Source organism: Helianthus annuus, chromosome 12, assembly GCF_002127325.2.
Source record: "Helianthus annuus cultivar XRQ/B chromosome 12, HanXRQr2.0-SUNRISE, whole genome shotgun sequence".
In the NCBI taxonomy this organism is placed as follows: Eukaryota; Viridiplantae; Streptophyta; class Magnoliopsida; order Asterales; family Asteraceae; genus Helianthus; species Helianthus annuus.
In genome coordinates, this window is record NC_035444.2 from 26,384,171 (window position 1) to 26,456,259 (window position 72,089).

The following is a 72,089-nucleotide window of genomic DNA, read 5'->3' on the forward strand; positions in this document are numbered from 1 at the left end:
ATATATATATATATGGGGATGGATCATGAGAAAACTAGTTTTAATAAGAAAACTAAAAAACTAAAAAACAACCATTGATCAAACAAGATCAACGGCTGATATAAGTCATTTAATAAATCACGGACATTTAACTCTAATCTATACACAGGAGGGTAGTTTGGGAAATATACAAGTAAAAAAAATTGGACCGCCTATCCTCACCAACATTCGTTCAGACCTGAGAAAAAAAGGAACTCTCCATCTCTCTCGGCGACATCCTAGGGTTTCATACAAACGGAGATCGATGCACAATCGATCCATCAAATCGGTAAAAAATAACGAAGATCTACCAGGTATGAACTCCTATCACGTTAATTTGCCTAAAAATCATCATACATTTTGATGTATCACTCACACAACACATCGATTATAACTATGTTCGCACCGATCACTGTTAATATATACAAAATTGATAAAATCGTCACACATTTCATGTTTAAGTCGTTAATTGTGGATGATAATTGACGTTTGTTGTATGTAATATATCGACACTGATTTATACACATATAATCGCCCAAACATGTGATATATGTGTGAGATTCATGACTACAATGATGAATGATAGTTATGATGCGTGTAATGTGTCTCATATGTGTGATAATCGTGTATATTGTTCACATGTGTAGTACACCGTTGAATGATATTTAGGACGCATGTAACGTGTATCACATATGTGATACTTGTGTTTACTGTTCACATGTGCAGATATAAGGTTGACTGATAGTTAGGATGCGCATAACGCGTAACACATGTATGATACTCATGTATATGGTTCACATGTGCAAATATGATGTTGAATGATAGTTATGATGCGTGTAATGTGTCTCATATGTGTGATAATCATGTATACTGTTCACATGTGTAGTACACCGTTGAATGATATTTAGGACGCGTGTAACATGTATCACATATGTGATACTCATGTTTACTGTTCACATGTGCAGATATAAGGTTGACTGATAGTTAGGATGCGCATAACGCGTCACACATGTATGATACTCATGTATATGGTTCACATGTGCAATATAATGGTGAATGATAATTAGGATGCGTGTAATGTGTCACACATGTATTATACTCGTGTATACAGTTCACATGTGCAATATAATGGTGAATGATAGTTAGGATGCGTGTAATGTGTCACACATGTATTATACTTGTGTATATAGTTCACACGTGCAATATAATGTTAAATAATATTTATGATGCGTGTAATGTGTCACACATGTGTGGTACTCGTGTATACTGTTGACATGTGTAGTACACCGTTGAATGATATTTAGGATGCGTGTAATACGTATCACATGTGTGATACTCGTGTATACAGTTCACATGTGCAATATAATGGTGAATGATAGTTAGGATGCGTGTAATGTGTCACACATGTATTATACTCGTGTATATGGTCCACACGTGCAATATAATGTTAAATGATATTTATGATGCATGTAATGTGTCACACATGTGTGGTACTCGTGTATACAGTTCACATGTGCATTATAATGTTAAATTAAATTTCGGATGTGTGTAATATGTATCACATGTGTGATACTCATTTATAAGGTTCACATGTGCAATACAATGTTAAATGATATTTCGGATATGTGTAATGTGTCTTACATTTGTTATATTTGTGTATACGGTTAACGTGTGCAATACAAATGAAATATATATATATACATATACAAATATATATGTATGATATGATGGCCATGTGTAATATAAATGATAAATATGTTATTGATATACGATGATTATATGAGTTATAAATATGAATTGTATCCACCACTTGTTTATTATGGTCACACATATAATTATGTTATATTACAAATATGTTATATTCATTATACGTTCCATTTACCAGCTGATGCGATAAAAGAAAAAAAAGAAGAAATGATGGCGAACCTCAACAATGATGAAAGTACCGGCCATATCGAAACAAACCAGGCAAAACCAGGTATTACTAAAAAAAACATCAATATTATATTCTTAACATTACTGCCATCAATATTAATTTATTTATTTGTTCATCCGTTTACTCAATAATTATGGTTACTCTTTATGTTTTATTATTTATCTATTTATTTATTTATTATTATTATTATTATTTATTTATTTTTTTAATATGACAAACAACATCACAGTTCGCAAAAAAGTCAGATTCGTGGTGATCAATGATGAAAGCCATAACAAAGAAAACGAAGCTGTAAACAACAAGGATAAAGCTCGAGACACCAAAAGTAACGTTGTGAATGACGGAGAATTTGGTAAGTTATGATACGTAACAATAAAGAGAAATACATATGTTCACTTGGAAGCATTACATGCAGTTCTAACGCACACACACATTCAAATACCCATATACATAGTGTAATTTATTTATTTATTTATTTATTTTTATAAACAGCCAACAACACGAATCATCCATTGGCAAATAAAAGGAAAAGGCAGAAAGCACCTGACACGGCCGATACTGTTACAAGTAATTAGTACGCAAATGCACGTCATTCATTTATATATATATATATTGCACACGTGCCCACAATTATGTTTGTTAAGCGTTAACATGTGATTATGTGTCCTACGTATTGTATTACACATATGCTACTGAATATGAATGTAATGCACATGTGCATCATAAATGTAGTGTGATATGTGCAACGCAAGTGAACACCAATAATATAACATATAACTGTACTGAAACGTGTATATGCGCGAATAAACTCATATATGCTAAACACATTGATACGGTCAGAGGGTTAAAACAATAAAAAAAAACATGGACTTAAATGTATATTTTGTGTGACTATATGTTGTATGTGTTATATTACATACGCGATTGAAGGTGATTCAATGTGCATCCAATGCACACGTGCACCATTAATGTAATGTCATAACGTCTGATGTTTTGCAGGTGTGCATATTAAAGCCAAAAAGACAAGGAAATGCTCAAATGCACCTGATGCTAACAATGACAACCCATTAAACGAAGGATCGGTTACCGTAAAATTGAGGTCGATGAAGTTGACACGCTCGAAAACAGTTGACGATACTGTTACAAGTATGTAATTTTAGTATGGTATATGATAATGAATTAGTACGCAAATACACGTCATTAAGTGTATATGTATTGCACACGTGCACCACGAGTATGGTATATGATAATGATATATGTACCAAACTGTTATGTAAATGTATTGTACTGTATTTACATGTGAGTCAAATGCAATTTTTAGTGAACACATGCACCACATTTATGGTTGTTAAGCGTTAACATGTGATTATGTGTTCTACATATTGTATTACGCGTATGATATTGAATATGGATGTAATGCACATGTGCATCATAAGTGTAATGTGACATGTGACATGTGCAATGCAAGTGAACACGAATAATATAACCTATAACTGTACTGAAATGTATATATGCGTGAAAGAACTCGTTATATATATATATATATATATGTTATATCTGTTACCATGAGATTATATGTTGTATGTGTTATATTACACATGTGATTGGATGTACATCCAATGCACACGTGCACCATTAATGTAACGTCATAACGTGTGATGATTTGCAGGTGTGCATATTAAAGCTAGAAAAACAAGGAAACGCTCAAATACACCTGATGCTAACGACGACAGCCCAATAAACGAAGGATCTGTTACCGAAAAATTGAGGTCGAGAAAGTCGATACGCTCAAGAACAGTTGACGATGAACACAAAGACGCAAAAAACACACCCAAGGGTAAAAGACGAAGGTTACAAACGATAGTAATTGGTGTTCGATACGAACACGTGTATCTCCGAGACAACTGTGTATAGCGATAAAGGGTATGACAGAGAAACAGAAAGAAGCTGTTAGAAGCCTAGGTTTTGGTAAACTTCTATCAATCCAAAACGACGGCATACCTGGGAGGTTGGGCCATTACGTAGTTGACAATCTTGACACAGACAATATGGAGATCAATGCAGGATGTGTTAAGATTAAGATTGATGGGGATGCAATCCACAACCTTCTGGGGATAAGAAACCATGGTATATATCTAGAAACATTCGAATACAAGAAAAATTTTGTTGGGATTATAAAGGAATGGAGAAACATGTACAAGGGAAGTTACGTTACACCTTCAGCCATATCAAAAAACATAGAGGAGAACGGCGATGATGATGGAATAATGTTCAAACTGAATTTTTTGACATTATTCATGAGCACATTTATTGAAAATCAAGACCAAGGAAAGTGTGATCTTAATTTCCTACACCATATGAGGGATGAAATAAACCCACAACATGTTGATTGGTGCGCGTACATCGTCAATTCGATCAAGAAATGCAAAAAAACATGGAGAAGGTGTGACAAAAATTGTTTCTTCACGGGCGCGTTAACAATCCTAACGGTATGTATTACATGTTTTATATACGCACACGTGTGTGTATGTGTGTAATTGTAATTCACAAATTGTGTTTGTTATCACTATAATGATCACATGTGCATGTTGATCAGATTTCACGTGTAATATGACATTTATTACACATGTGATATGTATTGTGTTTATAGTTAACATGTAATATAAAAAAATGTGCTTGTAATTCACTTGTAATGTATGTGCATTTGTAATTCACAGGTGTAATTCACATATGTATCAACTGATAAGTATGTTCTACCTGCTTTATGTCACATATGTGAACAGCTGTTGTACGTTGATCGAACAAATGTCCCTCCAATAAATGTTGATCGACATATGAGCCCGCTTGAATTCTGGACAATCAAAAAGTTGCGAAAGAGGGAGAGAATCGAACTGAAAAATGGAGGTTTTGGCATGGGCGAGTTAAGAGATCAATACGTTTATCCAAAAAACGACACATCTGAACATGTCACAGAACACAATTTGAACGAGATAATGCTTTACGATGATACGAGTAATCCAACTGATTTGACGGTACGTTATTGTATACATTTATACAAACCTGTATAATATATATATATATATATATATATATATATATATATATATATATATATATATATATATATGTATATATTCCACACGTGTGCTACATACTTATCATGTAATATCAACAGGGACATGTTATAAAACTGGACGCTCTGTTCGATCGCATCACGAGGGACAAAAAAATATTAGAAAAAGCGTTGTGTGATGCATGTTTGGCTTTCCCGGACGTACCTGAGATTCAAAACTGCATACAAAAATACCAAACAATATACAAAGAGGTGAATGATATCAATGAACATGTAACTCAAACTGGATGGACACAGTTTTTGAAGAAAATATTGGGGAAATCATTGAAAAAATGAACAAAGTTGCACATGTGCAAAAGAAGAAAGAACGTGATACCTCAATGCCAAACTTTGATCTCGGCATTAGTTCACAAGAGTCTGGGAGCATATCAGGTGAAATAAACTTAAAAACTGCTGAGCATCAACAAAGCGCGTCTATTAATCAGCCGGTAGACATCAATGAAAAACTGAACGACGAGGAACAACTGATATGGTCGTATATGTTGGCAATCGCCAATGACAAAAATGATGGAGAAAAACGACAAACAACTCAAGAAAATAATGCAACGAAAAAGAAAACGAGAGCAATGTCAGAAGAAGATGCAAAAGCAGAACAAAAACAAATGGAAAAGGAACTGAAGGCAGCAAAAATAGAAGCAGAAAAGAAAGAAGTCGAAAGACTGTTCTTGTAAGTTTTATTACATTGATGCATTATGAAGTTTGCAAAATATTATTATGATTCACATGTGTAACTGATGTGAACATATATGTATACAGGAAAGATATTTTCGCAACTGCATACGGACTGGAAACAAGAGCGTTTCTGTTAGCACACCTTATTCCAGGCAAACAGCTGTACACATGTGCTATAGATTGTTGGGCGGGTGTTTTGAATCATCAAGAAGGTTTGAAAAATAAGGATGAACCTAAACGTTTGTTTTGTTACACGTCGACAATTGTAAGTATTATATGATAAACAATTTTTTACCATTACTATTAAATATACTCAAACGTGTTTTTTTTTAAATAACAAAACAGAATGGATGGATGTTAAACAGAAAGCATACTGTGGAGGCAAGGACAGCAGCATTCAAAAAGAACCTGTTAATAGTGCTTGAACGTAACGCCGACAAACTTGATCTGAAATCATATAATGTAGTTGTGATTCCTGTACTAGAAAGTCACCACTATTACCTAGTATACTTTGACTTGAGGGAGCCTTCAATTGAAGTGATAGATAACATACATCCAAAATTTGCTTGGGTATCGATGAAAGACGGTAACAGCTTCGCGTCAAAAGGCACACCAAACAAGATTGTAAGTTATTAAAATATAATGACAATGACATTAAACAGTGATACACATATGCACCATTTCAATGTGGATGTTGATATCACATAACATACACTTTATTATTGGCAGAAACATATCGTATGTGCTTACATGCGTAGTGTCCAACACCCGAGTGCACAAGCATTATCAAGCGTAACGCTATCAAAGAAAGAGATTGGCTGGGCAACAAGAGACAACTTCACTGACTGCGGGATTTTCGCCATGCGGCATATGGAGTTGTACTATGGAAAGAACAAACCATTTGAATGCGGATTCAACAACAGGGAATCAATGCAACAAAGTCAGTTAAACAACCTCAGGATGAAATATTGTGCAAGAATCCTGCTTTCTGATGCAAACGTGTTCAAAGAAAATGTTATAGCGGATGCAAAGAATGAAGCGAACACGGCCAAACAAAATGAACTGAAAGGTGCAACGTACAAAGGATAGATGGAAAATCGTATCATTTCGATATTGCTTTTGACTATTATCTCGTATTGATACAATCTTTAGATGTTATGATTGATACAATGTTATTAGTATAACATGATTGTGTAAGACATATGATGCTTTATGCACGTTTAAATTCTAGCATCTATATTTGATACGAATGTTTATCGGTTTTGACAGTTGTATGCATTTCACGTGTGTAATGTTTTAGCAAACAGTATCATACAAAAAGAAAAAACGTATCACAACTTTATGATAACGTTATACAACACATGTGAAATACAACTACATACCTAAAAAAAACGAACGTATCATGGCTTGGATTATTCTGAATGATTTTTATTTGTAATATAATAGCAATATCATCGATGTGAACAAATAAAATGAATGTGAACAAATCCATCAGACGTGTAATATGATGTCAACATCGATGTTACCATAAAACAAAGTAAAGCATACATGTAGTATAATATCACATTGAATATAACGTCAAAATATGTAACACCATGTATGCTTATGTAACATAAACTCAAGTTTAAACATGTGACACAATCCATAAAAAAACATGTCATCACAAACATGATGCATGTGTAATAGAAAAAACAAATCCATAATCCCATGAAATTTATTCGAAGCACATGTGTAATGTAAGAGTCACATTGCTTATTATGTAAAACAAGTCTCGATATTGTATAAACCAAATCACTCTTCAAGCGGGTCGGACGAACGTATGGTAGATCTTCTAGTGGCCCGAGTACAAATGCGAGACGATGGTCCAACAGATGTATCACCGTTAGACAAATCAACAACACCAACGTGACATGAATCTTCTGGAACAGCAACATTACCAGCTTTAGCAGCTTTTGCAGCAGCAGCCGCGGCTTCTTTGGCAGCCTGAACTTTTTCACAATTACGTGAGTCATGATCATTAACGTATTTCTTGCATTTTCCACACAGCCTAGTAGTTTTAGCACTATTAACAACAGCCTTTTCCACGGGACCAATGAGTCGATGGTTGGTACCGCACCCTTTGTTCCGGATGCCTTGTGGAGGATTTATCGAGACTTCCATATCTTCAGGCTGTTTGAGAAGGTCACTGATCACAGCTGATGTCTTGTTACACGCCGGTTCGGTCGGGAATTCGCGAAACACACGGTTCCTAATTTCTTTAATTTCACCAGACAACTCAGAAAGTTTACCAATATTACGCCTTAAACGATCAGTACACTTAATGACCAAATCAAAAATCTCATTCCAGATTATAGATTCCGCGTCTGTAACGGCAGAATACCTGTTCGACATGCTAAAAACCCTCCTTGGCAATATGTCTCGTTTCCATCTACCAGGTTGATACTGAACAGGAATTTCATCAACCTGATTGTATCTATACACGCAAAAGGCATGCCTACACAAATAGCCAAGGCGTGTATCAAAACTGACCTGCATCACATGTGTATATGTTACAAATGTTAAAAAACATAACGTTGATAATTATAATGTACATATGTAATACAACAATATAATAAGCCAATTACCTCAAATTCATTAATATCTTTGTACTGCCTGTTAGTATGAACAATGGTATAAATTTTTACCCCATCAAGTTCTGGGGTTTTTGAAGCAATATAGCAGAATGTCATGCCTCTGTATATCTCTTTTTGCACCTCCAAAAACAGCGTATGTGTATATAACTCCGAGGCATGTCTTTCGATAGGCACGTTCTTCGGCATTGATGGTGCTATTGTGTTACTTTCGAACTCCAATCTGCGTTGAGTGTACCGTTGCCCATCAATTGCTGTGTCGAAACACATCAAGATCTGCACGAGCGTGTTTGTTCCACTAGAATTTGTTTTAAACAGGGAATTCGAACTCTCACACCTCGAGGTGGTTTTCATTAGACAACACATGTGTACATCCCTAAAAATAGCACGCAACCCATTGATCCCTAATCTCATACATCTCGTTCAGCCAATTATTTTCTTTCAAGTGTAACCCTTCCATAAGCAAATTCCATCTTTCTTCAAATTCTTCAGGTGTGATAAACAAATTCCAAACCAGCTTATGTATAGCAGCTCTCAAGTCTATATTTTCCAATACATCACCTGCAATCTGAATAAAAAAATCACAAACATAAATGAATGACATTAAAGTATACAACTATTACACGTATGTAGATGAATGTATGTAAAAATACTATCATACCTTTGCAGGAATTTTCCTTACAATATGAAACATACACAGCCGGTGAATAGATTTAATGAATACACCAGAAACCGCTTGTTTCATCGCAGCATCCTGATCGGTCAACACCAACGTTGGTTGCTTATTGTTATGAGCTTTAAGGAATGTGTCACGTCCCCCGACCCCATCCTGGACGGAATCGGGAGCCGCGAGCAGTCCAGTGGTACCGGTGAGTTATTTTGAAAAATATTGCAGCGGAAATTTTATCAGGACCGTGAGTTAGGAAAAATATCAGAGTTTAGAAACACCGGATTTTATTTAAATAGATGGAATAAATTCCATTGTTACAAAGGTAGCTTTTAATAAAAACAATATTTCTTAATTTGATTTAATTAAGCCACTTCTTGAAGTCTTTTAGTGCCGGATCCAATCCTTACTCCAATCTACTGTAATTACTGAAACGCGTTTTAAAAAGGTTTTGTCAGCGGGAAATACTGAGTGAATCATTCAGTTTACTAAAATGACTCGTTTGTTATAATTTACAGTATTAAGAGAGATTACAATGTTTCTGATATCAAACCAACTACCCACAGTATTTGTCACTCGACCGGATCTGTGACTGTGGTCATATCACCATTGGCTGCCCAATGAATGACGAATATCACTTAATTTTAGGTTCGCCCACCTAAAGTGATAACAACAGTAGTAATGTGCACAATACCCCACATACCGGCTGTAATTTGGTGATTACATAAACTTAATCACTGTAATTATAATTCTGAAAATAATTTGGAGTATTGTAAAACATTTGATAAAAAGAGAATGACTCACTTTATAAGCATGCAAGATTGAGTTAACAAGCTTCTTGATTCTACTTCTTCCGATAATTAAGCATGCACTTTATTATTCTGGATCTTCTGATGATTTAATAGTTTGTTTGATTGCGAGTGTGTAGTGGGGAGTATTTTTGGTAGTTAAACATATAGTTTAACAGAATGGAATACGTATTTGTGTAAAACCCAAATCAAACCTTAACGGTAGTCACGAGATTCGAACCTTAACGAATTTCACAAAGTATAGTCTTATTCAGACAGCACTTTGGTATCCTTTTAATGAACTCACAAAGTATAGTACTTTGGATTCCGTTTAACGAAATTCACAAAGCACAGCACTTCGGCATTCGTTAGATGGTTCCTGAATCGATCGGACAAAACATCGCTTTGGTGATTATTGGTTAGAACACCAACGTATAGAGAAAAGAAGAAAGAAATGAGCAACGAAGAATGAAATCCTAAGTTCCTATTTATAGCAAGCAAGCAAGCACCTCAACAATTCTTCTGATCGATGTGGGATTTCAATTGACATGCCTACCTACCTGCTTGACATGTCTACCTACCTGCTTGACATGCCTACCTACCTGCTTGACATGCCTACCTACCTGCTTGACATGCCTACCTACATGCTTGACATGCCTACCTACCTGCTTGACATGCCTACCTACCTGCTTGACATGCCTACCTACCTGCTTGACATGCCTACCTACTTGCTTACGAGTTCTAATTTCTAGATACACGGGAACCCGCATTAGTGTATTAACTCAATTCAACTTTAACGATAATCACGAGATAAAACCCTCACAACGATTTACAAGTGCAATACTTAGCAATTCAGCGGATTCACAACGAATGACAGAGTATAGCCCGAGTTCGGACAGCACTCAAACCTTCAAGTCAATCACGATGAATAACAAAGTATAACTCAATTTGAGCAGCACTCAGACAATCGTTGGATAGTTATAATCGATCGGATAAAGTATCGTACCAGTGATTAGAGTTATTACCCTAATAACGGGCAGAGTTTAGGGATTTAGAGGGTAAAATCCCGAGCTATTATTTACAAAAATAAAAGCTGATGGAAAGAAAAGAATTGAACAGCGACCGAGTTAATACCCGGTATTGTAGCAGCACCCCGCTACACTAATTAGTGATTTGTGTGTTGTAAAGTGAATAACTCGACGTCAATTTAGAAATTGAGCTTCGTTTGAACAGCAGAAATCGAATGCCAATGTCTGCTATTTATACACGAAAATTGACATGCTTACGGACCGTAAGCAGTATCCCTTACGGTCCGTAAGGGACACCTAATCACTATAGACTTGCCGCGTGTGGGACTAGCCTAGATGAGTCAACACTTTCGAAAATTTAGATTTTGACAACGTTTAATAGGGATAATCGTTAACTAGGGTTTACCCCCCCCCCCCCCGAGTTTTAGGGGCCCTGATCCTGATTCCGATTGTTCTGAAATTTTTAGGGTTTGTGCAGAATCACTTGGGTGTCTTAATTAGGGTTTCCTTATTGGATAATTATTATACTAAATATTAATTTTAGTGAGAGTTGTTACAGAATGTGGTAAGCAACCACGTGTAAGAACCAATTGTTTCATCGTATAATAGCCCAGCACCAAATGTGACACACTTTTTATGGTGATCGACACCGGTAAACGGAACAAATATCATGTTATACCTTCAAAACAACATAAAACAATGAATTTAGTGTAATATGACAAACATAACATCAGTAATACATTCATTAATAAAATAAAATCGTTATTACATAGATGTAATACAACAAAACAATGTAACTGATTGTAACCACAGTGTTCGTATCATTTATGCAACATAATAAAGATAGAAAACTTACTGATTCGTATGATATGTTGCATCAAAACCTAACACATCTCCGAAGGCTTCGTAATTGCATTTGGATACGTCACCAGCCCAGAACAATGATCTTAACTCACCGTCAACCACCACACATTCAAAAAAGAAATTTGGCAGGTTTATCATACGAGCTTTTAACGTATCAACAACCATTTGTGCATCCTTCTTGCCGATAAAAGACCGTAGATCTCTAGTGAAATTTTTGAATTCTACTACAGTTCCTTGTACATTATGGTGCCCACCCTTTAACGAAGCTCGAATCTTATGCGCGACATTAGGGCCAATTTTGTTCAAGCTTAGTTTGTGAATGAACCTCTGGTCGTCATAACTAAGTTTCCTCCTTTTTCTGGTAAAGTCTAGATTGTCCTTGTCGACCAATCCATGATTATGAGCTTCAATAAAACCATAAATGAAAAATTTTGTAGTGCCTGAGATAGCTTTAAGCTTTAGCCGCGCCCTGCAGTCAGTAACTTTGTAGCTGCTACTTCGAGATACTTTAAAAGCACTAAGGTCCATCGATTCAAGTTGTGTTTGCTTAGGTTTACTGGATCTGGTACATTGCATATACCTATGTGTAACAACAGTTCCATTTTTCTTCATGGCACCCAAACGTACAGAAAACCCAGACCTCTCAGCATAAGACTTGTACATATTCTCAACGTCGCTCCATGTGTCAAAAACCATTCCGATAGTAGGTGTATATTCAGGAGACACCAAAGGTTTCCAGAACTTTGTTCCATCAGTTATTATGTATACATGGCTGGTTATATCTCCTTCAATATGAACACGAAAATTACAGCCAAATAAAGAAAAAACATTGCACATATGCATTATAGTAATATATTTAAAATATGGACATATACGTACATACAATACATACATACATAGGGTCCATACATACATATACATACATACAATAAAAAAAACAACATATTATATTGAAAATACAAACATGTTAACAATTAATGATATATACAGGTCACATCGTAATATAAACATGTGTACACATGTGTAATACACATATTTTTAATAAATAAATAAATTACCTAATTGATCAACGTCATACAGACGTAATGGACGGACATTATGACTGCTATAACTTGAATTGTTAGCATCAGTTGACTCATCGATGCGTTCATGTCCGTCATCATCGGTAGAACCGATTAATGCGTCAACAATAATTGCACCATTGTTTGTAGAACTACTGGATGAAGCCATACCTGAACGATTTAACAACAATATCGATTAAACAACAATCAAACATGTCCGAATTCCGATTATGAACAATGTGTGATAAAATAAACATGAAATCCGATTACCTACGATTGTTAAACACGAATTTGGATGCGAAACAGCTTTAATTCAGTATGAGATCCGTTATATGTATGAGTAATTGATACAATTATGGAATTGATTGATGTAAGATTCGATAATTGTTGAACACGAAACCTCCATAAAAGAAAATCGAGACTGTGTGTGTGGTTTATGAATTGGGCGAACATAAAGCGTGTAAATATGTTTGTTGACAAAAATACCCCTATGTTTAATAGTTTTTTGGTTTTCTCATTTATATCTAGTTTTCTCATGATCCTATCCCTATATATATATATATAGGATAGGGTTCCAGCGTGAACAACCTCCCAAGAGTGAACTGCGTGAACAAATATGGACCCTTGATTTCTGTTTTAGTTGTTAAGGGTAGGATTGTAATTATATAAAAAATTAGATTTAAATCATTATTTTAATAATTGAATTAAGTTTCATCTTTCCTAATTTAAATTCATTATCCACATTATGTATATTTATTAATAAGATAATTATCAAAACAAACAACAAATCACCAGATTTCAATTTTAATTTTTATTTCAGATTTCATCACTAGAATTCAAATTTTGATTTTTAAAATCCACGTAACCTTCATATTTCAATGGTATACACATGTGCACTTGGATATAAATAGAACAATACATATGCGTACTCAGCATCGTACATATGTTTGCAGTGATTCACAGGTGTACATCAACATTCAATACAAAAAAAAAATCTGAGATATTATAAAAACAAACGATATACACATGTGTACATCGCATTAAAAAGAGGGCAAAATCAAAACACATTTGTACATCGCATTTAAACAAATAATTATTTTAATAATTGAATTAAGTTACATCTTTCCTAATCCTTGATTTGATTTGTGAGAGATTTATGCAATCAATTTAAGAAGATAATTGATTACTTGATTTGTGAGAGATTTATGCAATCAATTTAAGATTGAAATTACACATATACCCTTTTTGTATTTAATTAAATGGAAAAAATTAACCAAATAATGCCACTCACTTTAATCTCAAGATCATAAAAATCAAGGGCCCAGATCAGTTCACGCAGTTCACTCTTGGGATTTTGTTCACGTTTGAACCTAATCCTCTATATATATATATATATATATATATATATATATATATATATATATATATAGAGTAAGGTTCATGCGAGAACCGTGAGAACCAATGTGAACACAACCTAAAATAGCTAAAAAAAACCTAACCCCCACCCCCCCACCCACCAATAAAAACCTAACTTCCCCCCCCCCCCTAAAAAAAAATAAATAAAAAACCCAAACCCCCCTCCCCCACCCCCAAAAACCTAAACCCCCAAGCTAAAATGCTAAAAACTAAACCCCCAAAAATCCTAAAAAAAACTTAAAAAATAAAGAAAAAACACACAAAAAAATTATTTTTGTTAATATTTTTTACATTAAAATCGCTACTTTTAGTAGCCAAAAAAAATTTATTTTCTTTTTTTTTAGCTACTAAAAGTACCGATTTATTTATAAGAAATATTAAAAAAAATTGTGTGTTTTTTAGCTATTTTTAGGTATTTTTGGTTGTGTTCACATTGGTTCTCGCAATAAAGGGTGGTTCCTAACGGATCCTTCTTATATATATATATATATATATATATATATATATATATATATAGGATAAGGATCATGTGAGAAGTAGTAGGCTATTTGAGAAACTTGAAAAGCATTTTGGACCACACATTTTCCCTAAGAAAAAAAATGCAAAAAAAAAAATGTAAAAAAAATGCAACTTTTTTTTTTTGGAAAAATCGCAGCTTTTTCTTTAAGGATTTAATTTTTTATTTTAAAAAAAAATTGGGATTTATACACATGTGTATATTGTTTATCTTTTAACTATACATATATGTATATTTGTCAATTATACATATATGTATATACATGTTTAAAATTGAAAAATAAGTGTTATTTAGGGTTTAGCATTAGTATTTAGGGTTTAGCATTAGGGTTTAGGGTTTAGCTTTAGGGTTTAGCATTAGGGTTTAACATTAGGGTTTAGCTTTTGGGTTTAGCATTAGGGTTTAGCTTTAACTTTTGGGTTTAGCTTTATCTTTAGGGTTTGCATTAGGGTTTAGCATTAAGGGTTTAGCTTTAGAGTTTAGTTTTAGCTTTAGGGTTTAGCATTAGGGTTTAGCTTTAGGGTTTAGAATTAGGGTTTAGCTTTAGGGTTTAGCATTAGGGTTTAGCTTTAGGGTTTAGGGTTTTAGGTTTAGCATTAAGGTCTAGCTTTAGTGTTTATGGTATAAGGTTTAGGATTTATAACACATATTTTTTCAATTTTAAACATGTATATACATATATGTATAATTGACAATATACATATATGTATAGTTAAAAGATTAACAATATACACATGTGTATAAATCCCAAATTTAAAAAAAAAGAAATAAAAAATTTAATCCTTAAAGAAAAAGCTGCGATTTTTCCAAAAAAAAAATTGTATTTTTTCACCTTTTTTGCATTTTTTGCTTAGGGAAAATGTGTGGTCCAGATTGCTTCTCAAGTTTCTCAAATAGGGTGGACTTCTCTTAGGATCCCTACCCTATATATTTGGTTTTTTGATGTAAAGGATAGGATTGTGAACTAATCTCAACCATTTATTTGGTTTTTTGATGTAAAGGATAGGATTGTAACTTTACATTTATTTTTAAATTCATTTTCTTTTATGACTCAACAATTACATGTCTTTTATTCTTTTGATTTCTTCAATGTTATTTCAAATACCAGAGACAATACGTAGTATCATCTTCAGGAACATCTGATGGAAAATTCAAATACCAACGAATCAAATATCCAAGAGACAATACGTAGTCCAGAAATCAATAACGTGTTCTTTACAACGATTAATTGTCCTGTTCTTTATTCTTTTAATTTCTTCCCTGTTATTTCGATTCACATAACCACATGATTCACTTCAAATTTTCGTCAATATCGGTGATTTTATTCACCGGAATCCAAGCAAAGGTACGAGTATCTAGTGTGTTCGTATCCGATAATGTTTTCGTTACAACAATGGATCGCCCAGGTGTGTTTTTATGATCTTTAAGATGAATATACGTATACGGATGTTGTGTTTATTCTATTCCTATCGTTTTTTGCTGCAAGTTTTTTCATGTTATTGTGTTATCCAAATGTTATTGTTATTGTTTTTGTTACAACAATGTATCTTTGAGCTTATTTGTATGGGAAAGTTGCCATGTTTCATCATGCATCCAAGGTGTTTGACGAAATGCCTGAGAGAAAATGTGGCCAGACTGTTAAGTTTTTTTAATGCGCTTCTTGGTGCTTGTGTTACTGCCAAGAAGTTTGATAAGGTTGATGGGATTTTTAGAGAGTTGACTGGGAAGATGGGTGTGAGTCCGGATATTGTTTCGTAAAATACAATGATCAAGGCGTTGTGTGAGATGGGTTCGTTTGATTCAGCGGGTTCTGTGTTTGATGAAACAGGAAGGAATGGGTGTGAGCCTGATTTGATTAGTTGTAATACTTTGCTCTTTGGGTTCGTTTGATTCAGCAGGTTCTGTGTTTAAATATTGCTCATTTTAAAGGAAAAAGTTGCCCCCAGATCAACATCTCGATTCAAAGTTGGGGAGCCTGCCACAAAGCCCATTACGGGTATCAATACTGAAGGCATACAGGTTGATGGGTCATGCTATCCACGAGATAAAAGACCTCGTTTTCAGACTCCAAGGCCTCAAAGTCAAGTGATTTACCGGAGCTGAATAAGAAACACCATCCGCAACAGTCGAGTCAGAATGTATTAAATGAGCCAAAGTGGTGCAGGGACTTCCGTGAGCGTATAGTGGATGTCGTGGACCCTACTGACAAAAAATGTTCTGAGGCAATGACCGACCTTGAGTTAGAGGACAGTTTGTTCATAGATCTTGCAAATTTATTTTGTATTAGTCAGGTGATACACCGTAGGTTGATTGTTTCTAAAACTACTATTGAGCAATAACACACGAAACTTATTTTGTACTAGTCAAGAGATACACTGTGAGTTAGAGACATCGGTCCTCTCCCTTAAGAAAAAGTTAGCCTCTTATGAGAAAGAACATACAAAACTCATCGTGGATCTTGACGTTTCTTAAGTGGAACTTAATAAGTGTACCCAAGATGTAACCGAGTTGAATACGAAAGTCGATAGTCTGTCAAGTACTTTTCAAGCCATGAACGCGCAGTTTCCACTACAGAAGCCACCTGGACGTGTTTGGAAACTTCAAAGAGAGAACTAGCACAACTAGCAGGCTTAGTTTTAGAACAACTAGCAGGCTTACTATGATCTCGATTATACGTGGAATAATAATTGATGTTGGATAGTTTCTATAGATTACATTTTTTTATGTATTGCCAGCATGTTCTTTTATTGCACACACTGATGTATATTGAATACATTTATAGATATAGTCATGCTTTTTGATCTTTTCAGCTAGATGTACACATCGATACACTTGTGTATATTCATTGTTACACTAGTGTACATACACAAGTATACTGTTGTATACTCCTTCATTCACTTGTGTATTGAAAAACTTACAATAGTGTACATAATAATGTTTACATTTATAATACATTGCACACAGTGTCACCAATATCTAACCAAACCCAAGATAAAATTAAACCATCGAAACAAAAAAACCGGGTTATGTCAAACTCTGTTAAGAATATATGTATCCTAAATATATGGTTTTACTGAACAATGGTTTAAACATCATTCTATATGTATCCTCTTCTTAGATCAAACCCAAGTGAGATTCTATATCGAAACAAAAAAGTGCCGCTAATGCTGCAAGTCGCCACAAACTCAATATACAAAATCCCAGTCGAGATATCTTTTAACGATTAAACATCATACACACACAGGCCATCAAAACGTCCAAAACACCAAAAAAACGCAAATCAGCAAATAAAAACTCGAAGTGTGCATCACAAACATAGTGTCACACCCCAACCGATGGCGGAAACATCGGGGCGCGGCACTGAGCGAAACAGATTGTCCAGAAGTTTCCATAACAACTATATTTACCAAATATTTAAAGCAACACGTCCAATACCATGTCATATAAGATAATACAATTATTACAGAAAAGATCTAGGCAAATTGTTCTGTTTCGACAACTCAGGTTTCATTAGTACAGACAACTATTTGTTGGTTCCTAGGACTTTTTCCTAGCCTTGATTTCCAAGCAAATAGGCATATTAAGCACCTGTCAAATACGTTAAAATAATAGTCAATACACATAATGTAAAGGTAAGCATACAAGTTTGATAATAACATATAGAGTTCGAAATAGTTTACGCATAACCAGCACGTACACTGAGTAAAACGAAGCATGTTAGTTATCGACATGAACCTATCGATACCAATGACTGCGGGTTGACTGCCCAAGGCAGTTCGTAATACATGATCACCACTGTAATCCATGCAAATAATTGTCCTTAACAACCCCTGTGTGAGCAGGTGCTGAGTCCAAACTATAGTACTATCATTGCTAAAGCAGGTAGACAGCATTCTGATGTGCGTGAAGTGTGTTATAATTTTGATGTATATTTAAGCCCCCTTTTACACTTTTAGCCAAGTTTTAAATTTATAAAACACGATATTCACTAACACTAAACACACATATGGGCAAGTGCACCCATCGTGGACGTAGTATAGTGTTGGTAAGATACCGAGGTCGTCCAAGGACACAAGAGCTTTTAATACCGGTTTATCCTCAACGTCTAATCAAATCAAAAAGTGAGAAAAATGTTTTAAACTAAGAAAAATAAAAACTAACTAAATGCTGAAAAATAAAATAAAATAAAATAAAAACAGATAGACAAGATGAATCACTTGGATCCGACACGTGTGTTAGTATAACCTTTGATTATTTTCGCACTTTTGCACTTGTTTAAGAGATTATCTTAGTTATTGTAGTAGGCCCCTCTTTTGAAGACGACGTTACCCTCAACCCAGTAGTTTGAGTCAGCAACGATACAATCCTAAAGGGTCGGATTATTGAAAGATAATGAATTAAGTTATTAATGCAAATTGTGGTAGGCCCCGCTTTCGGCGGTGACGTTACCCTCGGCTAAGTAGTCTGAGTCAGCAGGGATACAGTCCTAAATAGCCGGGTTATAGTATTAATAGTAGTTAACTTATGAGGGGGTCAAAGAGTTTGGATCCCCGCCATCCAATACCTATGGGTATTGAAGGAGATCCTACTAAATTTGACCCAGGTCCCAAGCAGGACCTCTAAACGCTGAACAAGGGCAAGACCCTTACCAAACCGTTCCCTTAACCCCCGACCAGGTAGCCAACATACCTCCATATAGACCGTGGAGATATGAATGGTGAAAATCTTTTATTTTATATAGACAGTAAAATAATGCCAAGACACCACGGACAAACGATAAGGAAAGATCACCTTCAACATAAGTAACTAGTTATTAAAGTCATTAATACAAAACCAAATAAAAAGTGCAAAAGATTAAAAATAAAAAGTATTATACTAAACACTTGTCTTCACCAAGTGATGTAAGAGACTTAGGCAAACATGGCCTTGATTGTCAAGAACTCTTACGATCAATCTTGGATCCCGAGACGACTCACACACTCTACGATGGACAATGGATGATGGTGGTGGATGATGGTGTTATGGTGGTGGTGGGTGGTGGATGAAGTGTGAGAGAGGTGGTGTGCCAAGGGATGAAATGGAATGAAGCCAAGCACCCCTATTTATAGGCTGAACAGAAGGCTGGGCACGGCCCCGTGTCCGCTGGACACGCCCCCGTGCCCGTCTGACATTTTCTCTCTTCATTAATTGTAATTCGCAATTACAATTAATGCGCCTGCTGTACTTTCACCACGCCCCCGTGCCCGCTGGACACGGCCCCGTGGTGGGCAATGGAAGCTTCTACTGGTTTGTCTTTTCTGCTGCTTCCTGGGCACGCCCCCGTGTTCGCTGGACACGGGGCGTGTTCAGTCTCTGTTTTCTCTTCTTTGCCTTGGGAGGTGCCGTTGAGGGTCCGGGCAGTCTACTTTTGTTCCTTTTCTTGTATTTATGCTAGAATTGTAACATTTGTGCTTGTAATCATCATGAACAGTTCTATTATCAATAAAATAATGTAATTTGATCCCAATGATTGTTTCATTGTGTTTTACATTTTTCGTGTTTTGACTTTTGTTCAATTTCAAACTCTACATCGCTTTCTGGAGAGTTATACGTTAACTAGTGCGTAAACGTACTCAGTATAATGCGACAAATACTCCGGAACATCAACATATACTCAACATACCTTAAATAACCTTTACATAACTTAGAAATAAGTTTTGAAGGCTTTGGTATAGCAAAAACAAGTTAATTCGCTTACAGGGACTAAACTTGACAAACTGCGAAAGTATGCCAATTTGAACTGTAACGGACATTCCGGAACATGTCCATAAGTTAAACATACCATAAATATCCTTTACATAGCTTAGAAATAGGCTTTGAGGGGTTTGGTATGCTAAAACAAACTTTTGGATCATTCAGGGACTAAAAGTGTCAAAAAGTGCACAAGTTTGCACTTTCGCGCATAACTTACGTTCTGAATACATCCGGACATCCAAAAATTTATGTAAGCATCCTTATATTATGCCTTAGTGTTTGGCATGAGAAAAATCCATTCGTCGCGTCATTTGGATCGTCTTTCACGCTTATGCGCATTCCGTCGTAATTAAGCGAACATCGTGATCGTACGGCCAAACGAACCGACATCCGACATATTTTTGGGCATGTTTCATGTCCACAATGTTTAGGCATCATTTTAGGGCCTTAAAGATGGCTTTACAGGTCTTAGAAGGGCTGGAAATAGCTTAAACACGCAACAGGGACCAAAAGTGTAAATTCTGCAAGTGGTGCAGATCAGAGAGGGCCAGGCGGCCCGCGTGAGTTTTGCCCAAATGTGAGGCGGGCCGCGTGGGGATGTCTGACAGAAAGATTTTGCATTTAATGCAGAATCTGGCCTTTCGTTCGATCAAAGGGCGATGCCTTTTCACCCAAATGAAGGGCCAAGGGTCAAGTTCACTGAACTTATCCACTGGACACATGTACGCACGAGATCAAGGCACGATATTCGATAAAACGATCCTAACGGTTCCACTTTTCCTATAAATACCCCCCCCCCCTTAGTGTAAAAATCACAAAATCAGATCCTAAAGCTCTAAGTTGAAACCATTGTTTCATACCTGAGTTGTTTGATCTTGATTTGCACTCGGGGACCCTCCGTAAGTCTTCTTTCGCTCTTTTATTCGCTTTTCGAGTCCGAAAGTCAACGTTTAGTTGACTTTCTGCATTGACCAGCTTATGGTCGATGCGAAGTTCATGGAACTTCATAACGTGAGCGTGATCACGATGGTTATGGTCCGTAGTGACCATACCTACTGATTACCCCGTTATCTAGGCTCAGTGACGAGTCGTAGTTTCGGCCAAAATGTGCATTCTTGCATATTTTGTAACCAAACTACTCGTGAGCATCAAAGCCGTTTGTTTTGATGTCAAACCTGTTTTCAAACTTAGTTAAGCATGTTCTAACATGCTTAGCTCGTCACTTTTAGTTTAGTGCTTATATAGGGTCGTAAGGTAAGCGATCTAAACCATCGCTTATGCTTTCGAACCCGACCCATTTGGTCGGTCATTAGGACCTGACCAAACACATTAGGTGACCATAGCTATAACCTTCCGAGGTTATACCTTGTGGTCACGATGTTAGGCGTTCCAGACGCGTTTTACGCGAACGACGCGTAAGGTGGCATAAGCTACCTAAACGGGTCGTGATGGACCGTAAGCACTTAGGTTAAGTTTCATTTTAGTATGTAGGCTTTGTTAAACCATATTACACGAATCTCCATACTCGTTTGGTTTACGAACCCGCGTACTATCCGATCCTTCCGATTTGGTCCGGTATATTAACATAAGCTACCTATTAGGTGCCGTTGATATTCCGTGATCTTTAGCACTATCTGGTTATTATACAAGGAACTCAAAGCAATCTCAGGTGAGTACATAGAACCCCATCTTTTACTGTTTCCAAACTGTTTTGGGGTGAAACACATGTGCCTATCTGTTACTTTCATGCTTTCCATGTTTTCACATCGTATATCTGCTATGCTCATTAGTACACTATAGTACATGATTTCATTACATTTTATGCTATGTATGCCCATTGTGTGCGTACTTAGTACATTGATTTACATAACATTTTTGCTGCATATGTTTACTCAGCATATGGGCACATCGATTTACATGAACATTTCTGCTGCATATGTTTACTCAGCATATGGGCACATCGATTTACATGAACATTTCTGTTGCATATGTTTACTCAGCATATGGACACATTGATTTACATAAACATTTCTGTTGCATATGTTTACTCAGCATATGGACACATTGATTTACATAAACATTTATGCTTTGTATGTTTACTTAGCATACTTAGTACAATTGTTTACATCACATGCCTTCATTTTGCTATGACATTTGGTTTGTTTAACATGGGACAATACATTCATTAACACTAGCTACGCCGTTCGTTAGTAGGTAGTGGTACCATAGGAATTGACAACTCCCATTCCTGAAGTCCTGGGTTTGATAGGACTGGAAGGAATGACCGAATTCGATATACATAACTTAGATAAACCTTTAATTTGTTTAAGGGTTTATCGCCGCAGTCTCAAGGCTTGGATGTATGCATAGTTTACAATACCACATAAATGTTAATATCAATAGAGCATGCATTTCCCGCAGAACATAACGCTGATTTAAACCACGTTTTACTTCAACGACTTGTTTTGTGCATATGGTTTAAGTTGATACATTTCGCTTACCATACATGATACATTTTGGGATTACACATTACATGATTTACATTGAACATAAACACGTCGACATTGACATATACATTTGGTGGTTCACACTTGAACATAAACACTTGACATGGATTACAATAACACTTGACATTTGGTTTACACATGAACAATTTACATGGTGGATTGGTTTGGGTAAATGATTTAAGTAACGTGGCGTATGTAATATGATACAAACATGGTGGATACGTCGCTGGTACATCCTATATATAAATGTTTGTATAATATTACATATCGTGGCGTTATCTAAGTCATTTCAGTTTAGACACATTGCATTTACATAAATAACATATCCTTCACAAGACAATATCTTCACAAACTACTTATCTTATTCAACTCATTTTACTTGGTTATTCATTTAACCTTGCACTTATTATACATATCCTTTGATGTTATCGTTTTTTTTTCAAATGGTTTACAAAGCAAGACAAATTACAGGGTTCATGACTGACTGTTATTAAACATTCTTTAAACACAAGTCATGAATCCCATTTTCACAAAAACCTATGTATCTCACAGGCATTTTATGCTGACGTACCTACTTTCACATGTGTTTTCAGGAGCTATTCCATAGGACGATGATCATGATTCTAGGGCGGACTTGTGCCTTAGAGCCTAAAAATGAAGTTTGAACTAGCTTAATTATGTTTTGAATATCCGTACTCTCTTTCCAAGACAATGTAACACCTTTGTTTATAAATATAATACAACTTGTATGCCATGGTCATGAAACAATTTAATTCTGTCCACGACACTCCCCGGCGTTTCCGCCGCGGTTGCATGTTATACGCGGTCGGGGTGTGACAAGAATTAGTTGTCTTTTTGCTTCTTTTGTGATTTTGAGCTCATTTCATCCTGAAAATACAAAAGGAAGACAAAAACACTCTTTTTCCAACATTAGTACTTAAAAAGGGTTAGTTTTATGCCTTAATTGATGTGATTTATATGTTGCATTTTACACACATCACATTCCATGTGTAAACATAACAAACAAGCATTCATTAAGTCACGTATAACATGCGGTAACGGTTAACGTTTAATGTATTGCGTAGTGTGTTCGATTATGATTTTGTATAGGTAACGTATGCAACACCCAAAAGTGCGAAAGCAAAAAGGGGATCGAGTATACTCACAGCGGTTGAATGGATTGAAGGGAGCGCTTGAGAGTATGGTTAGCCTGATCAGAATAATACGATAAGTGACGTGTAAAACGAAAAAAAGTGTTGGTGGGTCGAACAGCTGGTCGATCGGATGGTAGTTCGATCGAACAGCTGATCGTGTGAGTGACAGTCCGTTCGGACGGCTGTCCGGTCGGATGGACGTTCGAGTGGATTGTTACTTCCTTTGGGGAGATATGTGTTTATGTATGATGGTTTGACTTTTGAAGTTTCTTTTGTAGTATTTTGAAAATATAGAAGTATCTCTACCTTTCAGGTCGGTCGATCGGACGGTCGTTCGATCGGACAACAACCCGATTGGTTGGATACTTTAGCGAGAACAAGTTCACAGCAGGTTGTCACTCGATCGGACGGTTGTTTGACCGGGTGGCATCCTTAGTGCATTGAACATGTTGAAAATTGTTTAAGTGTGGAAGTTCAAATGTCTCATGATTCGAATGGCAGTTCGATCGGATGGTAGTCCGATCGGACAACAATTCCTTCAACACTCAGACTTTAAATGTTAACACAAATGGTTAAGTGTGGGACCCATGGTGCAAGTCGTTCGGATTGGCCAGTCGATCGGATTGGTTGTTCGATCGGACATCGGTCCGACCGGACGGTACCCCGTCCTGGTCGTCCGGTTCGTCTTACACTTGGTTGTTTTGATTGTTTGTCGTTTTATCGAGGCGTTTTGGATAACGAGTTAAGCAACAGAAACTTTGTCAATACTTGGCTCTCCTGATCGGACAGGAATCACCCAAATCCGATTAGTGAACTGTTCGAGACGGCGTTTCACGTTTAACCCGAAATCGGTGATCCTCGTGGATAGAATCCAGATCTTGGGCCACACAACCACAAGAATGAGTAGTAGGTCGGCACAAGCTCCGTTTCTATCGGTTTTGAAGGCATTGAGTGTAAAAGAGTTGAAAGAAAGTTGGAAAACCGTCTTTCAATCCTTTTCTTTTGTGAATATGTTTAGATCTATGAAAGATCTTTGTTTGTTTATGTGGAAATCGGTTAGATCCAAGTTTTTCTTGGTGGATTGAGGCCAAAACATGAAGTTCTTCAAGAACTCATGATGACGTCATCCTAGAAGACCTTGAACCTTGATGATTTCACGGTTAAAAGTTAAGATTCAAAAGATAGAAAGGTGTAGGAGTGCGTGTAGATCAAGGAAGTACAAGATTTAGGACGAGATCTTATCGGAATCGAGAGAAATCTGAAGAAAAGTGAGGAGAACGAGTTGGTCGGACGTCAGTTGCCAAAAGTAGAAAGTTTGAGAGTGACATGGGGTATTTATAGGGTTACCCAAAGAGGAAAGGGGCTGGTCGATCGGTCAGCTGCCTGATCGATCAGTCAATTGTTTCGTGTGTTCGGTGCGATGAGTTTTGCCATTTCGATTTTCGATTGCGAGCATTGCGAGGCGAGAGAGTTTCCTAGTCAAATTACTTTTAATCCCAACTACTCATATCTTGCACTATCTCTTCTCCACTAATTATCATAGTTCGACTTCGATTGAGTTCGATTGCGTTTCGATTGATTACCGCACGTAACATAAATTAAACATGCACAAGTAACACATAAGGCACACACACACGTATAACAGTAACCAAAATGCGTAATTCGAGTTGTGAGTGCGATTGCGATAGCGATAACGCGATAACATATTCGATAAATAGCGATTACCATGCGATTATTAATAGATACTCCACATAATACAACTAAAGAGAAAATAAAATAGACTAATTTATGAGTCAAAGAAGTCAAAACAGGAATTAAGCAAGGAGAGACAGATCGCAATTAGCAATCTTTTCTTCCTTTGACTTCAATCTTGACTTTGACTTTGACTTTGACTTCCGAAACACGGGGTGTTACACAAAGTTCAACAATAAAAACCGTCTACCGACTTCTAAACAAAGTATCTAGCAACCTTTTATAAACTAGTATCACAATTGTTATTGTCTACCATGAAAATATAAGCATCTAAAGTCTTTCTTCATCTTGTGATATGCATCCACATCTGCCAATGTTCTTCCGCAACACTTATTGCATATGAACATACTATTTTCGCAACATATTTTTTCCGTAACCGTGTCAAACACGCCTTCAAAATCCCTACGTTCAGCATCATCATATCCAGCCCTATTCCACCTTTGGTTTGAAACACCATTTACCTGCATATGCTCCATAAAATTAAACACTTGTACATAACAATATACACATGTGTACATCGTCGTGTACACATGTGTACACAATGTATTAATAAATCTTCATAACCCAGTGTATTAATAAAAAAATACCATGTACATATGTATACCTGTACATTGAAAAAAATACCCTGTACATTGAAAAACAAGAATGATATTTATAGAATTTATAAGTTGTCTTTACATACGATTATATCAACGAGAAGTGATACCCAATGTTGTTGGTAAAAAGTGAGTCAAAAGAACAGCATACCTGAGCAGACCGACATGCTAAAAAGTGAGGGGTCAGACCTAACGCTCGCAGTTCACGGACACATTGTGTTGTGTAGGTTTTGTTTTCTGAAATAACAAGCATCAACTTAAACCACAATGAGTAGCACTTAATCATAAGAATATAAAATTTTCTAATTTTCTCGAACATCGAAACTACACTAAATCCAACTTGAAAGTTGGAAGCCGGTGTAGTTGTCAGTATTACCTGTTCCTCAACGACACCGAGCACAGGCACGAGGCTAACATGAATAAGGCAGAAATTATCTGGTCCTGTACGAAATTACAGATAATTTTCCTTTAACAAACATGATTATGTACTATGATTAAAGCATATAAGAATCATGCTAGTGAACTTACCTTTTGAGAAATATAACTATCGCAAAGCCTCTATGAAGGGCATAGACTCGATGTCACCTAATAACGATAACAAAGATATTAATTATTTAACAAGCATTAAACTATAAGAACAATGCAGAGGTTGTGTTTCGTAAGGTAGTACTGACTGTTCCTCCTAACTCTATGACACACACGTCTGCTGGGCCCGCTTTGCTATCCACGAGAATGGCAGAAACCGACTCGATTAAATCCTTAATAGCATTCATTATGTGTGGGACTACCTAAAAGACGCTTGTGATACAGAGCATCAGTAAGTACCAACATGTTTCCCTTTATTGAAAAGTTATTATAACTTAGTTTATGCACATATACTTGCCTGAACAGTTTTTACAAGATAATCTCCTTTTCGTTCCTTCTTGAGAACAGACTGACAAAATGAGAAAAAATCACTGATCAGTACCTTTGATAGATAAACACAATTAAAAAGTAAAAACAACCATGAAACATCAATTTGGTACCTGGTAGATCTTTCCGGTTGTTATGCTGTTATCCCTGGTAAGTCTCACATCTAAGAACCGTTCATAGTTACCCAGTTCTAGATCAACATATCAAAGTTGTATAGGAAGATACATCATTCATAAACAATATTTCTAAAAGCTAGTCATCACATGTATAAACTACTTATCCCTGGACTGAACAATATACACATGTGTACATCGCCGTGTACACATGTGTACATAGTGTATTAATAAATCTTCATAACCCAACCAGTGTATCATCCTCATAACATTTTCCGAAAAATCATCGGAATACACATGTGTACACCCGCCTCAAACAAGAAACTAAAGCCTAACCCCCTATTGGTATCTACGGCACTAACTCAATCAACATCAAAATGATCCAAACAAGTTTTTGCAAAAATTAAACTCTACACAACTTAAATCATAACCCTAATAGACCAGTACATCAGAAAAATCAAAAAAAAATCTACATTCAATACAAGCCCTAGATTGAATAATCCGGCAACAAAAAAACGAGAGCATAACATATAATATCTTAGATGAAATCGGTGTACCTCGTTGGCTTGATAATGTTTGCAGATTGCGACGACTCTTAATATCAACGGCAATTCGTCTTCTACGTCTACGGCTGATTATTTGAATGTGCACGATTATTTAGGGATTTTTAGATGAAATCAGTGTACCTCTGTTTCCTTTTTTGTTAATGCTATTGAATGGAAGAGATGATAAGGATCCCTTGAAAAACAATTTGAAAGTGTACGATTATTTAGGGAATTTGAAATCTTCCATAAATGTACATGTACAATAATACCCTTTTGCATTTAATTAAATAGTAAAATTAACCAACTAATTACCATTATGCCATTCATTTAAATCTTAAGATGATGAAAATCAAGGGTCCAGATCAGTTCACTCTTGGGAGTTGTTCACTCTAGAACCCTACCCTATATATATATATATATATATATAGGGGAAGGTTCTATGCAGAACACTAAATATCGCGAGAACACGCAGAACAAAATGAATCACTCATTTTTTCATTCCTAAAAACCAAAAAAGTAAATGAAAATATTATAAATGTAAGATTTATTGTTTCTCACACTATAATTTAAAACAAAAAATGAAAAATCTTCATTTTTTAAATAACCTACATACATGTAGGTTATGTGTAGGCTAAATTACCTATATGTATCTAGACTATATATAGGGAAAAATATATGATTTTTTTTATGTAATACACATATCAATGTAAGAAACATAAAATTGAAGAAATATGAACCTTAAATCCCAAAATTTAGTGATTTAGAGTTGTTCTTTTTGTTCTCGCAATAATTAGTGTGTATATATATATATATATATATATATATATATATATATATAGAGAGAGAGAGAGAGAGAGAGAGAAAGGTTAACATACAAAAAGCCTTATCGTACATTAACATACGCGACGCCCGTAACCATCCGATCAGGTATGTAATCACGCATGGAACAGTTTTTTTTGATAATCACGCATGGGATTCACAAATCACGCATGGAACCCTAATAAATCACGCATGGGAGCCTTTGTTATACAAATCACGCACGTTGTATGTTAATGTAATATTCCAAAACTTTAGACAACAATTTAATTAAATAAACGTCTGATTATGTTAAAATTTTATAATTTAATTAAACAGCTTATTATCCATGCTAGGTTAATGTATACATTAAATAAATAAAAGAAATACATAAAACAATAACCAGTCATAAGTCTCGTACATGTTTTTTTTGAATTCAAGTGTGGTTGACCGACTAAGTCAAATTAATTGTTATCTAATCCTAGCCAGCTTCAACCTTATATCTGACAAAATTTCATCATTCAAACTTTATCGCAAAATCTCAAAAGTTCAAACTTTTTATTTTCCATTTAAGTTCTAACGAACTAGTCGAGAATTTCTCGATTTACTCAGCTTATAACTTTCTTTATAAACATTCGAAAGGGTTATCTCAAATCGTTTTTCTTTGCTTTCCTCCGCCGCCATCGGGTCCGATGTTGCAATTCCCCGATCTCGATCAGCCACCATATCTCTCACGTTCGATCGATCGCGACCGCTATCGTAGTTTCTTTCTTGTCTCTCTTTGACGCAGCCACCGTCGTCGCCACTTGAAACCGATCCGACACACCGAGGTTTTGCAGTCCTTGGTTCAGTTCCGTGTGACCATCCGAAGTGCTAACGGTGTGTCTCCGGTTAACTCCGTTGACTGATAAGGTACTGGATCGAGCCCTCTTCGACTCAAACTAGATATACTAAATTTTGGTTTGTTACGTTCTTCCGGCGACTAAAATAAAACTGAATGAACTATAAGTTGTTTTAAAACCTCGCATGTTTAGAGTGAACTGGGTATTGTGCTTGTTCAATGCTATTCGATTGGAGCCATCGGATTCAATAGTATTTTAGTTATATGGCATCTACATGACATGGTATATCAGTCATTATATTTTAGTTATGTAAATAGTATAATATTTGAAACATAATTACATTATGGGCCACCCTATAAACCACATATTCGCATACCATTAGACGACTTTTTCTTTACGATGAGTGTTACAGTATGTGTTTCTTATGTTTAATCTTAAAATTTTAATTTTTTTAATCTTATAAAGTTAAATCTGATCTGATGGGCTACAAATAAATTTTATGAATGATAACATAAGTGTTTGGTTTCTAAATTATTTAGTATATAGTTGAGAGTAACATGGTATTAAATTAATGAGTTTAGTTGCCTACGTCTTATGCTAGCTAATAGACCCTTAAATATATGTTTTTGAAATTAGACATTTATAGGATAAAACACTTTGTAAACAGAAGGTTTATGTTAGTGGTAAAAGCCATAAGGTACTTCCATGACTATTTCATAAGTATGAATTTAGATTTTATTTAATTTCAAACGTTAAAATAAATGCATGATAGAAAAAGGTTTATATATATTGGTTTCAAGTTCTGGTCGTCGGAGAACTTTAACGAACAAGCCAATTAATACGATTAATTTTTCATAGAACTAATTTGGATGATATTGGGAGTATAGGTCTTTAAATTTTGTGGACGACTTCATTTATTTGCTTTGCTTGCTAATAAGGTACGGATTCTGTTATCTTTTCATTATAGTATTTTATTCAAGTCTGTTACTTTGTAGTACGGATGTTTTCGCTACTTGTCTCTGTTTCGTATTGTTATAAGACTAGTATATATTGTAGCATGGAATAGACCTTAGACTTTGTGCTCATTATTGCATGTTCCCTCTAAACTTATGTCAAAATACATTTTATTTCTGATACGGCTTTGTACTCTGTCACCCGAGCGCTTCTGACTTGTCGTTGGGGCGTCAACGACATGGCACTCATCGTGACGGTGCGTAACTAAAGTTCACGGCGTTTCTAGTTTGTGCTTGTGTAGTACATGGCCCCTAGAGGCGAATAGATCGATCTTAGCTCTGACTCCTGACTCCTGACTCCTGACTCCTGTTGAGATGGAATAATGTGTGTGCGCCTACATGCACCATCTCGGCGCATGGACTATAACCATGCATGCCTCTGTTTAGGCTCGTGGGTGCTTCTATATTACGTGACTTGTTTTATTCTTATATGTTGTCACGTATGTCTTGTCTCTGTTATGATATGTTTGATATGATTGTATGCATCTGATTATATTCAGTATCTGTTATCTGTTCAGTATAAGTTTTGGGATTCAAGTTATAAAAGTATTTGTTTGAGTGCCATCTTTTTGGGATTTGTTAGTGTCGGTACTGATCCGTTTTGCTTCCGTGTGCCTGCCTTACGTTTACTGTTGATTTCTCCGTTACTGAGCAACTTTTTGGCTCAGCCGTAGTTTTTTCTTGTGTTGTTTTGTGTGTGTTTTACAGGTAATTTGGGAATCGTGGGGAATAAGTGAAGAGTCGTGAAGATAAAGATTTGTTTTTATTTCAGTAATGTAATGAAAATGTAATTAGGATTCTTTTGTTTTCAACGTTATGGCTTGGTTTTAGTTTTGATATCTCTATGAATGACACGTCAGCCTGTTCAGGTTGGGGTGTTACAGTTATGGTATCAGAGCCAAGGCTCTTTCCTGTAGAAAACTTAAACCTTAAAAACTAAACCTGTGAGGTTATGGGTAGACGTTGGGTTAGGATATTTTCGTACTCGTTAGTTTGTTGTCTTTCAGCATTTGTGTTCTGGTGTTCGCTTTAGTATTTGTTTTTGAACTATTGCTAACTATGATTTGTTTATCGCCACACTAGCTTTCTTTACAATTTTAATAGGTCATTGAGATGCATGATAAGAGGACCGTTAGGACACTTATGTAAGGTAATTGACAATTATGGTCGCGAACATAATCGTGAATTACCGGTACATATGTGTGCTTTTGGACTCCTATTGTGTAGATTAGTATGTACCCGATTTTGTTATGTCTTAGCATTCTAAATCTCACTTTACTTGTTTTGTTAATTCTGAATTTGAATTTGTTTTGTATGCGTCTTTTGACCGTCTCAGAACTCCACACTTTAGTATGTTTCATATATAAGTATACGATGTTTAAAATTCGTTTCGTAACTGTTATATCTAAATTTGCTCATCATCCATACTTTAACAATTTCGAGGACAATTTTTTTTTAGTGGGTAAAATTGTAATATTCGAAAATAAAAGTTATATTTTTTTTATAATAAAACGAATAAAAATTCTACATAGAATTTGATGATCAGTTCTTAGATTATTTGTCTAAACTTTTGATAATTAAGTGTGTATGTATGTTTTATCACTTTTATTTGCTAAGTATTTTAAGTACTTGTCTACTGCTTTAGAGTATCCTCTAGTTATGTCTGCTCTTTTTAGAGATACTTATTTTGATTTGATTTAGCATCTGTTTATTTACCGTCTCAGAAACCCCGTACCTTAGTGTGTAATGTGTATGATGTCTAAATGCTTGTTATGTGTTAAGTCTTTTCCGTGTCCGTGCTTAGCAATTTCGAGGACGAAATTTTTTAAGAAGGGTAGAATTGTAATATTCCAAAACTTTAGACAACAATTTAATTAAATAAAAGTCTGATTATGTTAAAATTTTATAATTTAATTAAACAGCTTATTATCCATGCTAGGTTAATGTATACATTAAATAAATAAAAGAAATACATAAAACAATAACCAGTCATAAGTCTCGTACATGTTTTTTTTGAATTCAAGTGTGGTTGACCGACTAAGTCAAATTAATTGTTATCTGATCCTAGCCAGCTTCAACCTTATATCTGACAAAATTTCATCATTCAAACTTTATCGCAAAATCTCAAAAGTTCAAACTTTTTATTTTCCATTTAAGTTCTAACGATCTAGTCGAGAATTTCTCGATTTACTCAGCTTATAACTTTCTTTATAAACATTCGAAAGGGTTATCTCAAATCGTTTTTCTTTGCTTTCCTCCGCCGCCATCGGGTCCGACGTTGCAATTCCCCGATCTCGATCAGCCACCATATCTCTCACGTTCGATCGATCGCGACCGCTATCGTAGTTTCTTTCTTGTCTCTCTTTGACGCAGCCACCGTCGTCGCCACTTGAAACCGATCCGACACACCGAGGTTTTGCAGTCCTTGGTTCAGTTCCGTGTGACCATCCGAAGTGCTAACGGTGTGTCTCCGGTTAACTCCGTTGACTGATAAGGTACCGGATCGAACCCTCTTCGACTCAAACTAGATATACTAAATTTTGGTTTGTTACGTTCTTCCGACGACTAAAATAAAACTGAATGAACTATAAGTTGTTTTAAAACCTCGCATGTTTAGAGTGAACTGGGTATTGTGCTTGTTCAATGCTATTCGATTGGAGCCATCGGATTCAATAGTATTTTAGTTATATGGCATCTACATGACATGGTATATCAGTCATTATATTTTAGTTATGTAAATAGTATAATATTTGAAACATAATTACATTATGGGCCACCCTATAAACCACATATTCGCATACCATTAGACGACTTTTTCTTTACGATGAGTGTTACAGTATGTGTTTCTTATGTTTAATCTTAAAATTTTAATTCTTTTAATCTTATAAAGTTATATCTGATCTGATGGGCTACAAATAAATTTTATGAATGATAACATAAGTGTTTGGTTTCTAAATTATTTAGTATATAGTTGAGAGTAACATGGTATTAAATTAATGAGTTTAGTTGCCTACGTCTTATGCTAGCTAATAGACCCTTAAATATATGTTTTTGAAATTAGACATTTATAGGATAAAACACTTTGTAAACAGAAGGTTTATGTTAGTGGTAAAAGCCATAAGGTACTTCCATGACTATTTCATAAGTATGAATTTAGATTTTATTTAATTTCAAACGTTAAAATAAATGCATGATAGAAAAAGGTTTATATATATTGGTTTCAAGTTCTGGTCGTCGGAGAACTTTAACGAACAAGCCAATTAATACGATTAATTTTTCATAGAACTAATTTGGATGATATTGGGAGTATAGGTCTTTAAATTTTGTGGACGACTTCATTTATTTGCTTTGCTTGCTAATAAGGTACGGATTCTGTTATCTTTTCATTATAGTATTTTATTCAAGTCTGTTACTTTGTAGTACGGATGTTTTCGCTACTTGTCTCTGTTTCGTATTGTTATAAGACTAGTATATATTGTAGCATGCAATAGACCTTAGACTTTGTGCTCATTATTGCATGTTCCCTCTAAACTTATGTCAAAATACATTTTACTTCTGATACGGCTTTGTACTCTGTCACCCGAGCGCTTCTGACTTGTCGTTGGGGCGTCAACGACATGGCACTCATCGTGACGGTGCGTAACTAAAGTTCACGGCGTTTCTAGTTTGTGCTTGTGTAGTACATGGCCCCTAGAGGCGAATAGATCGATCTTAGCTCTGACTCCTGACTCCTGACTCCTGACTCCTGTTGAGATGGAATAATGTGTGTGCGCCTACATGCACCATCTCGGCGCATGGACTATAACCATGCATGCCTCTGTTTAGGCTCGTGGGTGCTTCTATATTACGTGACTTGTTTTATTCTTATATGTTGTCACGTATGTCTTGTCTCTGTTATGATATGTTTGATATGATTGTATGCATCTGATTATATTCAGTATCTGTTATCTGTTCAGTATAAGTTTTGGGATTCAAGTTATAAAAGTATTTGTTTGAGTGCCATCTTTTTGGGATTTGTTAGTGTCGGTACTGATCCGTTTTGCTTCCGTGTGCCTGCCTTACGTTTACTGTTGATTTCTCCGTTACTGAGCAACTTTTTGGCTCAGCCGTAGTTTTTTCTTGTGTTGTTTTGTGTGTGTTTTACAGGTAATTTGGGAATCGTGGGGAATAAGTGAAGAGTCGTGAAGATAAAGATTTGTTTTTATTTCAGTAATGTAATGAAAATGTAATTAGGATTCTTTTGTTTTCAACGTTATGGATTGGTTTTAGTTTTGATATCTCTATGAATGACACGTCAGCCTGTTCAGGTTGGGGTGTTACAGTTATGGTATCAGAGCCAAGGCTCTTTCCTGTAGAAAACTTAAACCTTAAAAACTAAACCTGTGAGGTTATGGGTAGACGTTGGGTTAGGATATTTTCGTACTCGTTAGTTTGTTGTCTTTCAGCATTTGTGTTCTGGTGTTCGCTTTAGTATTTGTTTTTGAACTATTGCTAACTATGATTTGTTTATCGCCACACTAGCTTTCTTTACAATTTTAATAGGTCATTGAGATGCATGATAAGAGGACCGTTAGGACACTTATGTAAGGTAATTGACAATTATGGTCGCGAACATAATCGTGAATTACCGGTACATATGTGTGCTTTTGGACTCCTATTGTGTAGATTAGTATGTACCCGATTTTGTTATGTCTTAGCATTCTAAATCTCACTTTACTTGTTTTGTTAATTCTGAATTTGAATTTGTTTTGTATGCATCTTTTGACCGTCTCAGAACTCCACACTTTAGTATGTTTCATATATAAGTATACGATGTTTAAAATTCGTTTCGTAACTGTTATATCTAAATTTGCTCATCATCCATACTTTAACAATTTCGAGGACAATTTTTTTTTAGTGGGTAAAATTGTAATATTCGAAAATAAAAGTTATATTTTTTTTTATAATAAAACGAATAGAAATTCTACATAGAATTTGATGATCAGTTCTTAGATTATTTGTCTAAACTTTTGATAATTAAGTGTGTATGTATGTTTTATCACTTTTATTTGCTAGGTATTTTAAGTACTTGTCTACTGCTTTAGAGTATCCTCTAGTTATGTCTGCTTTTTTTAGAGATACTTATTTTGATTTGATTTAGCATCTGTTTATTTACCGTCTCAGAAACCCCGTACCTTAGTGTGTAATGTGTATGATGTCTAAATGCTTGTTATGTGTTAAGTCTTTTCCGTGTCCGTGCTTAGCAATTTCGAGGACGAAATTTTTTAAGAAGGGTAGAATTGTAATATTCCAAAACTTTAGACAACAATTTAATTAAAGAAAAGTCTGATTATGTTAAAATTTTATAATTTAATTAAACAGCTTATTATCCATGCTAGGTTAATGTATACATTAAATAAATAAAAGAAATACATAAAACAATAACCAGTCATAAGTCTCGTACATGTTTTTTTTGAATTCAAGTGTGGTTGACCGACTAAGTCAAATTAATTGTTATCTAATCCTAGCCAGCTTCAACCTTATATCTGACAAAATTTCATCATTCAAACTTTATCGCAAAATCTCAAAAGTTCAAACTTTTTATTTTCCATTTAAGTTCTAACGAACTAGTCGAGAATTTCTCGATTTACTCAGCTTATAACTTTCTTTATAAACATTCGAAAGGGTTATCTCAAATCGTTTTTCTTTGCTTTCCTCCGCCGCCATCGGGTCCGACGTTGCAATTCCCCGATCTCGATCAGCCACCATATCTCTCACGTTCGATCGATCGCGACCGCTATCGTAGTTTCTTTCTTGTCTCTCTTTGACGCAGCCACCGTCGTCGCCACTTGAAACCGATCCGACACACCGAGGTTTTGCAGTCCTTGGTTCAGTTCCGTGTGACCATCCGAAGTGCTAACGGTGTGTCTCCGGTTAACTCCGTTGACTGATAAGGTACTGGATCGAACCCTCTTCGACTCAAACTAGATATACTAAATTTTGGTTTGTTACGTTCTTCCGGCGACTAAAATAAAACTGAATGAACTATAAGTTGTTTTAAAACCTCGCATGTTTAGAGTGAACTGGGTATTGTGCTTGTTCAATGCTATTCGATTGGAGCCATCGGATTCAATAGTATTTTAGTTATATGGCATCTACATGACATGGTATATCAGTCATTATATTTTAGTTATGTATATAGTATAATATTTGAAACATAATTACATTATGGGCCACCCTATAAACCACATATTCGCATACCATTAGACGACTTTTTCTTTACGATGAGTGTTACAGTATGTGTTTCTTATGTTTAATCTTAAAATTTTAATTCTTTTAATCTTATAAAGTTAAATCTGATCTGATGGGCTACAAATAAATTTTATGAATGATAACATAAGTGTTTGGTTTCTAAATTATTTAGTATATAGTTGAGAGTAACATGGTATTAAATTAATGAGTTTAGTTGCCTACGTCTTATGCTAGCTAATAGACCCTTAAATATATGTTTTTGAAATTAGACATTTATAGGATAAAACACTTTGTAAACAGAAGGTTTATGTTAGTGGTAAAAGCCATAAGGTACTTCCATGACTATTTCATAAGTATGAATTTAGATTTTATTTAATTTCAAACGTTAAAATAAATGCATGATAGAAAAAGGTTTATATATATTGGTTTCAAGTTCTGGTCGTCGGAGAACTTTAACGAACAAGCCAATTAATACGATTAATTTTTCATAGAACTAATTTGGATGATATTGGGAGTATAGGTCTTTAAATTTTGTGGACGACTTCATTTATTTGCTTTACTTGCTAATAAGGTACGGATTCTGTTATCTTTTCATTATAGTATTTTATTCAAGTCTGTTACTTTGTAGTACGGATGTTTTCGCTACTTGTCTCTGTTTCGTATTGTTATAAGACTAGTATATATTGTAGCATGCAATAGACCTTAGACTTTGTGCTCATTATTGCATGTTCCCTCTAAACTTATGTCAAAATACATTTTATTTCTGATACGGCTTTGTACTCTGTCACCCGAGCGCTTCTGACTTGTCGTTGGGGCGTCAACGACATGGCACTCATCGTGACGGTGCGTAACTAAAGTTCACGGCGTTTCTAGTTTGTGCTTGTGTAGTACATGGCCCCTAGAGGCGAATAGATCGATCTTAGCTCTGACTCCTGACTCCTGACTCCTGACTCCTGTTGAGATGGAATAATGTGTGTGCGCCTACATGCACCATCTCGGCGCATGGACTATAACCATGCATGCCTCTGTTTAGGCTCGTGGGTGCTTCTATATTACGTGACTTGTTTTATTCTTATATGTTGTCACGTATGTCTTGTCTCTGTTATGATATGTTTGATATGATTGTATGCATCTGATTATATTCAGTATCTGTTATCTGTTCAGTATAAGTTTTGGGATTCAAGTTATAAAAGTATTTGTTTGAGTGCCATCTTTTTGGGATTTGTTAGTGTCGGTACTGATCCGTTTTGCTTCCGTGTGCCTGCCTTACGTTTACTGTTGATTTCTCCGTTACTGAGCAACTTTTTGGCTCAGCCGTAGTTTTTTCTTGTGTTGTTTTGTGTGTGTTATACAGGTAATTTGGGAATCGTGGGGAATAAGTGAAGAGTCGTGAAGATAAAGATTTGTTTTTATTTCAGTAATGTAATGAAAATGTAATTAGGATTCTTTTGTTTTCAACGTTATGGATTGGTTTTAGTTTTGATATCTCTATGAATGACACGTCAGCCTGTTCAGGTTGGGGTGTTACAGTTAATCACGCACGTTGTAATCTTGTCGCGTACGTTAACGTACGTTTAGGCTTTTTGTACATTATATTTTCTCTCTCTCTCTCTCTCTCTCTCTCTCTATATATATATATATATATATATATATATATATAGGGAGCCGCTAGAATGAAAACCACCTCGAGTTGTAAGAACCGCGAGAACTACACCCCACGGAGCGCCGTTCGCCATGATTTTTTTTTACAAGTAGATGTGTCTATTATAAACACAGCCGTAAAAAATCATGGCGAACGGCGCTCCGTGGGGTGTAGTTTTTTACACCACAAGTTTGGTGAAAAAAAAAGAAAAAAGAAACATTTCTGTTGCATATGTTTACTCAGCATATGGACACATTGATTTACATAAACATTTATGCTTTGTATGTTTACTTAGCATACTTAGTACAATTGTTTACATCACATGCCTTCATTTTGCTATGACATTTGGTTTGTTTAACATGGGACAATACATTCATTAACACTAGCTACGCCGTTCGTTAGTAGGTAGTGGTACCATAGGAATTGACAACTCCCATTCCTGAAGTCCTGGGTTTGATAGGACTGGAAGGAATGACCGAATTCGATATACATAACTTAGATAAACCTTTAATTTGTTTAAGGGTTTATCGCCGCAGTCTCAAGGCTTGGATGTATGCATAGTTTACAATACCACATAAATGTTAATATCAATAGAGCATGCATTTCCCGCAGAACATAACGCTGATTTAAACCACGTTTTACTTCAACGACTTGTTTTGTGCATATGGTTTAAGTTGATACATTTCGCTTACCATACATGATACATTTTGGGATTACACATTACATGATTTACATTGAACATAAACACGTCGACATTGACATATACATTTGGTGGTTCACACTTGAACATAAACACTTGACATGGATTACAATAACACTTGACATTTGGTTTACACATGAACAATTTACATGGTGGATTGGTTTGGGTAAATGATTTAAGTAACGTGGCGTATGTAATATGATACAAACATGGTGGATACGTCGCTGGTACATCCTATATATAAATGTTTGTATAATATTACATATCGTGGCGTTATCTAAGTCATTTCAGTTTAGACACATTGCATTTACATAAATAACATATCCTTCACAAGACAATATCTTCACAAACTACTTATCTTATTCAACTCATTTTACTTGGTTATTCATTTAACCTTGCACTTATTATACATATCCTTTGATGTTATCGTTTTTTTTTTCAAATGGTTTACAAAGCAAGACAAATTACAGGGTTCATGACTGACTGTTATTAAACATTCTTTAAACACAAGTCATGAATCCCATTTTCACAAAAACCTATGTATCTCACAGGCATTTTTATGCTGACGTACCTACTTTCACATGTGTTTTCAGGAGCTATTCCATAGGACGATGATCATGATTCTAGGGCGGACTTGTGCCTTAGAGCCTAAAAATGAAGTTTGAACTAGCTTAATTATGTTTTGAATATCCGTACTCTCTTTCCAAGACAATGTAACACCTTTGTTTATAAATATAATACAACTTGTATGCCATGGTCATGAAACAATTTAATTCTGTCCACGACACTCCCCGGCGTTTCCGCCGCGGTTGCATGTTATACGCGGCCGGGGTGTGACAAGAATTAGTTGTCTTTTTGCTTCTTTTGTGATTTTGAGCTCATTTCATCCTGAAAATACAAAAGGAAGACAAAAACACTCTTTTTCCAACATTAGTACTTAAAAAGGGTTAGTTTTATGCCTTAATTGATGTGATTTATATGTTGCATTTTACACACATCACATTCCATGTGTAAACATAACAAACAAGCATTCATTAAGTCACGTATAACATGCGGTAACGGTTAACGTTTAATGTATTGCGTAGTGTGTTCGATTATGATTTTGTATAGGTAACGTATGCAACACCCAAAAGTGCGAAAGCAAAAAGGGGATCGAGTATACTCACAGCGGTTGAATGGATTGAAGGGAGCGCTTGAGAGTATGGTTAGCCTGATCAGAATAATACGATAAGTGACGTGTAAAACGAAAAAAAGTGTTGGTGGGTCGAACAGCTGGTCGATCGGATGGTAGTCCGATCGAACAGCTGATCGTGTGAGTGACAGTCCGTTCGGACGGCTGTCCGGTCGGATGGACGTTCGAGTGGATTGTTACTTCCTTTGGGGAGATATGTGTTTATGTATGATGGTTTGACTTTTGAAGTTTTTTTTGTAGTATTTTGAAAATATAGAAGTATCTCTACCTTTCAGGTCGGTCGATCGGACGGTCGTTCGATCGGACAACAACCCGATTGGTTGGATACTTTAGCGAGAACAAGTTCACAGCAGGTTGTCACTCGATCGGACGGTTGTTTGACCGGGTGGCATCCTTAGTGCATTGAACATGTTGAAAATTGTTTAAGTGTGGAAGTTCAAATGTCTCATGATTCGAATGCCAGTTCGATCGGATGGTAGTCCGATCGGACAACAATTCCTTCAACACTCAGACTTTAAATGTTAACACAAATGGTTAAGTGTGGGACCCATGGTGCAAGTCGTTCGGATTGGCCAGTCGATCGGATTGGTTGTTCGATCGGACATCGGTCCGACCGGACGGTACCCCGTCCTGGTCGTCCGGTTCGTCTTACACTTGGTTGTTTTGATTGTTTGTCGTTTTATCGAGGCGTTTTGGATAACGAGTTAAGCAACAGAAACTTTGTCAATACTTGGCTCTCCTGATCGGACAGGAATCACCCAAATCCGATTAGTGAACTGTTCGAGACGGCGTTTCACGTTTAACCCGAAATCGGTGATCCTCGTGGATAGAATCCAGATCTTGGGCCACACAACCACAAGAATGAGTAGTAGGTCGGCACAAGCTCCGTTTCTATCGGTTTTGAAGGCATTGAGTGTAAAAGAGGTGAAAGAAAGTTGGAAAACCGTCTTTCAATCCTTTTCTTTTGTGAATATGTTTAGATCTATGAAAGATCTTTGTTTGTTTATGTGGAAATCGGTTAGATCCAAGTTGTTCTTGGTGGATTGAGGCCAAAACATGAAGTTCTTCAAGAACTCATGATGACGTCATCCTAGAAGACCTTGAACCTTGATGATTTCACGGTTAAAAGTTAAGATTCAAAAGATAGAAAGGTGTAGGAGTGCGTGTAGATCAAGGAAGTACAAGATTTAGGACGAGATCTTATCGGAATCGAGAGAAATCTGAAGAAAAGTGAGGAGAACGAGTTGGTCGGACGTCAGTTGCCAAAAGTAGAAAGTTTGAGAGTGACATGGGGTATTTATAGGGTTACCCAAAGAGGAAAGGGGCTGGTCGATCGGTCAGCTGCCTGATCGATCAGTCAATTGTTTCGTGTGTTCGGTGCGATGAGTTTTGCCATTTCGATTTTCGATTGCGAGCATTGCGAGGCGAGAGAGTTTCCTAGTCAAATTACTTTTAATCCCAACTACTCATATCTTGCACTATCTCTTCTCCACTAATTATCATAGTTCGATTTCGATTGAGTTCGATTGCGTTTCGATTGATTACCGCACGTAACATAAATTAAACATGCACAAGTAACACATAAGGCACACACACACGTATAACAGTAACCAAAATGCGTAATTCGAGTTGTGAGTGCGATTGCGATAGCGATAACGCGATAACATATTCGATAAATAGCGATTACCATGCGATTATTAATAGATACTCCACATAATACAACTAAAGCGAAAATAAAATAGACTAATTTATGAGTCAAAGAAGTCAAAACAGGAATTAAGCAAGGAGAGACAGATCGCAATTAGCAATCTTTTCTTCCTTTGACTTCAATCTTGACTTTGACTTTGACTTTGACTTCCGAAACACGGGGTGTTACACAAAGTTCAACAATAAAAACCGTCTACCGACTTCTAAACAAAGTATCTAGCAACCTTTTATAAACTAGTATCACAATTGTTATTGTCTACCATGAAAATATAAGCATCTAAAGTCTTTCTTCATCTTGTGATATGCATCCACATCTGCCAATGTTCTTCCGCAACACTTATTGCATATGAACATACTATTTTCGCAACATATTTTTTCCGTAACCGTGTCAAACACGCCTTCAAAATCCCTCTGAACTCTTCCAGACGTTCAGCATCATCATATCCAGCCCTATTCCACCTTTGGTTTGAAACACCATTTACCTGCATATGCTCCATAAAATTAAACACTTGTACATAACAATATACACATGTGTACATCGTCGTGTACACATGTGTACACAATGTATTAATAAATCTTCATAACCCAGTGTATTAATAAAAAAATACCATGTACATATGTATACCTGTACATTGAAAAAAATACCCTGTACATTGAAAAACAAGAATGATATTTATAGAATTTATAAGTTGTCTTTACATACGATTATATCAACGAGAAGTGATACCCAATGTTGTTGGTAAAAAGTGAGTCAAAAGAACAGCATACCTGAGCAGACCGACATGCTAAAAAGTGAGGGGTCAGACCTAACGCTCGCAGTTCACGGACACATTGTGTTGTGTAGGTTTTGTTTTCTGAAATAACAAGCATCAACTTAAACCACAATGAGTAGCACTTAATCATAAGAATATAAAATTTTCTAATTTTCTCGAACATCGAAACTACACTAAATCCAACTTGAAAGTTGGAAGCCGGTGTAGTTGTCAGTATTACCTGTTCCTCAACGACACCGAGCACAGGCACGAGGCTAACATGAATAAGGCAGAAATTATCTGGTCCTGTACGAAATTACAGATAATTTTCCTTTAACAAACATGATTATGTACTATGATTAAAGCATATAAGAATCATGCTAGTGAACTTACCTTTTGAGAAATATAACTATCGCAAAGCCTCTATGAAGGGCATAGACTCGATGTCACCTAATAACGATAACAAAGATATTAATTATTTAACAAGCATTAAACTATAAGAACAATGCAGAGGTTGTGTTTCGTAAGGTAGTACTGACTGTTCCTCCTAACTCTATGACACACACGTCTGCTGGGCCCGCTTTGCTATCCACGAGAATGGCAGAAACCGACTCGATTAAATCCTTAATAGCATTCATTATGTGTGGGACTACCTAAAAGACGCTTGTGATACAGAGCATCAGTAAGTACCAACATGTTTCCCTTTATTGAAAAGTTATTATAACTTAGTTTATGCACATATACTTGCCTGAACAGTTTTTACAAGATAATCTCCTTTTCGTTCCTTCTTGAGAACAGACTGACAAAATGAGAAAAAATCACTGATCAGTACCTTTGATAGATAAACACAATTAAAAAGTAAAAACAACCATGAAACATCAATTTGGTACCTGGTAGATCTTTCCGGTTGTTATGCTGTTATCCCTGGTAAGTCTCACATCTAAGAACCGTTCATAGTTACCCAGTTCTAGATCAACATATCAAAGTTGTATAGGAAGATACATCATTCATAAACAATATTTCTAAAAGCTAGTCATCACATGTATAAACTACTTATCCCTGGACTGAACAATATACACATGTGTACATCGCCGTGTACACATGTGTACATAGTGTATTAATAAATCTTCATAACCCAACCAGTGTATCATCCTCATAACATTTTCCGAAAAATCATCGGAATACACATGTGTACACCCGCCTCAAACAAGAAACTAAAGCCTAACCCCCTATTGGTATCTACGGCACTAACTCAATCAACATCAAAATGATCCAAACAAGTTTTTGCAAAAATTAAACTCTACACAACTTAAATCATAACCCTAATAGACCAGTACATCAGAAAAATAAAAAAAAAATCTACATTCAATACAAGCCCTAGATTGAATAATCCGGCAACAAAAAAACGAGAGCATAACATATAATATCTTAGATGAAATCGGTGTACCTCGTTGGCTTGATAATGTTTGCAGATTGCGACGACTCTTAATATCAACGGCAATTCGTCTTCTACGTCTACGGCTGATTATTTGAATGTGCACGATTATTTAGGGATTTTTAGATGAAATCAGTGTACCTCTGTTTCCTTTTTTGTTAATGCTATTGAATGGAAGAGATGATAAGGATCCCTTGAAAAACAATTTGAAAGTGTACGATTATTTAGGGAATTTGAAATCTTCCATAAATGTACATGTACAATAATACCCTTTTGCATTTAATTAAATAGTAAAATTAACCAACTAATTACCATTATGCCATTCATTTAAATCTTAAGATGATGAAAATCAAGGGTCCAGATCAGTTCACTCTTGGGAGTTGTTCACTCTAGAACCCTACCCTATATATATATATATACATATATATATATATATATAGGGGAAGGTTCTATGCAGAACACTAAATATCGCGAGAACACGCAGAACAAAATGAATCACTCATTTTTTCAATCCTAAAAACCAAAAAAGTAAATGAAAATATTATAAATGTAAGATTTATTGTTTCTCACACTATAATTTAAAACAAAAAATGAAAAATCTTCATTTTTTAAATAACCTACATACATGTAGGTTATGTGTAGGCTAAATTACCTATATGTATCTAGACTATATATAGGGAAAAATATATGATTTTTTTTATGTAATACACATATGAATGTAAGAAACATAAAATTGAAGAAATATGAACCTTAAATCCCAAAATTTAGTGATTTAGAGTTGTTCTTTTTGTTCTCGCAATAATTAGTGTGTATATATATATATATATATATATATATAGAGAGAGAGAGAGAGAGAAAGGTTAACATACAAAAAGCCTTATCGTACATTAACATACGCGACGCCCGTAACCATCCGATCAGGTATGTAATCACGCATGGAACAGTTTTTTTTGATAATCACGCATGGGATTCACAAATCACGCATGGAACCCTAATAAATCACGCATGGGAGCCTTTGTTATACAAATCACGCACGTTGTATGTTAATCACGCACGTTGTAATCTTGTCGCGTACGTTAACGTACGTTTAGGCTTTTTGTACATTATACTTTCTCTCTCTCTCTCTCTCTATATATATATATATATATATATATATATATATATATATAGGGAGCCGCTAGAATGAAAACCACCTCGAGTTGTAAGAACCGCGAGAACTACACCCCACGGAGCGCCGTTCGCCATGATTTTTTTTTTACAAGTAGATGTGTCTATTATAAACACAGCCGTAAAAAATCATGGCGAACGGCGCTCCGTGGGGTGTAGCTTTTTACACCACAAGTTTGGTGAAAAAAAAAAGAAAAAAGAAAAAAAAATTAAAAAACACCAAACTTGTGGTGTAAAAAACTACACCCCACGGAGCGCCGTTCGCCATGATTTTTTACGGCTCTGTTTATAATACACACATCTACTTGTAAAAAAAATCATGGCGAACGGCGCTCTGTGGGGTGTAGTTCTCGCGGTTCTTACAACTCGGGGTGGTTTTCATTCTAGCAGCCCCCTATATATATATATATATATATATATATATATATATATATATATATATATATATATATATAGGGATGGGTTTAAATGAGAACGCTAAATATTGTGAGAACCGTGAGAACAAATGAAAAAACCGCGAGAACTTAGTCAAAAACAATTCAAATTCAAAAATTTTTTCTACACTTATCATTATTATCCGAATACAATGTTAGAAATTTAATTTACACGTTTAAATTTACGTGATTTCGTAAATAAAGAAAATTTACACATGTGTAAGTTTGCCATTTACACATGTATAAATCTGTTATATTTGCACATGTGTAAAAAATCTAAAAAGAGTGATTTTGAAAGGATAAATGAATTATTTGATGTTGTAAATTCCTTTTTGGATGTTGTATCTTAATTACAATGAGGTTTGTATTAAAAAAATGGTTTTTTCATTTGTTCTCACGGTTCTCGCAATATTTAGCGTTCTCAAGATAACCCTCCCCTATATATATATATATATATATATATAATAAAAGAAACCAATAGGAGGACACATGTCATTCATTGAAGTCATCTATTTTTATAGATAATTAATATCAATTCATTTTTTATAGATAATTAATACCAATTAAAAGATAATTACAAAATTAAATTTAATATAAATTTAAACAATTCGTATACGAGATAATCTAATATTTTAAAATATTTATAAGATTTCAAAATTATTTATCCTGAACATAACAAAAGATGTACACTAAATATAAATTAATATAATGTAAATGATTTATTTATTTTATTAAACTAAAGTAGTTAAGAGTAGAACATATTTCAAAAATATTTATAAAGGGCAAACAAAAATTATTAATTAATGTTTATTGGTTCTATGCTTTTATTTTCGTATTCAACTCTCAACTCAAATACGGTAATCACTATGTTTACGTGACATTTATAAGAACCATCACCGCAATCACCACATCCATCGTATATCGAGTATATCTGTTAGTTTTTTTTTTAAATATAAATTTTTATTAGATTCATTCAACCCGTGTAATAAACGAGGTTTTTTAAAGATACAACTTTTTTATTTTTTTACTATACAAAGTTACATTTATGCAACTCGTGTAATACACGAGGTTTTTAAAAATATAACTTTTTTTATTATGTAGTATATAAAATTAGATTTATTCAATCCATATAATACATAGGGTTTATAAAGATATAACTTTTTATTGTTTGTTATATAAAATTACATGTGCTCAACCCGTATAACACATGATGTTCTTAAAAATGTAACTTTTTTCATTATTTAATATATAAAATTAAATTTACTCAACCCGTACAATACACGGAGTTCTTAAAAATATATTTTTTTTATTATTTAATATATAAAATTAGATTTATTCAACTCATGTAATAAACGAGATTTTTAAATATATATTGTTTTATTATTTGAAATATATAAAATTACATTTATTCAACCCGTGTAATAAACGAGATTTTTAAAGATATATATATTTTTTATATTATTTGATATATAAAATTATATTTATTCAACCCGTGTAATACACGGGGTTCTAACCTAGTATATATATATATATATATATATATATATATATATATATATGATCAAGATCATTTCAGAACCCTATATATTTTCAGAACTTGTAGAACTCATCACAACCTTTAAATTGTTTAATCAATGGTTGCAAATCAAAATGGCATTTTAGTAATAATTTAGATGATTTGTAGGTATTTTATTAGATTAAAAAGGGTAATTTAGGGAAAAAAAATTGTTGTAACAACCCCTAAAATTACTCAAATTTATCTCTGTTTTTTTCTTTCACAATCTTTTTAAACCTAAAAAAAATCAATGTGAGTTAGCAGGTAACGTTTGAAGAAAAAATATCCGAGAGTCATTTGGTTGAATTTTTTGGTCAATATCAGGTAATGCATCACCAAATAAAGTGGAACTAATACTAAAATCAATTTTGAATTTAAAAATTCAAAGTAAAGATTGTTTCTAGTGATTTCCAAGTAAGTCTTTTTTTTTTTTTTTTTTTTTTTTTTTTTGCCGTTGTGTTCTTCAATATGTCCTCATATGGTAGAAACTACAATTTGCAATTTAATTATTAGTTTGCAAATGATATTTTGGTTATATATTTGCTACACATTAATAGTGCTCATTAAAAACTACATAATTGTTTTATAAAACATATTTGATCAACCAATGAACTAATTTTTTTTAGATCAACGCAAAATGATTCAAGGTTAAAGCTTTTATGTTGCTCAGCATAAGTGTAAAATATGTTTTTTCCATTATCTACATAAGTGTAAATTCTGAAATGATTTAATAATTTGTGGCTAGTGAAAGATTTTACATATACATGAATAGATAACTATTTAAAAAATAATGATTTGTATTAAGATTTACATACATGTATTGTAAATAGGTAATAGTTTGAAGAATTGACAATTTCATATATGTAAATAAATGTTGATAATTAGATAAATTGATTATCAGTTTGAAAAGTTTCATATATGTAAATAGTATAATTACACATATGTATAAACAATTTACATATACGTACATAGAAAAAAGAAAGTTAACTAGTTTCATCCATAATTAGTTTGAAGAGATGAACGATCATATTCAATAGTGGATTTATCCATAACATATATGTGTAAATATATAAAATTGGAGAGCGAGGAGAGAGAAACAATGAGAGAGAATTAATTAAGGGGAATTCTGTAATAATCTCACCTACACCTTATTGGCCATTAATAATCTCACCTCAGAATATTCTCCTCACTAGTCCCACCTTTCACCTATTTTTCCTACAATGGTCCCCCGTTAAAAAAAGTTAACGGAGTTAAGCGTTTTTCCAAATTACAAACATATTTTATAGGGCTTTTCCTCAAAACGACGATACGAGTCCATTGATGTATAACTTGCCTCGAAACGGTGCTCCAAGTGACTTGATTTTTGTTAATTGGAAATTTAAACACCCGAATTGAAGCCCTATTTTCATCATTTGGAGCACCGGTTCGAGGCAAGTTTTACATCAATGGACTCGTATCGTCATTCTGATCAGAAGCCCTAAAAAATCTATTTGTAATTTGGAAAAAAGCTTAACTCCGTTAAGTTTTTTTAACGGGGGACCATTGTAGGAAAAATAGGTGAAAGGTGGGACTGTTGGGGGGATATTCTGAGGTGGGATTATTAATGGCCAATAAAGTCTAGGTGGGATTATTAAAGGCCAATTTCCCATTAATTAATTATTTAAATGAAAATTATATTATCCAGATAAATTACCATTACACCCTTTTTTTATTTTTAAATTTTATAATATTGAAAAAATGTGAGTGGCTTATATTGGTTATGCAAGTTCTTCATAAAAATATGGTTCTACAAAGAACCTAACCCTATATATATATATATATATATATATATATATAGGGAGGGGCTCATGCGAGAACCACCCTTATTGTGAGAACCTTGAGAACCAATGTGAACACAACCTAAAATCGCTTAAAAAACCTAAAAAAAACTAACCCTCACCCCCCCCCCAAGCTACCCCCCCCCCCCAAAAAAAAAAAAACCTAAATCCCCCTCCTCCACCCCTCAAAAACCTAAACCCCCCCCCCCCCCCCCCCCAAGCTAAAATGCTAAAAACTAAACCCTCAAAAAACCTAAAAAAATCTAAAAAAAATCTAAAATTTTTTATGCTCAAATCGCTACTTTTAGTGACAAAAAAAAAATTCTTTTTAAAAAAAAAAAATTTGGCTTCGGAAAGTAGCGATTTTTATATAAAAAATATTTAAAAAAAAACTTTGTGTGATTTTTAGCTATTTTTAGGCATTTTTGGTGTGTTCACATTGGTTCTCGCGGTTCTCGCGGTTCTCGCATGATCTTCTCCCTATATATATATATATATATTTGTGGGTTTGTGTTCTATGTTGTGAGAGCTTCGCAACGAGCCAAACCGCGTCCAAAACGGAGCTTTTCTGAAACTGTATTTATATCACTGTTGGAAATTTTGTTAAAATAACACTCTCTAGTTCTCTCTGATCTTTTCTGAAACTCTTTCAAGGTACTCTTTCATGTTTTCGTCTTCTCTGGCAGTGCAACTGCTTACGCTATTGTATCCTTGAAACAAACAGGTTCTCTTGAGAGACTCGAAATTTGTATTAAGGGATCCGTGTCTAACACGATCTTTAGCCAAGAACTTCTACTGTTTAGTTTTATGTTCTTGTTTATATCTGTTTCTTTTCGATTGTAAAAGTATTGTAATTTATTGCTTTCCTTTATATTTGTATTGTAATTGATTAATAAAGGTGTTTTCATTTATTTATACTTGAACGGATTCATACAATTATATGCTTAATTTTATGGATCGGTTTCCTAACACAACCCAAAATCAAATTTTTAGTCACCTAAATGAAGAAGTAGATCAAACTAACAAACCCATTATGTGAAGCTCTAAAGGTTATTACAACATCTAGTTACATGCAACAGTCTAAAAATTTTGTGTCAAAAGTGTTTTTCAGTCAATTGTTATAGAAAGATACATATAGAATAACTAGACTGTGTAGAATATTTTTTTAAAAGAAAGTTACAGATTATTTGATAAAGATGATTTAGTTCTATAAGATTACTTTTTTTAGTATTATACTTTATGCTATTTTTGTATATACTTCTTGCTGACAAAATCTGTGAAAAAGAATATATCAAACGATGAAAACTAAGAAAATATATTTTAATTAATCCGAATGTCTTGGATATCAAATCCTAGACGTGATGCCCACTCAGAGTATCACAACTCGGCCGTCTTCTTAATTTTCTACCCTTTCTAAGATTTAAATTTTAATATATACGGCTTAAGTAACATATATTCACCAATTTCGATAAATTAGATTTCTTCGGTCTTCGATTATACCAAATGATCGGTTTGTAACGAGGGTGTGTAAACGAGATAAGCTGAACGTTTAACTTACAAGCTCGTGCTCAAGATTAGCTCACTCATTTTTTTTATTAAAATTCAAGTATGATTATTTTTTAATTGATATATAATTATAACTCTATATAAAACATAATATTATTTAGTTTTTTTTTATCACAATTTAAAACATAATAATAAGAGTTAATTATTCGGATGCTTTTTGTGGATGGTCATATACTCATATTGCATTGTGGATGGCCATATTGCGTGTTTGTTGTCCACATTTATAAATTACATCGTTTCCTATCGCCCGCTCATACTTAATATATTATATATATTAACTAAGAACTATATAAATAATAGACGTGTTCAGACTCGTGAGCCGTGGAGCTCGATAAGTGAAACTCGGGCTAGGGCTCAGAAACAAGCTTATTTTTAGGACCGTTTTCATTTAAACCCAATTCAGTTGGAGCTTTTAGCAATCTGATCTTAAAGAGATTAGCTTGTTCACATTACTGGTTTGTATTTGTTACCGAAGTGTGCTATCAAATGAGAGGTCTCTATACTCCTACGTTTACAAATAGGATGTATATTTGCTCACTTACAAGTTACGGATAACGTATGTATACAATACACCAGTAGACCAAAGATACATGGATAATTATTAATAACTTTTTTATTGTTTAGATCCATGTTTGTTGTTTGTTTTTATTAACTTTTATATTCTTTATCGAACGTTCTTCTTGTTTCACTTGTTTGTTATTTGTTTTTATTAACTTTTATATTCTTTATCGAACCTTCTTCTTGTTTTACTTTTATATTACTAATAATAATAATTACTATTTTTTCTTTTTTGAATTCATTTTCTCGAAGTTAGTACTTATTCTTAATATAGAAAAAAAACAGTTTTACAAGTTAGTACTTATTCTTGATATATAGAAAAGAAAAAACAGTTTTACAAAGGGGATGACTATTGTAGGCTAAACCCAAAGAGGCTGAACCAGTCAACCAGCCGAGCTCATACAGTTAAAGACTGTTAGTCCTAGAGATCAACTCTGGACTTGATTGAATTGGGCTGGACTGGGCTTAGCATTAACCCAAAAAAGTTATTAGTATGAAACTAAAATGTCACCATCAGTTTAATAACTAAAACTAGGAGTGTGCAAAAAATCGAATTAATCAATTCATAACCAAATTAACCGACAAAATCGAACCGAAATAATCAGACTAAATCAAAAACCGGTGGGTCGGTTAATTGTTTTTTGAAAACCGAAAGAAGCAGGTCGGTTATGGTTACCAATGTTTTCATACCCACCATAACCGAACCGAACCAAACCAATATGCAGTAAAATCTTTGTCTAATTTTGGACATTTTACCTTTTTTTAATATTTGATTTTTTTGTTAAACGTTTCTTAGAATTTATGAGTTATATCATATTGTTTTGTTTTGATTGAATGCTTGTTTGAATTTACGGTTTATATCATATTATTTTGTTTGAATCTTCGGTAATAACCGGTATTAATATTATAGATTATAGTATTTTTTTAGTACTATATAATACATTAATATATGCAAAAGTGTAATAACAATTTATTCAATAGGCAAAAAAAATTTTGAGTTATATTTTGCTAGATATAAATTCACGGTTAACTGACTCATAACCGCCCGCTATAATCATCAAAACCTATTAATCATAACCGCCATAACCGATCGGTAATGGTTATGATTATCCATTAACCTACATGACGGTTATAGTTTCTGGCCAAAATCGACTTATGCACACCCCTAACTAAAACGTGACCTTGCTGTGAGTCGCTGACAATGTCGCTGCGTCGCTTTTGTTGGGCTTGACATTGACCAAAAGTTTTCCTTTTTTAGAAAAGACGTATATTTTTACTTTAAAGATAACTCAATAAAGAAAAGTTTAGCTGGTTTTATGTTGTCAGGAAATGTGTGATTCTCAAAGTAGTTGGTATCAAACTGAATAAGTATTCACAAAGAAACGAAGAATGACATAATGACAGTAGTTTAATAACTAAAAAGCGTAAAAGCTTATGTTAGTGAGGCTTAACTAATCAAACTCTCAGGTCAATGGTGTGGTATACCGTCTCTGGCCAAATCAGTCCTTTGGCGCCCTTATCCCATTTCTTCGGCGCCATAGGGGGCGTTGTTATTGTTTCGCCAGCCTGATAACTGGCGCTTATGCGCTGTGTTCGAGAATTCTGGTCAAGATGACCGTTTGGCAACGGTATTTATAAAAAAAAAAAACGAAAATTTTCTTAATATATACATATATTTTTACACAAACTAAAAAACACACCAATCACTAAAAACACACCCGGAAGAACCCACTACTCGCGTACGCTCAAAAAGGAGTTATCCGGGCGAGGATACGTGACAGGGACACACACCTTAACCTTCGAGCTGATCCGATCGAGCACTTATGGTTTGATTGTGAACAAGGAGGAGACGGCAAGTGAAGATGTGTATTTTTAGTTTAACCTTTTAAGCATTGTATTTTTTAGTGACATTGTATTTTTTTTATTTAAATTATGAGTTTTATATTATTTCATGTTATTTAAATTTAAATTAGTATATAAAAATTAAATAGTGTTTAAATTAATATATGATAAAAAGAAAAGTCAATGAACAGTGATTTATTATTATTAAATTAAAATTAGAAATAGAATTATTTAGAATTAACAATGATTTATTATTAAATTAAAATTAGATGGTATCGTGTATAGGTACTGATCTCAAATTTATCAAACCGGTGTATCTTCGGTACCGGTTCTGCACAGGTATTCACCGGTTTTTACCTTCAAATACCGGTGCCGTACCAGTACCGACCGGTACCGAACCGTACCATACTAGGTATATTCGGTACCGGTACCCACTTTTGGGGATTTCGGTACCAGTATTTTCGGTACCGGTTGGTACCGAGCTCATCAAATCATGTAGCAACGCAGTAATGCAAGTAATTGCACCGTTTAGATTACTTTTCATACACACAGTAAGTAAACTGTATTTCGTTTGAATGAGGTTTTATATACACAACAACTTATTTTGCTTTCTTTTTTGTCTTTTTCTGTAATGAATGAATTGTAGCATGTAAAATTAACTTGGATATTTAGAATATTGATGAGAAAATCGTATCAAATCCTGTAAACGAACCGGTATCGTATCAGTACCAAATTTACTACACCAAATCATTTTCGCTACCAATTTGGTACTCACCTTTTGGCGTTTTCAAAATCGTTACTTTCGGTTCGACACCGGTCTAGCACCATACCTGTATTTATTGATTTTTATCTTCAAATACCATACCGTATTGTACCGAGCATTTTCGGTGCCGGTACCTAATTTCGATGATTTTCCGGAACCGGTACCGAGCTCATCCATATTTTAACGTGTTAGCACCGTAATAACTGAACTGAAAACAGCCGAATTTACAACGTGTAGGACGTGTGGGTCCTATTATTATATATTAGGTTATTTAAAATCTTTTTTTATGATGGAGTGACTATCCTTACCACGTCATTTTATTTATGTTTTGATATTCGGTATCTGTTTGCCGTTGCTGACACGCCTTTTGTAGTCATTGTTGGAAATATTAAAGGAAATATTAAAGAGGTAAACATACAAGTTGGTATGTTTCCTCCATCCCACATTGGTGGAGGGAATGAACTTTGAGTGGTTTATAAGGGATTGTTCCTTATGGGCCTCCAAAGTGTTAAATGGGTTGAGAAGTGGATGAAGCCCACACGCGCGCCGAGCCGAGCCGAGCCGAGCCGAGCCGAGCCGCGAGCTCGCGAATGGTCGCGTTTGAGGCGCGAATGGGCGCGTTTGAGGCGCACTTTGCACTTCGTCGCTAGGAGCTGAGGAGCTTTTATTTTTAGCTAAGGTCTGGTCAGGTGGGTCAGATCTGGAGATCGAATCAGATAGGGAGATAGAGATGAGTTCGAAACCAGTGGGGGTTATCTCATTATCTCTAGTGAACCGAATTCGTATGAGATATATATCCAGTTTCATGAATTCGTTTGGGATATTTATCCAGCAACTGAATTCGTATCAGATATATATTGAGGAATTCGAATTGGTTATGGATTGGTATATCACTCCCTATTTTTCTCATTCTCTGGTATAACCAAACCTATAAATAAAAGCTTCCTGCTACCTATTTTACTACTAATTTTCGCAGCCCTCCCTCTCCCTATTGTGTGTTCCTGTTTTCGTTCCAGCTTCTGCGTTTTCTGGTTTCCATTGCTGTTGGAATACCAGATCGGTTCTGCATTAAATCCTGGGAGTTTACGCTGCAGCTCACAGCAATATGAGCGCGTAAAATCCTTTAAGGACAGGAGTCATCCGTGCAGTTCGAGTTTTTCCGTTCAAGGATCTTCGTTCTCAATCGCCAGTTTGGTTTTAATTTACGTGTTCTTTAAATTCGTCTGACAACGGGACAGTCTCCTTCTACCTTTCTTTAATCAGTTTGCTCAAGTTGGAACAAACTGGTTTGGCTGATAACTCGGTAATTAATAAAGTAATATTAATTTATTGTTGATTAATTTAATTTTCAAAAATCTTAAAGGATTTTTAATTTTTTGTGTTTTAATCAACAGAACAAATGGACTCTGAACTACCAACAGCCAATCTGAGATTCATGAATCAAGAGTTTGTCAAGTTGGACAGATTCGATGGTCAGAACTATACCCACTGGGCGGAGAAGGTTAAGTTCATGCTAGTTGTGCTGAAACTTTACTATATCCTTGATCCTGACTTCCCTTCAATCCCTGATGACCCTCCTGGTGAAGCAGGAGAGCTCCCAAATGAAGATTTGGCAAGGCAAAGACTTATCACTTATCCGTAAGGAAGCTGAAGATCTTTGCCTGGGTCACATCAAAAATTCCCTTTCGGATCGTCTCTATGACTTGTACGCGCCGATAAAAAGTGCTAGAGAATTGTGGAAAGCTTTGGAAGATAAGTATAAGGCTCATGAAGAAGGTACTAACAAATACCTTATTGCCAAGTACTTAGACTTCCAAATGGTCGATGACAAGTCAATCCTGGAGCAGGTGCATGAACTCCAAGTTCTTGTTAACAAATTGACTGCACTTTCTGTTTCGCTGCCAGAAATATTTCAAGTAGGGGTCATTATTGCAAAATTGCCTCCTAATTGGAAAGATTTCTCAAAGAGAATGATGCACAAGTCTGAGGACTACTCTTTGGATGAACTGTTGAAGCACCTTCGAATTGAGGAGGAAACGCGCAACAGGGACAAAAGAGGTAAAGTCGGATCGAGTGTGAATCATGTTGCTGGAGGATCTGGTCAAAAGGGAAAAGGGGCATCATCAAAGAATAAGAAGTTTACAGCACCAAAGAAAAAAGAATTCAAGAAGTCACAACACACTAACAACCATCAACCAAAGAGGTCTGGTAAATGTCATGTTTGTGGAGAAATAGGGCATTATGCACGAGAGTGCTCTCAGAGGAAATCTGGATCTACGGTTGGTTCTACAAGTGCTATTGATGTTGAGAAAGTCACCAATCTAGTGGCCAGTGTGGGTCTTGGTGAAGTTAATATGCTTTCTCAATATACACGCATTGTGGCATGTAGAGGATGGTTCTTGGATTCTGGAGCCACTGTTCATGTTTGTGGAAATCGTGGCTCGTTTCTTACTTATGCTCCTGTTCCTCAAGGAACAGTGGTGGTATGTGCTGATGGACATCGTGTAGAAGTACATGGTAAAGGCACGGTGCGACTAAACTTTAGAGATGGTCAAGTGGTTACCCTTCAGGACGTGTTGCATGTTCCTGGTATCACCAAGGGTCTGGTTTCTGCTGATAAATTCGATCGGAATGGTTACAAGCTGGTTATCAAGAATCTCCGTGTGAAGTTTTCTCTAAATGACATCTATGTGGGTCAAGCAAAGAACACGGGTGGAATGTATCGTCTTGACTTAGCTGAAGCTGGGATTGATGAAGAAGAAGATTCGGATGAAGGGGGCGTTTCAGTGGTTGATGGGTTTGGGAATGAAAGTGATAGTGATAGTGGTGGTAGTGTTAGTTCTAGTATTGGTGAATGTAATGCAATTGGTTTTGATTTGAATGAAATTATGTCTTCTGATTATATCGCTTGTTCAATTTCTTTATGGCATAAACGTTTAGCTCATACAAATATTAAAAACATTGAAAAAATGCAAACTAAAGGTTTACTAAAATTAAAAGATAAAGACTTTGAAAAATGCAAAACTTGTGTTAAATCAAAATTCACAAAGAAACCGTTTCCAAGTGTTCATAAACGCAATACATCACTACTAGAACTAATTCATTCAGATATTTGTGAACTGAATGGAGTTCTTACTCGTGGGGGTAAGAGATACTTTATCACTTTCTGCGATGACTCGAGCCGATACTTATATGTTTATTTGTTGCATTCAAAAGACGAAGCTTTTGAGGCATTTAAAATATATAAGGTTGAGGTTGAAAAACAAAAGGAGAAACGCATTAAAATTCTTCGCTCGGACAGAGGCGGAGAATACTTTAACCGAAAGTTTGATGCATTCTGCGAAGAAGAAGGCATCATACATGAGAGAACTGCACCTTATACTCCCCAACAAAATGGTTTGGCTGAGAGAAAGAACCGAACCTTGGTAGAGATGGCTAACTGTATGTTAAACCAATCGGGTCTACCTCGTAGTATGTGGGGGGAAGCTGTGTTAACCGCATGTTATGTTCATAATAGGATCACTAGTCATGTGATACCTACGAGTCCATATGAGTTGTGGAAAGGAAGAAAACCAAACCTAGAACATTTGAGGGTTTGGGGATGTCTTGCTTACTATCGCGTACCTGATCCAAAGACACTCAAACTGGGAGAACGAGCTTTCAAGAGTGTATTCATTGGATATGCTTCGCATAGTAAATCTTACCGATTGTTGGATGACGAATCAGGTATACTTGTAGAATCCAGAGATGTGGAATTCTTTGAGAACAAGTTTTCTAGAGATGATGAAAACTCAAATGGCACCACAACTTCTAGTACTTCTGAAAAAAGGGTTCAACCCTCACCAATAGTTGAAGAACCAAGGAAAAGTACTAGAGTTAGAAAAGAGAAAAGTTATGGAGATGATTTCTTTTCTTACCTGGTTGAAGGAACTCAAAAGAAAGTGACGAGAGAGGTCATTTTTGCTGTAAATTTGGATGATGATCCTAAAACTTTCAACGAGGCAATGTCATCAAGAGATGCTCCTTTGTGGAAGGGGGCAGTCAATGATGAAATGGATTCCATTATGGGAAATGGAACTTGGGAGTTAGCTGATCTACCCAAGGGAAAGAAACCTATTGGATCCAAATGAATTTTCAAAAGGAAGTATCATCCTGATGGATCCATCTCTGCCTATAAAGCGAGATTAGTTGCTAAAGGGTATAGGCAGAGAGAATGGATCGACTATTTTGATACCTATGCACCTGTGGCTAGAATAAGTTCTATTAGAACTCTAATAGCGGTGTCTGCTTTGAAAGGGCTGTACATCCATCAAATGGATGTAAAGACAGCATTTCTAAATGGGTATCTAAATGAGGAGATTTATTTGGAGCAACCAGAAGGGTTTGTGATGCCTGGACAAGAGAACAAAGTGTGTAGACTTATTAAATCTCTGTATGGTTTGAAGCAGGCTCCTAAACAGTGGCATAAGAGATTTGACACCACTGTGACTGCTTTCGGGTTTCGACACAACAGTGCTGACAGATGTATTTATACTAAATGCGAACCTGGTTATACAGTCGTGATTTGTCTCTATGTTGATGATATGTTGATCATCAGCACTCACCTTGAAGGTATTTCTGAAACTAAGAAATATTTGTCCTTGAACTTTAAGATGAAAGATCTAGGAGAAGTTGATACCATTCTTGGGATCAAGGTGAAGAGAACTGGAAGTCAGATTTCTCTTAGTCAATCTCATTACATAAAGAAAATTCTGACTAAGTTTCAACACTTAAATATTAAAGAGTTTAATACTCCATTTGATCCAAGTGTGAAACTTAATGTGAACTCTGGAAGAGCAGTGGCTCAACTGGTGTATGCGAGTGCTATTGGGAGTATGATGTATGCAACGCATTGCACTCGTCCTGATATTGCTTTTGTTGTAAGCAAACTGAGTCAGTATACTGTTAATCCAGGGACAGAACACTGGAAGGTAGTGGGTAGAGTACTTGGATACCTGAAAAGGACCAGTAACTTAGAACTGACATACACGTCTTCTTCCAGAATACTTGAAGGTTATTCTGATGCAAGCTGGATTGATCGCACCAATGATTCAAAATCTACAAGTGGGTGGATTTTCACTCTAGCAGGAGGAGCAGTTTCTTGGGCGAGCAAGAAACAGACGTGTATTGCCCACTCAACTATGGAAGCTGAGCTCATAGCGCTAGCTGCGGCTGGTAAGGAAGCAGAGTGGATTAGAGATCTACTTACTGACATCCGTGTGTGGGATGTTCCAATGCCGTCTATACCCATGTATTGTGATAGTGAGGCCACACTATCTAAAGTATACAACGCAGTGTATAATGAGGGATCAAGACACATAGGTCTTCGGCACAATTATGTGAGACAACTGCTTGAAAGTGGTACCATCAAGGTTGTCTATGTCAAGACAAGTAAGAACTTGGCAGATCCGTTTACTAAAGCTCTGACGAGAGATTTGGTTGTGAATACCGCGAGAGACATGGGTCTAAAACCACAATAGAATCGTTAGTGATGGAAACCCAACTTGAACTTAGTGCTCCTATTTCTCAAGTTTAATGGGTAACAACGAAGTCACTTAACGATAGAAGGTACTATCAAATTTGATAGATCCATGTGAGGTATGATAGTACGTCGTTGCCGAGAACAAGGGTGAGCTTATGCTCTTAACAAAGTTTTGGAGGCATCCAAGCAACGTGGGTGATGTAAAACTTTGCCTATATGATCTAGGGGTGGTGCCGCCTCGAGTGAAGATTAGTGGTTTATCTTCTAAAGGGTCATGAAAAGGATTTATAGCGCACGGCCATATTCGCGCTCAGTGAGAACGCAAAGTCAGCTGGTGATGTGTGGGGGTAAACCGAAGGGGGCTATCAGGTTAATGGTTTAATTCCGTAGGACACCATCTATTCTGTCTCTTCTTGTTTATCAACATAAACTGGGTTTAATCTTCGTGACACCTAGTGACATCATTAGTCTAAGTGAAAGGAAACATTCCAACTTGGTGGGGGATTGTTGGAAATATTAAAGGAAATATTAAAGAGGTAAACATACAAGTTGGTATGTTTCCTCCATCCCACATTGGTGGAGGGAATGAACTTTGAGTGGTTTATAAGGGATTGTTCCTTATGGGCCTCCAAAGTGTTAAATGGGTTGAGAAGTGGATGAAGCCCACACGCGCGCCGAGCCGAGCCGCGAGCTCGCGAATGGTCGCGTTTGAGGCGCGAATGGGCGCGTTTGAGGCGCACTTTGCACTTCGCACGTACGCATCGTCGCTAGGAGCTGAGGAGCTTTTATTTTTAGCTAAGGTCTGGTCAGGTGGGTCAGATCTGGAGATCGAATCAGATAGGGAGATAGAGATGAGTTCGAAACCAGTGGGGGTTATCTCATTATCTCTAGTGAACCGAATTCGTATGAGATATATATCCAGTTTCATGAATTCGTTTGGGATATTTATCCAGCAACTGAATTCGTATCAGATATATATTGAGGAATTCGAATTGGTTATGGATTGGTATATCACTCCCTATTTTTCTCATTCTCTGGTATAACCAAACCTATAAATAAAAGCTTCCTGCTACCTATTTTACTACTAATTTTCGCAGCCCTCCCTCTCCCTATTGTGTGTTCCTGTTTTCGTTCCAGCTTCTGCGTTTTCTGGTTTCCATTGCTGTTGGAATACCAGATCGGTTCTGCATTAAATCCTGGGAGTTTACGCTGCAACTCACAGCAATACGAGCGCGTAAAATCCTTTAAGGACAGTCGAGTTTTTCCGTTCAAGGATCTTCGTTCTCAATCGCCAGTTTGGTTTTAATTTACGTGTTCTTTAAATTCGTCCGACAACGGGACAGTCTCCTTCTACCTTTCTTTAATCAGTTTGCTTAAGTTGGAACAAACTGGTTTGGCTGATAACTCGGTAATTAATAAAGTAATATTAATTTATTGTTGATTAATTTAATTTTCAAAAGTCATTGGGTCCCGCCGCAACGCGCGAGGAGAAAATAACTAGTTTAAATAAAAATAAAATTGATGGGAACTTTAAATCATTGCATGCAAGTTAAAGAAAGGGGCTTTAAAGCCCTTTACGTGACATGACGCATACCTGACACTGATGTGGCGTGATAAAGCCCTTAGGTGCTTTATACCACAGTAACACACCCACCATCCTCAAAACTGTGTAGTGATTTAACTATAAATTAAATTAAATAATAAAAAGAAATGATTAGTTGGTGTGTAGGGACCCTCCCCTTGTCTCCTTCATGCCCGTTATTCCCTTGGCGCTGGGGCGTGGGAACCTTTGGCGCCTCCTAATGGTGGTGGGTAGCAATGTTTGGCGTTGGTGAAGTGTGATGTAGAGGCTTTGACACCTCTACTACAGACGGTCTCAACATGTTCGTTCAAGTGATATGATATATTAAATTCCTAACACTTACTATTGGTAGTTAAAAAAATGGTTCATGAAATAGGTTACACCAACTCAAAATGATCAATTGATAATGCACATTGCACTTCTTTTCATAGAATGATTCTTCTAATAAGTCAAGATCGTTTAACATAATAAAATAATGATATACTACTTTCCCTTCATTGGGCTTATATACCATTAGTTTTAATGATGTAATGTTGTAGGGAGATATAATCATATGAACATATAAAGACGGTTGTCAAAAATAATTGTTAGTAAACTTCAATATCTTTGCTTAAATTCCTTTAGAGTAATTCAAATTTATAATTATGAAGGATTTTGGTATGAGGATTCGGAATGACCACTTTGAGACGATACCGATTTGGGTGAGGAATGTTCTCACACTCTTGATCCCTTCTATCCCAATCTCTGCTCTTCCTCTTCATAGTTCTTTCTCTTGATCGGGACAACCATCTCGATCTCCCCTTTGAATTTTGTCTACATGGTCCCCTAATCCTAATCTCCCATCCTTGTGGCAATGTAATGTGAAGATTCAAAAACTAGTCTACCGAGGCAATATGGTTTAGGGTTTAGGGTTTAGGGTGAGATAAAAAAAAGGGGCCCTACAACCTAGTAAAACAATAATTCAGGGTCGTTGTTGCGTCACTCAACAATTCGATCAAACCCTGTTCAGGGTACTATAATGAGCCGAAAAATTTCAGGGCGGTTTCGAATAATTTGTAAATAATTTATTTTAGGAGTTAAGAGAAAAACAACAATATGCAATAAAAGAATTTGGTTGTTTACCAAAAAAAAAAAAAAGAAAACCCAAGTTAATGAAAAAAAGTAAAAGAAATATATCAATAGTATCATAAAATGAAATATGAAAGGTCTGTGAATGAGCTGAATATGAAATGCTTGTAGTGAGGCCGGAGGGTGTGGAGGCGCCACCCAGGCCAACTCAGCCTCTATAGCGCCCCGGGGCGCTATACAACAATACCGAGAGAATTAAAGGAGGGCGCTATAGAAGGGGCTCTATCATGGTAACCAGAAGGGCTTTATCAGGTGGGGCACACTTGATTTAAACCAATGACATCTTTTTTTTTTTAATTTTGTTTAATAGGGAGCTCCATCCACACCATGCAAATTAAAGGGGGGCGTGATAAAGCCTCATGGCTGAGGTGGATCCTAGGTGGCGCTGACGTGGCCTGATAAAGCCCCTAGGGGGCTCCAACCACACCCTCCAGCCAGACTCGTATAGAAGAAACAGTGAGGCGGCATCAAAAAGAGAGTACTAAAACTCAAAAAATGTTAAAATTCGCGTTTTTTACATTTTCACTCTATTCGTACGTTTTGTATAATAAAAGTATTTGTATTTGGTCTTTTGTCTATAAATTATTCCTAGTATTAGAGAAAAAGTTATATGTATTTTTAATTTCAAATTTCAATTTTTTTTAATGGTAGATCAACTAGATTTGTAACTTACTTCAAAAGGCTAGCATATGTTGTTTAAACCCATCATCTTAAGTTCGAACCCAGAGGTGTTCTTCCATATTTTCAGAATTTGCACTTAGTAGGAATCGAACGTGAGACCTTCTCAAGAGAAAACCATTTAACCCCCTGATCAACTCGGCTATAGTATTGGCACAAAATTCAATTAGTGGTTTATTCAATGTCTCCGTTTCCAAATCCCTGACACTAAAAAATCTTGACCCAACATGAGAATCACTAGATAAAGTCAAAATCTTTAAATTTCTGAACGAATCACCATGAGTATCGGATTCTGCATAGTCAACGGTGGTGGTGAGCACGTGATTAAGGCGTGCACATCATATCAGTAGCGACATACCCCTGAGAATACGTGTTACCATACCCTGACTACTTGTTCCCTTGCATCACACTAGACTCACTTGTTATCAACCAATGTCATTCTTTTGACATATTCACTATAAAAATCATAAAATATTCACAAACAGAAATATAGTGAAATGATAGATAGGGGTATCCATTGTTTGATTTGAAACCGTCTTACCGGTCATTGGTTTACTTTTACGGTTGTTTTTTTCAATCCGAGTCGAAAAGGCGTACCGATCGCCATCGGTTTAGTTTATGACATTTACTCGAAACCGGTCGGACACAACCGAGCATAAGCGTATGATTTTGGGCTATGTGACCTTTTATGTTCTTTTATCTTTACTATACACTTGATTGGCTTTGTTTGCCAAACCAAAACAAGGACTTGGATATTTTAAGTTGCAACTGTTGGAACATTAACGCCTGTCTAATTGATGGGAATTTTTTTTTACTTTTTTTATTCTAAAGACTCAATATGCCCAAATCATGTAGTCAAACAGTAACGCATTTAGCTTTATAAGGTTTGGTTTGGCTTTAAATTGGTCAAAAACTGTCTAACAGTTTCTCTTACGGTTTGACCTAAAAATCGTCAAAACCAGACTATAAACGGTACCCTTAGCTGTTCAAATAGCTCATCCTTTAAGGCCGCTCGAAATCAATCTCGTATAGAATTTCGAGAAGAGTTAAGAGCAATGTGAGCTCACTCAAACAGCTCATCCTTTGAGTCAAAAGATGTCACGCGTGGAGGCGTTGGGACTTAAGAAGTAGCAAATCATTATAATCTTCATACATCATGTGCTTCATTGGGCGACATGTTACAAATTTCACCATTAAATCTAAAAATTCAAAGGAACTAATAGATAAAAGACTATGAAGTTAAAGGAAGAATGCATATATGTATATATATATATATATATTATAACAAACACATAACTTGAACTTGATAACAAAAGCTTCACCATTACATAGTTGATACAAGAAAAAAACTTCATTCACACCATACATGCAGAAATATTAAATACTTTTTTTCCACTTGTACCCCTCACATAACAGAACAACTACTTGTGTTTTCATCACTAAACATATCCGCAGCAGAGTTGCGACCACCACCACCACCACCGCCGTTAGCGCCCATATAGTAGCCGTGATGATACTCATTGTAACTGTAAGGTGCCGGATTGTAATTATACAAGTACCCAGTGGCGGGTGGTACTATCGGAGACCTATTATACATCATCTGAGGCTGCTGATGCTGCATCGGTTGAAACGCTTGCCTATTCATGTTCATCATCATCATCGATGCCGCAGCGGCAGAGTTGTTATACTGCTGCTGCGGCTGCGGATGCAGACCTCCACCGTTCATGTTCATGATCGCGGCCGCTTGTGACGACGGGTTGTAACCACCCGTCGTGATCGGTAGACCGCCGTTAGGAAGATGGAACCCTGCTCCACCAGATCCTAGCACCGTGTTCTTTTGAGGAATTTGAAACCCTCCAAGATTACCAATACTACCCCCACCAAAACCATCAAGATTGTTCATAATGGAGCTCATGTCATTTACCCTTTTACCCTCACCAACATTCATATTATTATTATTAATATTATTATTCATTTTTACTCCACCATTCTGGTTTAAACCAACTTTTCCCACATTCCCACCATTAACCGGTTTTCCGTTACTGTTACTATTACTGTTACTATTAGCAGCAGCAACAGCAGCATGCTGCTGTTGCTGCTGTCTCAATAATGCCAATTGATTTGCTTTTGGGGCTTGTAACTTCAACTCCTCTTCATGTTTTTCAATATCATCTTCATCTTCGTCATCATCAAGATAGTCATCATCTTCTTCAGAGATCAACGGTTGAATCTTTTGCTGGTTTTTCAATGATTCAAGAGCTTTGAGGAAATCTTGTTTCTGGGCTTTGTTTTTCTTGTCATCTTTCATACATGAGCCTTTTTGGTTTTCATGATTTTGACTTTGACTTTGGTTGTGAGTTTCAGTTGACTTGTTTGACCAAAGCTCAGCATGTTTACCAGCTCTAACCAATTTCTTGATCACAGTTTCATGATCTACACTTCCTGAAACAGTCACCTTTTGCTGCTCTGTATCTATGCTCACTTGGTAGACACCTACAATTTTATTTTATAAAAATTTACAAGAAAAATAGAGATATATAATAATATAAATAATTAAATACACATTTTTTTTTACATATGATGTTTGAAAATGACATTTTCTTTGAAAGTAAGTAAACTGTAAAAGTGGAAATTAAGAGTTATGATTTTGAAATTTCAAACTCACTAACTTTCAAATTGAAAATTAAAAGAGTTTATTAAGGTTTTACACCAAAAAGTTCTTACTTTTGTACCATATTTAACTCCTAGTTGTGTATGTACCATTTTTTTTTTCTAAAAAAACAAGCATTCAAGTCAATTTTGACACCAAAAAGTTATATCTTTGACTACAAAAGTCAAAGACATACTTTTTTTTATTTGAAAGGAACATATGAAAGAGAGAGTACCATCAATTCTTTGAAGAAGTTTCTTCACTTTGTGTTTGCAACCATCACAGTGTAAATTAACTCTAAGAATACAAGTCTGAAGTGGAGGACAAAAAAGAAGCATAAATATATTAAACAAAAGCAGAAGACATTATAAAAAGAATATAAATAAGTTAAACAAGAATGGTGCTAATGCAGCAAGGGGGAAAATAAAAATGCCATTTAAATTAATTCATTTGTTCATGAGAATCAGAGAAATGTGTTGTTTATAAAATAAAATAAAGTAAAAATGAAAGGGGGGAAAAGAGAAGGTTCACCTGGATCTTGAGGAGCTTAAAGTCTTCATCTTTAGTCATATCTTGCTTGGGTGGTGTTTGGATACAAGTGATGGTGGTTGTTGAGAGTGAGATTCTTTTCTACTCACTTTCCTTCTTTCTTCAGTTGTAGGCTAGAAAGTGTGAGACATATGCAGCTCCATTTAATATGTAAAGGCTCCAAAATACTAGGGTGGATACCAATGTAATTCTATCTATATGAAGACATTATGCAATTATTATATTACTTTTAAAAGCATTTGTTTAACAAATAAATAAAATGCGAATGAGGTAGTGGTAGAGTGGTTGGGGAAAAACTTGATGTTTCTTGTAAGACCCAGGTTCGACTCTCACTCTCCCCATTATTTTCTGCGGCATCCAGGTGAAGGGCGCCTTCGGGCGGGTGGAGGTTAGGTTTCCGCGCATCTGGGAGAGCCAAGGGGCTGGCAGCAGTCGAGTAGTCGACCTTGGCCACAACGTCCTGTGTCACGATGGTTGACACATCATTCCTTTCCGTTCAAAAAAAAATAACAAATAAATAAAAAATTGATTAATAAGAACAACATTCACATCAGATTCTTTACTTATATTCACATAATTACACTTAAAAGATTCTTTTACTTTTTCAACTAAATATTTTCTATACCTTCGTCATTAACTTTTCTCTGTTCTCCATTGTCAACCACTTTCTAAAAAAATCTTAAAAAAGAAATGCGTAGGAACAATGTCTTCGAGAATATACAAATTATAGTAAACTAGAATTACGACCCGCCGCAATGCGGCGGGGATTCTATAGTTATAACTAAGTCGATTTAGGACGCACATGTTATGTTGAACCTTTCAAACGGGAAAGAATAGACGATGTAAAAACGTTCACCCACACATGTACGTTGCGTTGTGTTAACTCGCAAAATTTAAAATGAAACATAAAAACGTTAAACCAAAGACGCACGTTTCGATGTGTTTAGTCACAAAATTTTTGAACGAAACATAAAGCGAAAAAATTTGCGGAAAATAAAAATTATAAAGGACCAAAGTTGAAAGTAAAAAAAGTTGTGAGGATAGATTGCAAAAGATAAAAAGTTTTATGTTGAAAGTAAAAAACAAATAGTTTTGCGTTAAAGGTAATTTATGAAATACATTTGAGTGAAAAGTTAAAAAATCATTTTTTTAAAAAACCCTCAAAGCCAAGGTTACGACAATCATATGCATAACCATATGAAATACATTTGAGTGAAAAGTTAAAAAATCATTTTTTTTAAAAAAAACCCTCAAAGCTAAGGTTACAACAACCATATGCATAACCATTTTTTCTTTGGAAAACTCTCAAAGGCAAGATTACAACAAATAAGTAAAAAAAATCAAAGTGGTTAAATCGCAAAAGATGGAAACTTTTGAATTAGAAGTGAAAAATCAAATTAATCAAAGGGGTTAAATTGTATAAGATGAAAACTTTTGAATTAGAAGTGAAAAATAAAATTAATCAAAGGGGTTAAATTAACAAAGATTAAAACTATAAACTTAAATTGTCAAAGATTAAAACTTTAAGGTTAAAAATGAAACAAAGATTAAAACTTTAAACTTAAATTGTGAAAGATTAAAACCTTAGGGTTAAAAAGGAAAATTCCATTTTTTTTTTGAAAATCTCCCAAAGCCAATTGTACAACCTTGATATGCATAAGTTTGTTGCTTCTTTATAAGGTTATAATAGTAATGTTTTCTCTCTACTCAACTTATAACCACTCGAAACAACTTCTTAAAATCTGTAGAACTCACCCACAAATATATGTAGAAACCTGCTGTGAATGCTTTAATGGAGTTGATCCTTTCTCTAAAAGAGGCCCCGTTTGCGTTATGTGCATATAATGTATATGTGTGGGCCATCGGGGGCAAAAGTGAAAGTGCACTAATTTTAACGTTATTTTACTAATTTCATGAAAATAACGTTAAAAGCTGATGACGGTTAATCATGCATCATGTGGTGGCGTTGATAGCTGAAAGACAAAAGGGTACATGCGCTAATCGGTCTTTGTCCCGATTGCTGAGTATTATGTGTCTTATGTCCAAGGCTTGATGCAAAACTACTATCAAGTCGGGGTTCTCACTGGCAGCAGCCTCTCTATTTCTACGAGGTAGAGGTAAGGCTGTTTACATTTTACCCTCCTCAGACCCTACCTTTGCTTTGCTATTGGTGGGATTTACTGAGTATGATGATGATGATCCTTTCTCTAAAAGCAATTTCTTCATTCCCAGGAGGTATCTTTTATCTATATCCCACCCTCAATAGACATACCAATATCTTTATTGTTTTATAAAATTTATTTGGTATGATTGTTGCTTACTTTTTAATAGTAACTAGCTTTAAAGAAGTTTGCCGTGTTGCGGCAAATTTCTTTTGTTATTTAGTATGTGTTTATATGTGTTTTTAAATCACTACGAGCGTGTTGCGAACGGAACTGCTGACAAGAGTAAAAAGGAAATGTAGAAAAAACACTAAAAGATAACCGAAAGAAAATCAACCAAAAAAGTTGTATGGTAACGATGTTGTTCGTATGAAACACGTGGTCAGAGATGAGCAATTGTTCTGGGTAACGGTACCAAATTTGCGGAACCGAAAGATCTTAAGTACCAATTCGGTACCAACTTTTGGCGTTCCTAATACCGTAACCGGTGTTCTGTATCGGTTGGCACCGAGCTCATCCCTACCCTGAAACTAAAAAAAGAAAAAACTAAAAGTTGAAGAAATCAAAAAAAAAAAGTTGTACGATACCGTTGTTCGTACGGTAACCGTGATCAGGGATGAGCAAATGGTACCGGTAAGCAGCACTAAAATTTCCCGAACTAAAAGATTTCCAATATCAATTCGGCACCAACTTTTGGCATTTTCTGTATTAGTGCCGGTTTTACCTTCATGTACTGATACGAACAGGACCGTCCCGGTATTTTTGATACCAATACTGGTTCGATACCGGTTGACACCAAGCTTATCCCAACCCCTGATATTAAAAAAAGGATTATAGTTTAAAAGTAAAGAAAATAACTATTATTATAATATTAAAATAATAAAAGTATTAAAAAAAGTATATATTATTATAATAATAGAATTACTATTCATTTTATTACATGTACTGATACCGAACAGGACCGTCCCGGTATTTTCGATACCAGTACTGGTTCGATACTGGTTGACACCAAGCTTATCCCAACCACTGATATTAAAAAAAGGATTAGAGTTTAAAAGTAAAGAAAATAACTATTATTATAATATTAAAATAATAAAAATATTAAAAGAAGAATATATTATTATAATATTAGAATCACTATTCATTTCAATTAGTTTATTAATATATAGTAATATACAGTAATATATATATATATATATATATATATATATATATATATATATATACACACACACATATGTAGGGTAAGAGTTGGTTACAAAGCCAACTTTTCCTACAAAATGTAGGAAGTCATGTCCTTGTGACATGTGGCAAATAGTTAATTTATTCAAAAAGGCATGATGCTAATTGATTAAATAAGTTATTTATGAAAGAGATAATTATGGATAATTAATTGAGATTTTATGGAAAACCTTATTTCTTAAACTCACGATTGATTCAGTTACATATACAACGTTAATAGCATTTTCCATCTCACATTCATATCATCCTTCACCCTTCATCCGAAGTCTGAAACTTAAAACACACTAATTGTTTCTTGACGTTGTGTTTTACCAGTTTCTGAGTTCTTTACATCGTGTTATACTAGTTTTCACAATAAAACATAGTATCCTTCATGGCACATTCATCTCATCCTTTTGAAGTTCAAAACATGAAACACATTAATTATTTCTTGACGTTGTGTTTTATCAGTTAATTATTTCTTCACATTGTGTTATATCATTTTCGCAATTAAACACACCTCTTAAACATAAACACACTAGTGCCTAAAAAACACAATATAAAACACATCAAACATTTATAACATGTTTCTGGTTCTCTTTACCCATCATATTGTGTTTTATCAGTTTATGGTTTCTTCACATTGTGTTATATTTACATCCATGATTTTAGGAGATTTTGGTTTTTTTTTTAGTATAGAACTAGTCTAAGTACCCGTGTGTTACACCGGTGGACCAACAATAATTAATATTATTCAACATCATCTAAGTAAACATCTTAATTAAATAAACGTTGAACTATGACTTCTTAGTTCTTAAAGGCAGAAATGACATCAGATGGACAAAATAGAAAGGCTCGACTCGCTGATGTACTGTTTGCTCACCACAAGTCAAAATTATTTACTTGTATCATATAAATAATATTCATCCTTTATAAATTATTAGTCTCGATTATAGTTGCAAAAATAAAATGCATCCAGATCTCTAAACATGATGATTTATAACGTTGGTCTATTAAAATCACACTTTACGACGACCCATTTGACATGTTTACTTTTTACCTTACTTTTTTTTACTACACCCATCTAACCGACTAACACACTAAAGATAAGTTTTATGCTTCCCAAAGAAAAAAAAAAGATTGATATGCTATAGTGAAATTTGATCAAATCGATTGATTTGATTATGCTTATGAATTTAAACAAAACTTTAACTTAGGAACATAATTAAAGAAGTAAACAGTTAAATTTTTGAAGTGCATAAACAATAAAAACATACCTTAAACAATTTTCAAGTTTCAACGTATTTGACATGTAAACCGACTTAAAAGGAAGAACATCAAATGGAATAAACGGGTCAATTAGGTGGAAGAAAAAAAAAAGCAAGACATGATAGTTTTGACAAAATATTTGGGCTGAACCACCAACAGTTTCGAAAGGCGATAAACCAAACCGGCTAATTAGGTGGAGTTTTAGCGGTGGCGTTTCGGTGTTTAGTGGTGTAAACCTGTGTAAACCTTTATACATGACCCATAGGATGTAACTATATGAGCTCTTCACACTTATATCAATTTCATTGTTCAGCCCATAGAGCTGCAGAGAAGTAATGACCCGAACCCAGTTTGACACTTTGACGCAAACCCGATTTGACACAAACAAAATTGATACTTTCTTTAAAAGGACTCGTTTTGACCCAAAGTCCCAAACCCAGTTTCACCCAAACCAAATTGACACTTATTTTTAAAAAGACTATTCTGACCCGAATCTGTGTGAGACGAACCAAATTTATACTCTTTATAATGGACTGTTTTGTTCTGTTCTGACTTGAACCAAGTCTAGACCTTTTAAACGACCTATTTTACCCCAAACCTAGTTTGACCCAAACTAAATCGGCAATTTTTTAAAACGGATGGTTTTGACTTGATTACTTTTTTTAAGACGGACTGTTTTAACCCAACCTAGTTTGACACTTTGACATGAATAAGAAGAATAGGGATAAATACATTGACTTTAATTCATTGCCTCATAAGCTTCACATAGGAAGTCCTCGACGCATAAGGCCCCAATTCAACAATGATATCTGAAATAAGTTCGTTGTACATTCTTATATAACAAATTTAATTAATTAATATCTAAAGAAGATAAAAAACAAAAAAGTAGGCCAAAAACAAAGTAACTTACTTATAAACATTAAGCATATCCAGAAAAATTAGAGTTATTTGTGGTAACTGGTAAGAAACATGTTCCAAGTGCACTGGCAGCACTTGTGTTTGTCTGCATACACCAAAACACGCACATATATTTATTAAATTAAATAAAGATCTAATTATAAAAGATGTTAGTGAATATGATTTTTGCATCGACAAAGTAAGTGAACTCATTTGCAGTATTAGAACTCATGTGCAACCTTTATCTAAAGATGTAAAACTTAAAGGTTTGAAACTCATCCAACTCAACCCCACTTATCATAATCCAAAATTTCAAACCCCTTTTACCCATACCTTACAATCCATCATCTGTTTAACCCTCATAAGCATCTGAACCGCA

The 72,089-nt window shown here is 35.2% G+C and overlaps 3 protein-coding genes and 2 long non-coding RNA genes across 5 annotated transcripts; all 5 read right to left on the bottom strand.

Moving 5' to 3' along the window:
- Positions 1-7,550: 7,550 nt before the first annotated feature.
- On the bottom strand, positions 7,551-9,134 carry LOC110883527 (protein FAR1-RELATED SEQUENCE 6-like). The gene is made up of 4 exons (XM_022131251.1): positions 9,051-9,134; positions 8,784-8,957; positions 8,384-8,665; positions 7,551-8,288 (listed from the first exon to the last, which is right to left on the bottom strand). Exons 1-4 carry the CDS (start codon positions 9,132-9,134, stop codon positions 7,551-7,553), a joined length of 1,278 nt encoding a protein of 425 aa, XP_021986943.1.
- Positions 9,135-11,412: 2,278 nt separating this feature from the next.
- Positions 11,413-12,966, bottom strand: LOC110883526 (protein FAR1-RELATED SEQUENCE 5-like). The gene is made up of 3 exons (XM_022131250.1): positions 12,795-12,966; positions 11,729-12,521; positions 11,413-11,551 (listed from the first exon to the last, which is right to left on the bottom strand). Exons 1-3 carry the CDS (start codon positions 12,964-12,966, stop codon positions 11,413-11,415), a joined length of 1,104 nt encoding a protein of 367 aa, XP_021986942.1.
- A 13,720-nt stretch (positions 12,967-26,686) lies between these two features.
- Positions 26,687-27,049, bottom strand: LOC110883697. The gene is made up of 3 exons (XR_002560570.1): positions 27,001-27,049; positions 26,849-26,913; positions 26,687-26,709 (listed from the first exon to the last, which is right to left on the bottom strand). It is a non-coding gene; the product is annotated as an uncharacterized LOC110883697 (long non-coding RNA).
- Positions 27,050-42,995: 15,946 nt separating this feature from the next.
- LOC110883696 lies at positions 42,996-43,358 on the bottom strand. Its single transcript, XR_002560569.1, has 3 exons — positions 43,310-43,358; positions 43,158-43,222; positions 42,996-43,018 (listed from the first exon to the last, which is right to left on the bottom strand). It is a non-coding gene; the product is annotated as an uncharacterized LOC110883696 (long non-coding RNA).
- A 20,881-nt stretch (positions 43,359-64,239) lies between these two features.
- Positions 64,240-66,330, bottom strand: LOC110886836 (heavy metal-associated isoprenylated plant protein 37). Its single transcript, XM_022134686.2, has 3 exons — positions 66,144-66,330; positions 65,848-65,923; positions 64,240-65,455 (listed from the first exon to the last, which is right to left on the bottom strand). Exons 1-3 carry the CDS (start codon positions 66,180-66,182, stop codon positions 64,368-64,370), a joined length of 1,203 nt encoding a protein of 400 aa, XP_021990378.1. The 5' UTR covers positions 66,183-66,330; the 3' UTR covers positions 64,240-64,367.
- Positions 66,331-72,089: the final 5,759 nt, after the last annotated feature.

What these genes read in the sequence shown, in the direction of transcription:
- LOC110883527 (XM_022131251.1), bottom strand. Translation starts at nt 9,134, where the DNA reads ATGAAACAAGCGGTTTCTGGTGTATTCATTAAATCTATTCACCGGCTG. An exon ending in TAAGGAAAATTCCTGCAAAG is followed by an intron (nt 8,958 to 9,050) that starts GTATGATAGTAT and finishes TTTTTTATTCAG; the next exon opens with ATTGCAGGTGATGTATTGGA. An exon ending in ATGAGATTAGGGATCAATGG is followed by an intron (nt 8,666 to 8,783) that starts GTTGCGTGCTAT and finishes ACGCTCGTGCAG; the next exon opens with ATCTTGATGTGTTTCGACAC.
- LOC110883526 (XM_022131250.1), bottom strand. Translation starts at nt 12,966, where the DNA reads ATGGCTTCATCCAGTAGTTCTACAAACAATGGTGCAATTATTGTTGAC. An exon ending in GTATGACGTTGATCAATTAG is followed by an intron (nt 12,522 to 12,794) that starts GTAATTTATTTA and finishes TTCATATTGAAG; the next exon opens with GAGATATAACCAGCCATGTA. An exon ending in GCAACATATCATACGAATCA is followed by an intron (nt 11,552 to 11,728) that starts GTAAGTTTTCTA and finishes GTTGTTTTGAAG; the next exon opens with GTATAACATGATATTTGTTC.
- LOC110886836 (XM_022134686.2), bottom strand. Translation starts at nt 66,182, where the DNA reads ATGACTAAAGATGAAGACTTTAAGCTCCTCAAGATCCAG. An exon ending in TTAAGCTCCTCAAGATCCAG is followed by an intron (nt 65,924 to 66,143) that starts GTGAACCTTCTC and finishes CCTCCACTTCAG; the next exon opens with ACTTGTATTCTTAGAGTTAA. An exon ending in ACTTCTTCAAAGAATTGATG is followed by an intron (nt 65,456 to 65,847) that starts GTACTCTCTCTT and finishes ATAAAATTGTAG; the next exon opens with GTGTCTACCAAGTGAGCATA.